At 47.4% G+C, this 72,089-nt stretch overlaps 1 protein-coding gene and 1 long non-coding RNA gene across 2 annotated transcripts; both read left to right on the top strand.

Moving 5' to 3' along the window:
* The first annotated feature begins 12,144 nt into the window (after window positions 1–12,144).
* On the top strand, window positions 12,145–32,329 carry LOC146027127 (uncharacterized). Its single transcript, XR_014454689.1, has 3 exons — window positions 12,145–12,401; window positions 29,864–30,010; window positions 32,236–32,329. It is a non-coding gene; the product is annotated as an uncharacterized LOC146027127 (long non-coding RNA).
* Window positions 32,330–35,621: 3,292 nt separating this feature from the next.
* Window positions 35,622–71,700, top strand: LOC146027126 (uncharacterized). Its single transcript, XM_083158097.1, has 2 exons — window positions 35,622–35,754; window positions 70,802–71,700. Exons 1-2 carry the CDS (start codon window positions 35,720–35,722, stop codon window positions 71,667–71,669), a joined length of 903 nt encoding a protein of 300 aa, XP_083014223.1. The 5' UTR covers window positions 35,622–35,719; the 3' UTR covers window positions 71,670–71,700.
* Window positions 71,701–72,089: the final 389 nt, after the last annotated feature.

Genomic DNA, 72,089 nt, shown 5'->3' with positions numbered 1-72,089 from the left:
TGGAGATCCTGCAGTGGCTGTCTGGGGGTGGTTGGCGCCAAAAGCCACGGACCCCGCAACAGCAGGGACTTGGTATCTTCCCTCACTCTGTTTTGGCGCCATTCAGAATGCTTGCAGCGGAGCTGAGCTGGCTGACAGATCCTAGCAGTGATTGGATTTCCTGGGCATCGTTTTCCCCACTTCTGAAAGCTTCAGACAGATAAGTGACTGTGGTACATTGGCTCTGTATAAAACGCCTGTACTTTGAGCACTGTGACTGTGTTACTTTTTGCATCATGTCTGAGCAACAGTCTGTGGCTTTGGGGGAGGGAGCCCTTAATGCATTGTGCGCTTGTAGTGTTTGTACACTAAAATTTGTCCCTGAGCAGATGGCCGAGGGGGGCATGTGTTTTACTTGCGCTGGTGTGAGACCCATGGGCAGTGAACCCCAGAGGGTAGAGCAGGGGTAGCCAACTCCAGTCCTCGAGAGCTACCAACAGTTCATGTTTTCCAGCTCACCTCACAGGTACACAGGTGCACGCATGACTGACTAACACATTTCAAAGATCCACAGGTGGAGCTAATTACTTCACTTGTGATTCTGTGAGGAGACATGGAAAACATGCACTGTTGGTAGCTCTTGAGGACTGGAGTTGGCTACCCCTGGGGTAGAGCAATCGGAGCCTGCGTGGGCCAGTGCCCTGGGCAGGTCTGTAAATGCCTTAGTGCAGTTGCTGGACAGGCAGAGTGATGTGTTGGTAGCTTCCCCTAGACCTATGTCATCATCTCAGCAGTCCTCTGGCTCCTTGCCTTTGACCCAAGCAGATCCTGGTTTCTTACAGGTCATGCAAGATACTGCTAAGGGGATCAGCAGGTTTAATGATTTGTTAGACAAATTTGATGGTGATACTGTAGGGACCCCAAAAAGGTCTTATTCAGTGCCATTGCTTGTTGCTGAAGAGGAGGGAGAGTACACAGACATCCCCTGGGATCAGGGTGATGACTCTGAGGATTCCTCTGCCCCAGGGGTGGAGGATTTGATTACTGCTGTTAAACAGGCTTTGGATTTGTCTGTGGAGGATAAAAGTCCTGCAAAAGGTGTACTTAAGTGGCAGCGTAAGGAAACTGTTACCTTCCCTGCGGATGATGGTTTACACGATTTATTGGAAGGGGCTTGGAAAACGGCCGATAAAAGGCTTCAGATGCCTAAGAGATTTTTCAGTCTATACCCCATGCCTGAGGCTCATGAAGACCTCTGGGAAAAAGTTGCGGTGGTAGACGCTTCTGTGGCACGGCTTTGTAAAGCCACGGTGCAACCTGTCCAGGGGGGCAGCCTTTAAGGACCCCGTAGACAAGAAGCTTGAAGGTAACCTCAAGGCAATATTTGAAGGGGTGGGTTTTACTTTACGCCTTCTTATAGCATCAGCCTGGGTCTCTAAGGCCATGATTGTGTGGGCCAAAGACTTATGTACAATTTTGCATGCTGATCCAGGTGTGTAACTGCTTGCTGAGAAGCTAAAAGCAGCTGCGGAGTATGTGCTTGAGGCTGAGGAGGAAGCTCTCAAAATGGCTTCCAGAGTATCCACGGTGTCCGTCAATGCCAGGAGAGTGCTTTGGCTTAAAGCCTGGGAGGCGGATAATGAATCAAAAAAGGCCTTAGAGGCATTAGCTTTTAAAGGAAAGCTGTTGTTTGGTTCAGAGCTGGAAGAGATTATTAAGCAGGCCACGGGAGGCAAAAGTACCTTCCTGACGGCTCCTGCAGCTAAACAGGCCTCAAAGTTTTCTGCTTTTAGGCCGTCCTTTCGGCCCTCCCCTAGAGGGGGTGCGTCCTTTTGAGGACAGTCCTTTAGGGGAAAGTTTCAGTCCTCCAGGGGCAAGGCCCCAAAGTCAAAGTTTGGTTCCTTTCATAAGAAACCGAGCACCAAAGGTGAGGACAAGCCCTCAGCATGACTACCTGGGAAATATCCCAGCGGTAGTCAAGGTGGGGGGGGGGCATCTGAGATGGTTCAGGGACGCTTGGGCATTGTTGGGCCGGGATCCTTGGGTGTTGGACATTGTATCTCATGGTTACAGGATTCCCTTCAAGGATCTTCCTCCGAGAAGATTCATTCCTACACCACTGCCAAAGGAGTCTCGGCTCCGTGCTGCTCTTCTTCTCTCTTAGAGAAAAGTGTGGTGATCCCGGTCCCTCGAGCGGAGTGGAAGAAAGGCTTTTATTTCACTCTGTTTTTGGTGCCCAAGCCAGACGGGTCCTTCAGACCAATCTTAAATTTAAAGTCTTTGAATCTCCATCTGTGGGTAGACCATTTCAAGATGGAATCTCTACGGTCTGTGCTGCTGAGCCTGGACCAGGGAGAATTTTTGGCGTCCATGGATGTCCAGGACGCATATCTGCATGTTCCTATCCCCCCGGAACATAAGGCTCTCTTGAGGTTTGCGATAGGAGACCTGCATTTGCAATTCCAGGCGTTGCCCTTTGGTCTGGCCACAGCACCAAGGGTATTCACCAAAATTATGTCAGTAATGGCGGCTGCTCTCCGACTGAGGGGAATCACTGTGATTCCATATTTGGACGACGTGCTGTTCAAAGCAGAGTCGGCGGAGAGATTGCAGAGTCACTTGGCAGCAGCCATCAGTTTTTTGCAAGCTCACGGTTGGCTTTTAAACTTACAAAAGTCTCAGCTTGTGCCGTCACAGAGAATCCAGTTCCTAGCGGTTGTCCTGGATACCCATCTACAAAAGAGATCGGTATTTCTACCAGAGACAAAGGCCAGAGACATAGCCAACTTGGTTCAGGAGATCCTGGAGTCCATCGGTTTGGAGGTGTCTCAAACTGCTGGGGAAAATGGTGGCGACTTTCGAGACGCTACAGTTTGCCAGGTTCCACTCTCGAGTGTTCCAGTGGGACATCCTGACATCTTGGTCGGGGAATACTCAGACCATGAAATCAGAGCACATAGTGTTGTCTCCAGAAACACGGTCTTCGCTGCAATGGTGGATGGAGGTGGATTTCCTTCAGTGGGGTCGGTCTCTGCTGTCCTGGGACTGGCTGGTAGTCACTACCGACTCCAGTCTCAGGGGCTGGGGGGCAGTGGTTCTGGACCTACGCCTTCAGGGCTTATGGACCTCGGAGGAGTCTGCCTCAATATCTTGGAACTGCGGGCTGTGTGGAAAGTGATATCTCTGGCAGGAGAAAGATTGCAGGGTCTTCCTTTGAGGTTTCAGACCGTCAACGCCACGGCTGTGGCGTACCTGAATCATCATTGAGGCACACACAGCAAGCTGGCCATGTGGGAGGTTTCCCTGATCTTCTTGTGGGCTGAACAGAATGTTCCAGCATCATCAGCGATATTAATCCCAGGGGTGGAGAATGCCGAGGCCGATTTCCTGAGCAGGGAGGAACTGCGAGAGGGGAAATGGAGCCTGAACCCACAGGTATTTCATCAGGTTACAGTGAAGTAGGGAACTCCGGATGTGGACCTGATGGCATCAAGGTTAAATCATCAGGTGCCCAGGTTCTATGCCAGGACAAGAGATCCACTGGCCAAAGCAGTGGATGCAATGACTATCCCCTGGGAGGGGAATCTACTTTATGCCTTCCCGCCGTTTCCAATGCAGGCGAGAGTGTTGAAAAGAATCCAGTCCCAAAGAATTCTGGTGATTCTTGTAGCTCCAGATTGGCCAAGGAGGTCCTGGTTCTCGAGGCTTCAGAGATTGTCGGTGGACTCGTGGCGTCTACCTCTGAGGTCAAATCTGTTAAGCCAAGGGCCGTTCTTACACCTGGATTCAGCTCGGCTAGATTTGATGGCTTGGCTATTGAGACCGCCATCTTGAAGAACAAGGGTTTCTCGGAGGCTGTGGTTAACACCATGGTGAAAGCTAGGAAGTCAGTGTCTTCAGCTAACTATTATAGGGTCTGGAAGACCTATATTAGGTGATGTGGAAGGCAGAAGTCGCATACATCGCGATTTCGACTGTCTAAATTGCTGGAGTTTTTGCAGGATGGTTTCTCGTCTGGGTTAAGCCTTCAGTCACTCAAGGTACATATATCGGCCTTGTCGATTTACTTCCAGAAAAGGATAGCATTGCTACCGGAGGTGCAAACTTTCCTGCAAGGGGTTTCATGATTGAAACCTCCCTACAAGCAACCAGTGGCTCCATGGGATTTATCGCTGGTACTGGAGTGTCTTCAAAAGGCGCCTTTTGAGCCATTGAGGTCGGCTGACCTTAAGTTCCTTACATGAAAGCTTGTATTTTTGTTGGCAGTTGCGTCAGCAAAGAGAGTATCGGAGTTGGGAGCATTGTCCTGCAAGTCTCCTTTTCTTATATTTCATGATGACAGGGCTGTTCTTCGAACAGTATATAGGGGTATATAGTTTAGGTATGTTCTGAGGAATATGGGGGTATATAGTGTGGAGTATAGGGCTATTTAGTGTAGTGATGCAGTATGGAGTATAGGGGCTATATAGTGTAGTGATGTAGTGCGGAGTATAGGGTATATATAGTGTAGTGTGGAGTATAGCGGTATATAGAGAATTGTTGTAGTGCGGAGTATAGGGGGTATATAGTGTAGGGATGCAGTGCATAGTATAGGGGTATATAGTGTAGTGAAGATTATATGGTCTACTGTATCAGTCAGCGGGTGCCCAGTCTGCTCCGCTGTATAAGTCCAGGGGGTGCCCAGTCTGCTCTGCTGTATCAGTCAGGGGGTAGCTATTCCTTTATAAATGTTCAGGGTCCAGCCTGATAGCCGAGGTCCTTAATGAGAAGCAGTAGAACCCGATCCTCTTTTCTCATAATACCCCTTTCACACTAATTATTGTACATGGTTACAAGCCCTGTCTCAGCAACTGATTCCCTGTTCACACTGCCGGCTGGACCCGCAGTATTACCAGGTAGAACCCTTTCAGACCGCACCCGTGTGTAGCCTACCTGATCTGCCGGTACTTGTAGATGAGGTCATTCCGCTCTCTTGTCCTTTTAGCGTGACCCAGGTCGCACTGTTCACACCAAAGGCACCCCGAGTCCCCCCCATGGTGGGGACCAGGGTCGGATTCCTGGGTAGCGGGAAAGCCAGTGACTTCTATCATCCTGGCTTTCCATGCTGCAGTATGCAGAGGACATAGGACCCTAGTTTCTGCACATTGGATCTGGCAGTACCGCCACATGCATGCAAACATCTATTTAGGTATTTATAAATCGGGACCTGTCTCGGCCGGTCCAGAAAAGGGATGGGGCTAAGGAGCAGTTGGCCGTGGCCTATCATCGCAGCCATTTTTTTTTTTTTTTTCATTTTCGGGACCATGCCAGCATTCCCCTGGAAGCTGGGCAGCTCCTGGTTTGCTCCCTCCATGTGGAGAGATGCAGTGCCATACAGAGTTGAGCAGCGGTAATCTCTGGCTCCCTACAACTGCCCCTCTCCCCACCAAGGGTACATTGCCACTAGCGGGAAAGATAGCGGCACAGTCTTCAAATAGCAGGACTGTTCCACTGTAATAGGAACAGTTGGGAGGTATGCAGGGCATGCGCAAAAATACTGACTTCTAGGGAATGCATCACTCATTATTTTGTATACTGAGCGTTGGCACTACCAATTTTTTTTTCTATACATTACAACCTTTTTATAAAGGTTTCAAGTTTTTAATCACTGTAGGAGATACTAATTTACAGATACCAGGGCATTCTGGAACTTATTGAAATAAATACACATGCAAAATGGTTTGTTTGTTTGTTTATTTATTTATTGCAATATTTATTTACTCAAAGCATGCAGACGTATGCAGACACTGCCGCCTACTTCTGTGGCATCACAAGTCGGAGAGAATTTGGCTGGTCTGATGATAAACTCGGTTACGTATGTGGAGCAGCATTTTAGATGAACAGACAAGTTGGGTAGTTGGTCAGTTGGATGGTTGGAGGAAAGTAAAGCCCCATACACACTTAATGAGTCCCCAATTACGGCGATATCGGCAGCGGCAGGGATGCCGACTCCGGCAACCTGTGCACACTTTCCGATGCGGGAGGGGAATAGAGCTACGGTCATGCTACAGCTGCAGCATGACCGGCAATAACGAGGACTCCCCTCGTCTTCGTTAAACAATGAAAGGGAGTGAGCATCATTAACAATATGGAGTAGACACATTAGGCAATATTGTTTGTGTGTATGGGGCTTTATACTTTCCCCATCACCTTCTCACTTTACTACCACCGCCTGCTTCAACCCTTTCCCCAGTCACTTCCTCTCTTCTTTCTACTGCCAGCACATGCTTTCTTCATACCATTTCCTCACCTCCTCTCTATGACAGCACTGCCTGCTTTCTGCATTCCATTCCCTAACACTTCCTCTCCTCTCTCTGCTGACACCACCCGCTTTCTGCATTCTGTACCCTAACACTTCATCTCCTCACTCTGTTGCCACCACCTGCTTTCTGTATCCCATTCCCTAACACTTCCTCTCCTCTCTCTGCTGCCACCACCTGCTTTCTGCATTCTGTACCCTAACACTTCCTCTCATCTCTCTGTTGCCACCACCTGCTTTCTGCATCCCATTCCCTAACACTTCCTCTCCTCTCTCTGATGCCACCACCTGCTTTCTGCATTCCATTCCCTAACACTTCCTCTCCTCTCTCTGATGCCACCACCTGCTTTCTGCATTCGGGACCCTAACACTTCCTCTCATCTCTCTGTTGCCACCACCTGCTTTCTGCATCCCATTCCCTAACACTTCCTCTCCTCTCTCTGATGCCACCACCTGCTTTCTGCATCCCATTCCCTAACACTTCCTCTCCTCTCTCTGATGCCACCACCTGCTTTCTGCATTCGGGACCCTAACACTTCCTTTCTTCTCTCTGCTGACACGACCCGGTTTCTGCATTCTGTACCCTAACACTTCCTCTCATCTCTCTGTTGCCACCACCTGCTTTCTGCATCCCATTCCCTAACACTTCCTCTCCTCTCTCTGATGCCACCACCTGCTTTCTGCATTCCATTCCCTAACACTTCCTGTCCTCTCTCTGCTGACACCACCTGCTTTCTGCATTCGGGACCCTAACACTTCCTTTCTTCTCTCTGCTGACACCACCTGCTTTCTGCATTCCATTCCCTAACACTTCCTCTCCTCTCTCTGCTGCCTCCACCTGTTTTCCGCATTCCATTCCCTTACACTTCCTCTCCTCTCTCTGCTGACACCACCTGCTTTCTGCATTCCATTCCCTAACACTTCCTCTCCTCTCTCTGCTGCCTCCACCTGTTTTCTGCATTCGGTACCCTAACACTTCCTCTCCTCTCTCTGCTGGCACCACCTGCTTTCTGCATTCCATTCCCTAACACTTCCTCTCCTCTCTCTGCTTTCACCACCTGCTTTCTGCATTCCATTCCCCATTGCTTCCTCTTCTCTATACTGCTACCGCCTGCTTTCTATGTCCCATTTACTGTCACCTCCTCTCTCTGCTACCACCACCTGCCTTACGCATCCCATTACCAGTCAGTTCCTCTCTCTGCTACTACCACCTGCTTTCTGCATTCCATTCACCTTCTCTCCTCTATGCCGCTACTGCCTGCTTTCTTCATCCCATTCCCTGTCACGTACTGTATCCTCTTTCTGCCACCACCAACTGCTTTCTAAATCCTAATCCCTATCTCTTCCTCTACACTTTCTGCTGCCGTCGCCTACTTTCTGCATCCAGTTTCCCATCACCTCTCTCTGCCACCACTGCCCCTTTCTTGTAATATTTTGTGCTAGTTTATTTTTTCATTATACAACATCACAAAAATATTAAACTGTACATAAAAAAAAACCTGGCCTCCAACCGTCCCCCCCCCGGTCCATCACACGCCTTTATTGTATTGTTGTATCATGAAAAAATAAATATTAAAATGTAAAAAAACAGTCTTCCACTGCCACTTCTAGGCAGACCATCACATACCTTTCTTTGTGTTGTTGTTGTATCAAAACAATAAAAAAAAATGGGTACTCTTTACCTAGAACGGCGCCCGCGATTGGAATCGCGGGCGTCGGGGGTAAAAAATCGCGGTCATCGCGGGTAAATCGCGGGTACATAAAAATCGGGTGCCCGCGATGACCGCGATTTTCCCATAGGGAACAATGTTAAAAAGTCTGATTGACCGCGATTTTAATGTAAAATGCCTCAATGCCCGCGATTTGGACATAGGAATCAATGTTAAATGGGCAAATAGGCACAATTAACCCTTAAATGTCCCCATAAATTTTTAACGCCACCCCACGATCCACGCCAACCCGAAGCGTGGCGAGCGCAGCGAGCCCGCGAGGGGCGGCGGTACGCGTCCTCCGACCTTTTCATGCCCTACTATCCACGTCGGCGTGGAGTTGAGAATAGAATAGTGTGGCGAGCGCAGCGAGCCACCGAGGCCCGAAGCGTGGCGAGCGCACGCGGATACCTTCACAGGTAAACGCGTCCCTTCGCGGACTTCACAGTCGCCACGGACACCTTTGAAGCCCGCGAGGGGACGCGTATAACTGTGAAGGTATCCGCGTCCCCTCGCTGCGCTCGCCACGCTTCGGGCCTCGGTGGCTCGCTGCGCTCGCCACACTATTCTATTCTCAACTCCACGCCGACGTGGATAGTAGGGCATGAAAAGGTCGGAGGACGCGTACCGCCGCCCCTCGCGGGCTCGCTACGCTTGCCACGCTTCGGGTTGGCGTGGATCGTGGGGTGGCGTTAAAAATTTGGGGGGACATTTAAGGGTTAATTGTGCCTATTTGGGCTCTGTAGCCCATTTAACATTGATTCCTATGTCCAAATCGCGGGCATTGAAGCATTGAATGGAAAATCGCGGTCACCACTAAATTTAACATTGAACCCTAAGGGAAATCGCGGTGATCGCGGGTGCCGTTAATGTACTACCCGCGATGCCCGCGATCACCGCGATGGGCGCCCTTCTAGGTAAAGAGTACCAAAAAATTTAAATTGTAAACAAAATAGAAACAGCCGCCAACCTCCCATTCTCCTCTTTCTGCCACCACTGCCTTCATTTCTGAATCCCATTTCTCCTCTCCTCCTCTCTCTGCTATTACTGCCTGCTTTCTGCCTCCCATTCCTCTTCACCTCCTCTCTCTGCTGCTACCACCTGTTTTCTGCATCCCATTCTCCTCCTCTCCTTTATGCCACCACGTCTACTTTCTGCATTCACTATTCACTAACACCTATCCTCGCTCTGCCGCCACCAACTGCTTTCTGCATTTCATTCCCTGACATGTATCCTCTCTTTACCGCCACCACCTGCTTTCTGCATCCCATTCCCCTACTCTCCTCTATGGTGCCATTGCCTGCTTTCTGCATCCCATTCCCTATCTCTTCCTCTACGCTTTCTGTTGCTGCCACTTACTTTCTACATCCAGTTTCCCATCACCTCCTCTCTCTGCCACCACTACCCCTTTCTTGCCATGTTTTGTGTTTGTTTATTTTTTCATAATATAACATCACAAAAATATTAAAATGTAAAAAAAAAACCTGGCCTCCAACCGTCCCCTCTAGCCAGACCATCACACGCCTTTATTGTGTTGTTGTATCATGAAAAAATATACTGACACAAAAATATTCTGGTGTGGTTTAGGGCTCCGACAGTCGGGATCCCGACGACGGGATCCCAACTGGCCGGACCCAGACAGCATGGCGAGCGCAACAAAGCCCCTTGCGGGCTCGCTACGCGAGCCACCTATTCTATTCTCCCTCTATGCGGGTTGTGGACCCCGGCTGTCTGTGTTTTGACCGTCGAGATCTCGACGTCGGGTGAATGCCTGTCGGGATCCCGACTGTCGGGACCCCGTCCGGCACGAAATATTCGACCGCCTGTCTCTGCTGCCACCGCCTGCTTCATCCCTTTCCCCATCACCTCCTTTCTTCTCTCTGCTGCCACTGTCTGATCTCTACATACCATTCTGTCACCTACTCTCCTCTCTTTACTACCACTGCCTGCTTCCTGCATCACACTCCCCTTCACCTACTGTCTCTACTGCCACCATCTGTATTCTATGTCCCATTTACCATCACCTCCTCTCTTTTCTGACACTGCCTCCTTCCTGCGTCCCATTCCCTGTCACTTACTGTCTTTGCTGCCACCGCCTGCTTTTTCATCCCATTCCATCACCTCCTCTTCTCTCTGTACTTCCACTGCCTGCTTCCTGCATCCTATTCCACTTCACCCACTGTCTTTGCTGCCACCGTCTGTATTCTGTGTCCCATTCACCATCACCTCTACTCTTTGCTGCCACCACCTGTGTCCCATTCCGTCACATCCTTTCTCTGCTGTCAGCGCCTGCTACCTGCGTCCCATTCTACCTGACCTACTATCTCTGCTGCCTTGGCCTGCTTTATGCATCCTTTTCCCTATCTCTTTCTCTACGCTTTCTGCTACCGCCACCTACTTTCTTCATCCATTTTTCCAATCTCCACCGGCTTCTCTCTATCCATGTTTTTTTGTTAGTTTATTTTTTCATAATACATCACAAAGTATTAAAATAAAAATAACCTGGCCTCCACCACATGCTTCCTGCATCCCACTTCCCTTAACCTAATGTCTCTCCTGCCACTGGCTGCTTTCTTCATCCCATTCTGTCACCCTCTCTCGTCTCTCTACTGCCACCGCCTGCTTCCTGTGTCCCATTTCCCATCACCTCCTCTCTCTGCCACCACTGCCCCTTTCTAGCCATGTTTTGTGTTTTTTCTCATAATACAACATCACAAAATTATTAAAATGTAAAAAAAAAAAAAATTGGCCTCCAATCGTCCCCTCTAGCCAGACCATCAAGTGCCTTTATTGTGGTGTTGTATCATGAAAAAATAAACTGACGCAAAAATATTAGACCTCCTGTCTTTGCTGCCACCTCCTGCTTCATCCCTTTACCCATCACCTCCTCTCTTCTCTCAACCTCCACCGCCTGCTTTCTTTATCCTGTTCCCCATCACCTCTCCTATAACAGGTAAACTAACACAAAAGTATTCAAATGTATGTTCATTTCTTGACTTGTATATTTGATTTTGTATATTTTCACTTTCATTTCTTATAACTTATATGATTTAAAATATTGTTAAAATGTACATTTTAAATTTTTGTTGCCACTGCCTGGTTCATCTCTTTGCCTGTCACCTCCTCTCTTCTCTACTGCCACGCCTGCATTTTTCATCCCATTCTGTCACGTCCTCTCCTCTATTTACTGCCACCGCCTGCTTCCTGCGTCTCAATTCACATCCTCGCCTCTCCTTTCTATACTGCCACCGCCTATATTCTGTGTTTCATTCCCCGTCGCCTTCTCTCTTTTGCTGCAACCGCCTGCTTTCTTCATCCCATTCCTCTCCTTTCTTTGCCACCACCACCTGCTTTATGCCTCCTTCTGCATCCTATTCCCAAACTGCTCTTACCAGCGTCAACATCAAATACAAAGGTCTTATACTACTTGACCTGTGTGTAGCCTTTGCCACTGTAGATGACACTCATTTAAATGCTTCCACTGCCTGTAGTCTGTGTACCATTCCCCTTAACCTAGTGTCTCTGCTGTTACCGCCTGCTTTCTTCATTCCATTCCATCGCCTCCTCTCCTCTCTGCTGTCACTGCCTGCTTCCTGTGTCCCATTCCCTGTCACCTACTGTCTCTGCTACCACCACCTGCTTTCTGCATCCTATTCCCTATGTCTTCCTCTATGCTTTCTGCTGCTGCCCCCTACTTTCTGCATACAGTTTCCAATCACCTTCTCTTTCTGCCACCACTGCCCCTTTCTAGCCATGTTTTGTGTTGGGGTTTTTTCCATAATACAACATCACAAAATTATTGAAATGAAGAAAAAAAAACCTGGCCTCCATCCGTTCCCCCTCTAGCCAGACCATCACACGCCTTTATTGTGTTGTTGTATTATGAAAACATAAACTGACACAAAAATATGAAACCTGCTGCCACCGCCTGCTTCATCCCTGTCCCCATCACCTCATACCCTCCAACTGTACCAATTCTGCCGGTACAGTACCGCTTTTTAGCGGTCTGTACCGGCAAAAATCAATGTGTACCGATGTACCGATTTTTTGATAGCCGCCACCTGACTCTGGGAGTTGTAGTTTTATAGTTCTGTTCTATCTGCTGCTTTTCCGGCAGCATTAGTTGAGAGGGGGGAGTGGCTGGGCAGGAAGACTTCATCTCCCAAGGTGCCCTGCAGGGACGCGCAGGACCCGCCTCCCCCTGCTCACACAGTCTGTCACACGTATCTTTTGGTGCTTGCCTTGATGCTGCTGGCCGTGTAGCAGGGGCACCAGAAGGGAGGCCCTGGCTGAGTGAGCCAGGCTGAAGTAGAGGCCGCTACCATAAGTGTCAGGAAGCAGGGGAGGGACTGACAGCTTCCCCAGTCTGCTCGCTGCCTCACACACAGGAGTCAGGACGGAGCAGCAGCTGTGAGGTAACACACACACAGTGTCTGGCAATCATTGTGGGCTTCCCTGTATCTGATGCATTGCCCACAGATCTGTCCTAGTAATGCCTCCACAGGCTGAGCCCCGGCACACACGCATTGCCTGATCAGTGGCAATGTCCACAGTCCCCAGCCACACAACGAGTGTCCCCAAAACATCCTCCCCCCTGCATACACCTGCTGCTGCAATGGTGCATATGACAGTCACCTGGGAGCCACCAGCATCCATGCTGCCTTCATTAAGGCAGATCACAGACATACATACATGCAATCACACATCTGTGCATGTAGTATGGTATCTGTGTGAGCCTGCAGATGGGGAGGTGGTGTGATCTGTCAGAGCTCCTGTCCCTCCCAACATGTGCAGAGCTGCCAATCCTAAGGGCTCTTTGCAGGGTGGGGGTCCTCTTAAAAAAAAAAGAGGCATAGTACACATTCGGAAAGGGGGTGTGACCACGCCCACTTCAGCTTTGACCCCGCCCACTTTAACCCGTGGCCACACCCCTTTCCCGAATGTGTACCGATTTCTGCCCTTCAGATGTTGGAGGGTATGTCACCTCCTCTCTTCTCTGTGCTGCCACGGCCTGCTCTCTGTCATGAACCTGACTTGGTTCAGTCAGTTTCTGAGGTTTCTATGCCTGTTTGCTCCTAGCTGCTGCTGCTGCAGCTGCCCTGCATTCCCAGTGATTAAGTCTCCAGTGAACTTCCCTGAGTTCTGCAGCCTGATCCCTGACCCACACACACCTGTGCAGTAATCAGGTGTGTCTGTCTTTCCCCAGTGTTGATTAGTGCTGCGGCTGGCAGCCAATCACAGAAAGGCAAGGGGGATATAACTCAGGCCCTGGGCCTTCATTCCTTGCCTTGAACAATTGCTTACCTGTTCCCAGAATCTCCTGTGTCAGAGAAGTTTCCAAGGCTCTGAGATCCCCAGGTTCTCCTGTGTCTCTATCTCCAGGGTACCCCTGCACCTGCGATACCTACCTGGTTCTCTCCATCTCCAGAAGACTCCTGCGATTCCATCCCTGCAGTTGAGTAGCCGGTTTTCCGCTACAAACATCATTTGGCATTTCAGCCCATCAGTGACTTTTCCACCTGGTCCTGAAAACTGCCGACAGACTCTGTCGACTCCGGGGTTGTCTACTCCCTGCAGCTCTCATAGTGACTACATCATCTGTCCTATACTTCCAGCAAGTACCCCGGGGGCCTTCCCTCATCTGTCGACACCACGGTCGACATCTCACGTCGACATCCCCAGCAATTCCCAGATTGCACTTCCCTCATTGAGCTCTCCAAGTTCAAGTGTCATCACCCCAGCCTGCATCCAGAGGACCAGGGCAGGGGGCCGCGACCTGCCTGTCAGACGCAGCTAAGTCCAAAGCTCCTTGCGGGGCTCCCTGGTGAATACCGCTGGCAGGTTAGACTCCGCGCCCCTGTTTCTGGTCTCCGCCAACACTCTGGTTTGCTGTGCCCTGATCCCCCTGTTTATGTCCGTCATCAGACCTCCAGCGTTTAACTATCCAGCGCCCTCCACTGATCCACCACGGTCACAGCCGGGAACACAAAATACCCCTGCGCTGACAGTTTGTTCAAGGCCGATGGACTCGGCTCACGACCCAAGTGTGGGACCAGCGGCTCTTCCAGATGTCTCCGCCCGTATGAAGATCCAAGAAGCCACTCAGCAGTGGATAACGAAGAGTCTCCAGGGAGTATCCACTCGATTGGACACTATACAGCAGTCGTTGACACCTCCTGCGTCGACTGTCCAAAAAAATTTTGCATCACCTGCTGCCACTTCCTGTTTGGACGATCTCCAGCAATTCCTGGGTACTTCTAGTCCATGTTCCAAGTCAACTCCGGTTGTTCCAGTTTCCTGTCCCCAGTCACCCATGAATTGTCCACGGATTTCCCAGTTCCCTTGTCAAAGGGATTCTGAGCCTCTGAGTGTTTTTCATAGCTTGTTGGAACAGCTGCAAAGTCTTCTGTCCACTATAATAATGTTAATACCAGAGATTCTTCAGAGTACACAAGTTACCGCAAGAAGTTCTGCTCGACCCACTGCAATGAAACAATCCCCTGTTATTTCCTCACTTAGAAATAATCCACTCTCTTCCATGCAGTATGAAGACAAAGTCAGGAGATACTCACATCCCAAATGCTCGGAAGCTGAACGTCACCGTCGCAGACAGCTCCACTTATGCTTCTATTGTGGTAGTGCTAGTCACCTTATTAGAGACTGTAACCTCTGTACATCCAGGAAGGGTGACAAGCCTCAATGCCGCAGTGCTCTTATGCATAATACTTCTAAAACATCTGTATCTGTTTCTCCAGTTCCAGAAATGGCACCCAAGCCATTTACTCCAGGTCAGCCTTCTTCCTGTGCCATTATGTCTACACCCTGTGTAGTCCAGGTCCAAGATGGACCATCTGAATGTCCGGATTCAGTCCGTTCCGGTTCCAGCCCGGACTCTGCCTGTCCCAGTGTATATCAGCGTTCTCAATTTTCTGGAGTATCTAAACTTGAACAAGACCAGGCTCTCCAGGATCCATATATTAAGAGTCATCATATCTCCAGAGATAAAGATATTTCTAAACCCCGGTCCCTTGACTTAAAGATGGGTGTAATTTCACTCTGTCCTTCTGCAGGTCCTTTAAGAAATTCTAGTCCCATGGATGTACCAGCTAACATCACTTCTGTCCCTAAAGAGAAGTATACTGATCATTCAGAGTCTGCAATCTGTATTGGTTCTTCTGCTTTACATTATTTACAGGACTTTCTAACTGATACTTCCAAGAGAAAGGATCATATGCGTCCATTAGAATTGGACTCAGATTCTGATTATGACCCAGTTCATGATGAAACTCCCTTCCCGGGAGGATCTATCCCTCCCGACCATGTTTTTCTCCAGGAAGATATTCCAGTAAAATCAGTTTTTGTCAATGATGGATGGTCCACCTGTTCCGAAGATGAAAACCATGTTTTGCCTCAGGAAAAAATTAAATTGAATTCTACAAGTTGCTATCCAAAAGCCCCTGGCTATCTTACTAGATGCAACTTAAGCTATAGTGGAGTCCTAGCCTCAAGGGCCCGATCCTCCCGTCACTGCCAAGTTCATTGGGGTGTTCGGAGTCCACCCCTAAAGGGGGAGGTACTGTCATGAACCTGACTTGGTTCAGTCAGTTTCTGAGGTTTCTATGCCTGTTTGCTCCTAGCTGCTGCTGCTGCAGCTGCCCTGCATTCCCAGTGATTAAGTCTCCAGTGAACTTCCCTGAGTTCTGCAGCCTGATCCCTGACCCACACACACCTGTGCAGTAATCAGGTGTGTCTGTCTTTCCCCAGTGTTGATTAGTGCTGCGGCTGGCAGCCAATCACAGAAAGGCAAGGGGGATATAACTCAGGCCCTGGGCCTTCATTCCTTGCCTTGAACAATTGCTTACCTGTTCCCAGAATCTCCTGTGTCAGAGAAGTTTCCAAGGCTCTGAGATCCCCAGGTTCTCCTGTGTCTCTATCTCCAGGGTACCCCTGCACCTGCGATACCTACCTGGTTCTCTCCATCTCCAGAAGACTCCTGCGATTCCATCCCTGCAGTTGAGTAGCCGGTTTTCCGCTACAAACATCATTTGGCTTTTCAGCCCATCAGTGACTTTTCCACCTGGTCCTGAAAACTGCCGACAGACTCTGTCGACTCCGGGGTTGTCTACTCCCTGCAGCTCTCATAGTGACTACATCATCTGTCCTATACTTCCAGCAAGTACCCCGGGGGCCTTCCCTCATCTGTCGACACCACGGTCGACATCTCACGTCGACATCCCCAGCAATTCCCAGATTGCACTTCCCTCATTGAGCTCTCCAAGTTCAAGTGTCATCACCCCAGCCTGCATCCAGAGGACCAGGGCAGGGGGCCGCGACCTGCCTGTCAGACGCAGCTAAGTCCAAAGCTCCTTGCGGGGCTCCCTGGTGAATACCGCTGGCAGGTTAGACTCCGCGCCCCTGTTTCTGGTCTCCGCCAACACTCTGGTTTGCTGTGCCCTGATCCCCCTGTTTATGTCCGTCATCAGACCTCCAGCGTTTAACTATCCAGCGCCCTCCACTGGTCCACCACGGTCACAGCCGGGAACACAAAATACCCCTGCGCTGACACTCTCTACATCTCATTTAGTCACCTACTCTCCTCTTTACTGCCACTGCCTGCTTCCTGCGTCCCACTCCCCTTCACCTACTGTCTGCTGCCACCACCTGCTTTCTTCATCCCATTCTGTCACCTCCTCTCTCTACTGCCACCACCTGTTTCCTACATCCTATTCCCCTTCACCTACTGTCTATGCTGCCACCGTTTTTTTTCTGTGTCCCATTCACCGTCACCTCCACTCTTTGCTGCCACCATCTGCTTCCTGTGTCCCATCCCCTGCCACCTACTGTCTCTGCTGCCACCGCCTGCTTTCTTCATACCTTTCCACATCACGTCCTCTCTTCTCTCAACCTCCACCGCCTGCTTTCTTTATCGCATTCCCCTATCTATCTACCCACCCACTATCTATCTATCTAACTATCATCTACCTGTCTATCTATCTATCTACTCACTATCTATCTATTCATCCACTATCTATCTATCTATTTACCCACTAGATATCTATTTATCTATTCATCCACTATCTATTTATTTATTCACTCTCTATCTCAGTATATATCTCCCTCTAATATATATGTCTTCACTATAATTTCTTATAACTTTTATGCTTAAATTTTCTTTTGCTGCCGCAGCCTGCTTCATCTCTTCCGTCACCTCTACTCTTCTCTCAACCTCCACCGCCTGCTTTCTTTATCGCATTCCCCTATCTATCTATCTATTAATCCACTATCTACTTATTTATCCACTCTCTATCTCACTATATATCTCACTCTACTATATCTTTTCACTTTAATTTCTTATAACTTATTTGCTTAAAAAAAAATTCATATGTAAATTTACATTTTTTTCTGCCACCGCCTGCTTCATCTCTTCCATCACCTCCTTTTCTCTCTACTGCCACACCTGTATTTTTCATCTCATTCTGTCACCTCCTCTATTTACTGCCACCGCCTGCTTCCTGCGTCTCATTCCCCATCCTCGCCTCTCCTTTCTGTGCTGCCACCGCCTATATTCTGTGTCTCATTCCCTGTCGCCTCCTCTCTTTTGCTGAAACGTCCTGCTTTCTTCATCCCATTCCTCTCCTTTCTATGCCACCACCACCTGCTTTATGCCTCCTTCTGCATCCTATTCCCAAAATGCTCTTACCAGCGTCACCATCAAATACAAAGGTCTTATACTACTTGACCTGTGTGTAGCCTTTGCCACTGTAGATGACACTCATTTAAATGCTGCCACTGCCTGTAGTCTGCGTACCATTCCCCTTCACCTAGTATCTCTGCTGCCACCGCCTGCTTTCTTCATTCCATTCCATCACCTCCTCTCCTCTCTCTGCTGTCACTGTCTGCTTCCTGTGTCCCATTCCCTGTCACCTACTGTCTCTGCTGCCACCACCTGCTTTCTGCATCCTATTCCCTATGTCTTCCTCTGTTCTTTCTGCTGCTGCGCCCTACTTTCTGCATCCAGTTTCCCATCACCTTCTCTCTCTGCCACCACTGCCCCTTTCTAGACATGTTTTGTGTTTGTTTATTTTTTCATAATATAACATCACAAAAATATTAAAATGTAAAAAAAAAACCTGGCCTCCAACCGTCCCCTCTAGCCAGACCATCACACGCCTTTATTGTGTTGTTGTATCATGAAAAAATATACTGACACAAAAATATTCTGGTGTGGTTTAGGGCTCCGACAGTCGGGATCCCGACGACGGGATCCCAACTGGCCGGACCCAGACAGCATGGCGAGCGCAACAAAGCCCCTTGCGGGCTCGCTACGCGAGCCACCTATTCTATTCTCCCTCTATGCGGGTTGTGGACCCCGGCTGTCTGTGTTTTGACCGTCGAGATCTCGACGTCGGGTGAATGCCTGTCGGGATCCCGACTGTCGGGACCCCGTCCGGCACGAAATATTCGACCGCCTGTCTCTGCTGCCACCGCCTGCTTCATCCCTTTCCCCATCACCTCCTTTCTTCTCTCTGCTGCCACTGTCTGATCTCTACATACCATTCTGTCACCTACTCTCCTCTCTTTACTACCACTGCCTGCTTCCTGCATCACACTCCCCTTCACCTACTGTCTCTACTGCCACCATCTGTATTCTATGTCCCATTTACCATCACCTCCTCTCTTTTCTGACACTGCCTCCTTCCTGCGTCCCATTCCCTGTCACTTACTGTCTTTGCTGCCACCGCCTGCTTTTTCATCCCATTCCATCACCTCCTCTTCTCTCTGTACTTCCACTGCCTGCTTCCTGCATCCTATTCCACTTCACCCACTGTCTTTGCTGCCACCGTCTGTATTCTGTGTCCCATTCACCATCACCTCTACTCTTTGCTGCCACCACCTGTGTCCCATTCCGTCACATCCTTTCTCTGCTGTCAGCGCCTGCTACCTGCGTCCCATTCCACCTGACCTACTATCTCTGCTGCCTTGGCCTGCTTTATGCATCCTTTTCCCTATCTCTTTCTCTACGCTTTCTGCTACCGCCACCTACTTTCTTCATCCATTTTTCCAATCTCCACCGGCTTCTCTCTATCCATGTTTTTTTGTTAGTTTATTTTTTCATAATACATCACAAAGTATTAAAATAAAAATAACCTGGCCTCCACCACATGCTTCCTGCATCCCATTTCCCTTAACCTAATGTCTCTCCTGCCACTGGCTGCTTTCTTCATCCCATTCCGTCACCCTCTCTCGTCTCTCTACTGCCACCGCCTGCTTCCTGTGTCCCATTTCCCATCACCTCCTCTCTGCCACCACTGCCCCTTTCTAGCCATGTTTTGTGTTTTTTCTCATAATACAACATCACAAAATTATTAAAATGTAAAAAAAAAAAAAAAATTGGCCTCCAATCGTCCCCTCTAGCCAGACCATCAAGTGCCTTTATTGTGGTGTTGTATCATGAAAAAATAAACTGACGCAAAAATATTAGACCTCCTGTCTTTGCTGCCACCTCCTGCTTCATCCCTTTACCCATCACCTCCTCTCTTCTCTCAACCTCCACCGCCTGCTTTCTTTATCCTGTTCCCCATCACCTCTCCTATAACAGGTAAACTAACACAAAAGTATTCAAATGTATGTTGATTTCTTGACTTGTATATTTGATTTTGTATATTTTCACTTTCATTTCTTATAACTTATATGATTTAAAATATTGTTAAAATGTACATTTTAAATTGTTGTTGCCACTGCCTGCTTCATCTCTTTCCCTGTCACCTCCTCTCTTCTCTCTACTGCCACGCCTGCATTTTTCATCCCATTCTGTCACGTCCTCTCCTCTATTTACTGCCACCGCCTGCTTCCTGCGTCTCAATTCACATCCTCGCCTCTCCTTTCTATACTGCCACCGCCTATATTCTGTGTTTCATTCCCCGTCGCCTTCTCTCTTTTGCTGCAACCGCCTGCTTTCTTCATCCCATTCCTCTCCTTTCTTTGCCACCACCACCTGCTTTATGCCTCCTTCTGCATCCTATTCCCAAAATGCTCTTACCAGCGTCACCATCAAATACAAAGGTCTTATACTACTTGACCTGTGTGTAGCCTTTGTCACTGTAGATGACACTCATTTAAATGCTGCCACTGCCTGTAGTCTGCGTACCATTCCCCTTCACCTAGTATCTCTGCTGCCACCGCCTGCTTTCTTCATTCCATTCCATCACCTCCTCTCCTCTCTCTGCTGTCACTGCCTGCTTCCTGTGTCCCATTCCCTGTCACCTACTGTCTCTGCTGCCACCACCTGCTTTCTGCATCCTATTCCCTATGTCTTCCTCTGTTCTTTCTGCTGCTGCGCCCTACTTTCTGCATCCAGTTTCCCATCACCTTCTCTCTCTGCCACCACTGCCCCTTTCTAGACATGTTTTGTGTTGAGTTTTTTTTTCATAATACAACATCACAAAATTATTGAAATGAAGAAAAAAAAAACCTGGCCTCCATCCGTTTCCCCCTCTAGCCAGACCATCACACGCCTTTATTGTGTTGTTGTATTATGAAAAAATAAACTGACACAAAAATTTGAAACCTGCTGCCAACGCCTGCTTCATCCCTGTCCCCATCACCTCCTCTCTTCTCTTTGCTGCCACGGCCTGCTCCCTACATCCAATTTAATCACCTACTCTCCTCTTTACTGCCACTGCCTGCTTCCTGCGTCCCACTCCCCTTCACCTACTGTCTGCTGCCACCGCCTGCTTTCTTCATCCCATTCTGTCACCTCCTCTCTCTACTGCCACCACCTGTTTCCTACATCCTATTCCCCTTCACCTACTGTCTCTGCTGCCACCGTTTGTTTTCTGTGTCCCATTCACCGTCACCTCCACTCTTTGCTGCCACTATCTGCTTCCTGTGTCCCATCCCCTGCCATCTACTGTCTCTGCTACCACCGCCTGCTTTCTTCATACCTTTCCACATCACGTCCTCTCTTCTCTCAACCTCCACCGCCTGCTTTCTTTATCGCATTCCCCTATCTATCTATCTATCTATCTATCTACCCACTATCTATCTATCTATCTATCATCTACCTGTCTATCTACTCACTATCTATCTATTCATCCACTATCTATTTATTTATTCACTCTCTATCTCAGTATATATCTCCCTCTAATATATATGTCTTCACTATAATTTCTTATAACTTTTATGCTTAAATTTTCTTTTGCTGCCACAGCCTGCTTCATCTCTTCCGTCACCTGTACTCTTCTCTCAACCTCCACCGCCTGCTTTCTTTATCGCATCCCCCTATCTATCTATCTATCTATCTATCTATCTATCTATTAATCCACTATCTACTTATTTATCCACTCTCTATCTCACTATATATCTCACTCTACTATATCTTTTCACTTTAATTTCTTAGAACTTATATGCTTAAAAAAAAATTCAAATGTAAATTTACATTTTTTTCTGCCACCGCCTGCTTCATCTCTTCCATCACCTCCTTTTCTCTCTACTGCCACGCCTGTATTTTTCATGTCATTCTGTCACCTCCTCTATTTACTTACACCGCCTGCTTCCTGCGTCTCATTCCCCATCCTTGCCTCTCCTTTCTGTGCTGCCACCGCCTATATTCTGTGTCTCATTCCCTGTCGCCTCCTCTCTTTTGCTGAAACGTCCTGCTTTCTTCATCCCATTCCTCTCCTTTCTTTGCCACCACCACCTGCTTTATGCCTCCTTCTGCATCCTATTCCCAAAATGCTCTTACCAGCGTCACCATCAAATACAAAGGTCTTATACTACTTGACCTGTGTGTAGCCTTTGCCACTGTAGATGACACTCATTCAAATCCTGCCACTGCCTGTAGTCTGCGTACCATTCCCCTTCACCTAGTGTCTCTGCTGCCACCGCCTGCTTTCTTCATTCCATTCCATCACCTCCTCTCCTCTCTCTGCTGTCACTGCCTGCTTCCTGTGTCCCATTCCCTGTCACCTACTGTCTCTGCTGCCACCACCTGCTTTCTGCATCCTATTCCCTATGTCTTCCTCTGTTCTTTCTGCTGCTGCGCCCTACTTTCTGCATCCAGTTTCCCATCACCTTCTCTCTCTGCCACCACTGCTCCTTTCTAGGCATGTTTTGTGTTGAGTTTTTTTTTTCATAATACAACATCACAAAATTATTGAAATGAAGAAAAAAAAACCTGGCCTCCATCTGTTTCCCCCTCTAGCCAGACCATCACACGCCTATATTGTGTTGTTGTATTATGAAAAAATAAACTGACACAAAAATATGAAACCTGCTGCCACCACCTGCTTCATCCCTGTCCCCATCACCTCCTCTCTTCTCTCTGCTGCCACGGCCTGCTCTTTACATCCAATTTAATCACCTACTCTCCTCTTTACTGCCACTGTGTGCTTCCTGCGTCCCACTCCCCTTCACCTACTGTCTGCTGCCAACGCCTGCTTTCTTCATCCCATTCTGTCACCTCCTCTCACTACTGCCACCACCTGTTTCCTACATACTATTCCCCTTCACCTACTGTCTATGCTGCCACTTTTTGTTTTCTGTGTCCTATTCACCGTCACCTCCACTCTTTGCTGCCACCATCTGCTTCCTGTGTCCCATCCCCTGCCACCTACTGTCTCTGCTGCCACCGCCTGCTTTCTTCCTTTTCCACATCACGTCCTCTCTTCTCTCAACCTCCACCACCTGCTTTCTTTATCGTACTCCCCTACCCACTATCTATCTACCCATTATCTGTCTGTCTGTCTATCTACCCACTATCTATCTATTCATCCACTATCTATCTATTTACCCACTAGATATCTATCTATCTATTCATCCACCATCTATTTATTTATCCTCTCTCTCACTAGACATCTCACTCTAATATATATGTTTTCACTATAATTTCTTATAACTTTTATGCTTACATTTTCTTTTGCTGCCACAGCCTGCTTCATCTCTTCCGTCACCTCTACTCTTCTCTCAACCTCCACCGCCTGCTTTCTTTATCGCATTCCCCTATCTATCTATCTATTAATCCAATACATCTACTTATTTATCCACTCTCTATCTCACTATATATCTCCTCTCCTCTCTCTGCTGTCACTGTCTGCTTCCTGTGTCCCATTCCCTGTCACCTACTGTCTCTGCTGCCACCACCTGCTTTCTGCATCCTATTCCCTATGTCTTCCTCTGTTCTTTCTGCTGCGGCGCCCTACTTTCTGCATCCAGTTTCCCTTCACCTCCTCTCTCTACTGCCACCACCTGTTTCCTACATCCTATTCCCCTTCACCTACTGTCTCTGCTGCCACCGTTTGTTTTCTGTGTCCCATTCACCGTCACCTCCACTCTTTGCTGCCACCATCTGCTTCCTGTGTCCCATCCCCTGCCACCTACTGTCTCTGCTGCCACCGCCTGCTTTCTTCATACCTTTCCACATCACGTCCTCTCTTTTCTCAACCTCCACCGCCTGCTTTCTTTATCGCATTCCCCTATCTATCTATCTACCCACTATCTATCTGTCTATCTATCTATCATCTACCTGTCTATCTATCTACTCACTATCTATCTATTAATCCACTATCTACTTATTTATCCACTCTCTATCTCACTATATATCTCACTCTACTATATATTTTCACTTTAATTTCTTATAACTTATATGCTTAAAAAAAATTCAAATGTAAATTTACATTTTTTTCTGCCACCGCCTGCTTCATCTCTTCCATCACCTCCTTTTCTCTCTACTGCGACGCCTGTATTTTTCATCCCATTCTGTCACCTCCTCTATTTACTTACACCGCCTGCTTCCTGCGTCTCATTCCCCATCCTTGCCTCTCCTTTCTGTGCTGCCACCGCCTATATTCTGTGTCTCATTCCCTGTCGCCTCCTCTCTTTTGCTGAAACGTCCTGCTTTCTTCATCCCATTCCTCTCCTTTCTTTGCCACCACCACCTGCTTTATGCCTCCTTCTGCATCCTATTCCCAAAATGCTCTTACCAGCGTCACCATCAAATACAAAGGTCTTATACTACTTGACCTGTGTGTAGCCTTTGCCACTGTAGATGACACTCATTCAAATGCTGCCACTGCCTGTTGTCTGTGTACCATTCCCCTTCACCTAGTGTCTCTGCTGCCACCGCCTGCTTTCTTCATTCCATTCCATCACCTCCTCTCCTCTCTCTGCTGTCACTGCCTGCTTCCTGTGTCCCATTCCCTGTCACCTACTGTCTCTGCTGCCACCACCTGCTTTCTGCATCCTATTCCCTATGTCGTCCTCTGTTCTTTCTGCTGCTGCGCCCTACTTTCTGCATCCAGTTTCCCATCACCTTCTCTCTCTGCCACCACTGCTCCTTTCTAGGCATGTTTTGTGTTGAGTTTTTTTTTCATAATACAACATCACAAAATTATTGAAATGAAGAAAAAAAAACCTGGCCTCCATCCGTTTCCCCCTCTAGCCAGACCATCACACGCCTTTATTGTGTTGTTGTATTATGAAAAAATAAACTGACACAAAAATATGAAACCTGCTGCCACCACCTGCTTCATCCCTGTCCCCATCACCTCCTCTCTTCTCTCTGCTGCCACGGCCTGCTCTTTACATCCAATTTAATCACCTACTCTCCTCTTTACTGCCACTGTGTGCTTCCTGCTTCCCACTCCCCTTCACCTACTGTCTGCTGCCAACGCCTGCTTTCTTCATCCCATTCTGTCACCTCCTCTCACTACTGCCACCACCTGTTTACTACATCCTATTCCCCTTCACCTACTGTCTATGCTGCCACTTTTTGTTTTCTGTGTCCTATTCACCGTCACCTCCACTCTTTGCTGCCACCATCTGCTTCCTGTGTCCCATCCCCTGCCACCTACTGTCTCTGCTGCCACCGCCTGCTTTCTTCCTTTTCCACATCACGTCCTCTCTTCTCTCAACCTCCACCGCCTGCTTTCTTTATCGTACTCCCCTACCCACTATCTATCTACCCATTATCTGTCTGTCTGTCTATCTACCCACTATCTATCTATTCATCCACTATCTATCTATTTACCCACTAGATATCTATCTATCTATTCATCCACCATCTATTTATTTATCCTCTCTCTCTCTCTCTCACTAGACATCTCACTCTAATATATATGTCTTCACTATAATTTCTTATAACTTTTATGCTTACATTTTCTTTTGCTGCCACAGCCTGCTTCATCTCTTCCGTCACCTCTACTCTTCTCTCAACCTCCACCGCCTGCTTTCTTTATCGCATTCCCCTATCTATCTATCTATTAATCCAATCCATCTACTTATTTATCCATTCTCTATCTCACTATATATCTCACTCTACTATATATTTTCACTTTAATGTCTTATAACTTACAGTATATGCTTAAAAAACAATTCAAATGTAAATTTACATTTTTTTCTGCCACCGCCTGCTTCATCTCTTCCATCACCTCCTTTTCTCTCTACTGCCACGCCTGTATTTTTCATCCCATTCTGTCACCTCCTCTATTTACTGCCACCGCCTGCTTCCTGCATCTCATGCCCCATCCTTGCCTCTCCTTTCTGTGCTGCCACCGCCTATATTCTGTGTCTCATTCCCTGTCGCCTCCTCTCTTTTGCTGAAACGTCCTGCTTTCTTCATCCCATTCCTCTCCTTTCTTTGCCACCACCACCTGCTTTATGCCTCCTTCTGCATCCTATTCCCAAAATGCTCTTACCAGCGTCACCATCAAATACAAAGGTCTTATACTACTTGACCTGTGTGTAGCCTTTGCCACTGTAGATGACACTCATTTAAATGCTGCCACTGCCTGTAGTCTGCGTACCATTCCCCTTCACCTAGTATCTCTGCTGCCACCGCCTGCTTTCTTCATTCCATTCCATCACCTCCTCTCCTCTCTCTGCTGTCACTGCCTGCTTCCTGTGTCCCATTCCCTGTCACCTACTGTCTCTGCTGCCACCACCTGCTTTCTGCATCCTATTCCCTATGTCTTCCTCTGTTCTTTCTGCTGCTGCGCCCTACTTTCTGCATCCAGTTTCCCATCACCTTCTCTCTCTGCCACCACTGCCCCTTTCTAGGCATGTTTTGTGTTGATTTTTTTTTTCATAAAACAACATCACAAAATTATTGAAATGAAGAAAAAAAACCTGGCCTCCATCCGTTTCCCCCTCTAGCCAGACCATCACACGCCTTTATTGTGTTGTTGTATTATGAAAAAATAAACTGACACAAAAATATGAAACCTGCTGCCACCGCCTGCTTCATCCCTGTCCCCATCACCTCCTCTCTTCTCTCTGCTGCCACGGTCTGCTCTCTACATCCAATTTAATTACCTACTCTCCTCTTTACTGCCACTGCGTGCTTCCTGTGTCCCACTCCCCTTCACCTACTGTCTGCTGCCACCACCTGCTTTCTTCATCCCATTCTGTCACCTCCTCTCTCTACTGCCACCACCTGTTTCCTACATCCTATTCCCCTTCATCTACTGTCTATGCTTGACACTGTATGTTTTCTGTGTCCTATTCACCGTCACCTCCACTCTTTGATGTCACCATCTGCTTCCTGTGTCCGATCCCCTGCCACCTACTGTCTATGCTGCCACCGCCTGCTTTCTTCCTTTTCCACATCACGTCCTCTCTTCTCTCAACCTCCACCGCCTGCTTTCTTTATCGCACTCCCCTACCCACTATCTATCTACCCATTATCTGTCTGTCTATCTACCCACTATCTATCTATTCATCCACTATCTATCTATCTATTTACCCACTAGATATCTATCTATTCATCCACCATCTATTTATTTATCCAATCTCTCTCTCACTAGACATCTCACTCTAATATATGTCTTCACTATAATTTCTTATAACTTTTATGCTAAAATTTTCTTTTGCTTCCACCGCCTGCTTCATCTCTTCCGTCAACGCCTTTCTTCTCTCAATCTCCACCACCTGCTTTCTTTATCGCATTCCCCTATCTATCTATTCATCCACTATCTATTTATTTATCCACTTTCTATCTCACTATATATATCTCACTCTACTATATCATTTCGCTATAATTTCTTGTAACTCATATGCTTAAAAAAAATTTCAAATTTAAATTTAACATTTTTTGTGCCACCGCCTGCTTCATCTCTTCCGTCACCTCCTCTCATCTCTCAACCTCCACCGCCTGCTTTGTTTATCGCATTCCCCTATCTATCTATTTATCCACTATCTATTTATTTATGCACTCTATATCTTACTATATATCTCACTCTACTATATGTTTTCACTATAATTTCTTATAATTTATATGCTTAAATTTTTTTTGCTGCCACCGCCTGCTTCATCTCTTCCATCACCTCCTCTCTTCTCTCAACCTCCACCGCCTGCTTTCTTTATCGCATTCCTCTATTCATCCACTATCTATTTATTTATTCACTCTATATCTTACTATATATCTCACTCTACTATATCTTTTCACTATAATTTCTTATAATTTATATGCTTACATTTTTTTTGCTGCCACCGCCTGCTTCATCTCTTCCATCACCTCCTCTCTTCTCTCAACCTCCACCGCCTGCTTTCTTTATCGCATTCCTCTATTCATCCACTATCTATTTATTTATTCACTCTATATCTCACTATATATCTCACTGTACTATATCTTTTCACTATAATTTGTTATAATTTATATGCTTAAAAATTTTTTTTGCTGCCAGCGCCTGCTTCATCTCTTCCATCACCTCCTCTCTTCTCTCAACCTCCACCGCCTGCTTTCTTTATCGCATTCCCCTATCTATCTATTCATCCACTATATATTTATTTATTCACTCTATATATCACTATATATCTCACTCTACTATAATTTTTCACTATAATTTCTTATAATTTCTATGCTTAAAAATGTTTTCAAATGTAAATTTACATATTTTTCTGCCACCGCCTGCTTCATCTCTTCCGTCATCTCCTCTCTTCTCTCAACCTCCACCGCCTGCTTTCTTTATCGCATTCCCCTATATATCTATTAATCCACTATCTATTTATTTATTCACTCTATATCTCACTATATATCTCACTGTACTATATCTTTTCACTATAATTTGTTATAATTTATATGCTTAAAAAAATTTTTTGCTGCCAGCGCCTGCTTCATCTCTTCCATCACCTCCTCTCTTCTCTCAACCTCCACCGCCTGCTTTCTTTATCGCATTCCCCTATCTATCTATTCATCCACTATATATTTATTTATTCACTCTATATATCACTATATATCTCACTCTACTATAATTTTTCACTATAATTTCTTATAATTTCTATGCTTAAAATTTTTTTCAAATGTAAATTTACATATTTTTCTGCCACCGCCTGCTTCATCTCTTCCGTCACCTCCTCTCTTCTCTCAACCTCCACCGCCTGCTTTCTTTATCGCATTCCCCTATATATCTATTAATCCACTATCTATTTATTTATTCACTCTATATCTCACTCTACTATATCTTTTCACTATAATTTCTTATAATTTATATGCTTAAATTTTTTTTGCTGCCACCGCCTGCTTCATCTCTTCCGTCACCTCCTCTCTTCTCTCAACCTCCACCGCCTGCTTTCTTTATCACATTCCTCTATTCATCCACTATCTATTTATTTATTCACTCTATATCTTACTATATATCTCACTCTACTATATCTTTTCACTATAATTTCTTATAATTTATATGCTTACATTTTTTTTGCTGCCACCGCCTGCTTCATCTCTTCCATCACCTCCTCTCTTCTCTCAACCTCCACCGCCTGCTTTCTTTATCGCATTCCTCTATCTATCTATTCATCCACTATATATTTATTTATTCACTCTATATATCACTATATATCTCACTCTACTATAATTTTTCACTATAATTTCTTATAATTTCTATGCTTAAAATTTTTTTCAAATGTAAATTTACATATTTTTCTGCCACCGCCTGCTTCCTCTCTTCCGTCACCTCCTCTCTTCTCTCAACCTCCACCGCCTGCTTTCTTTATCGCATTCCCCTATATATCTATTAATCCACTATCTATTTATTTATTCACTCTATATCTCACTCTACTATATCTTTTCACTATAATTTCTTATAATTTATATGCTTAATTTTATAATTTTAATTTTTTTCTGCCACCGCCTGCTTCATCTCTTCCGTCACCTTCTCTCTACTGCCACCGCCGGCATTTTTTATCCCATTCTGTCACCTCTTCTCCCCTATTTACTGCCACCGCCTGCTTAATGCGTCTCATTCCCCATCCTCTCCTCTCCTTTCTATGCTGCCACCGCCTATATTCTGCGTCTCATTCCCTGTCACCTCCTCTCTTTGCTGCCACCGCCTGCTTTCTTCATCACATTCCTCTCCTTTCTTTGCCACCACCACCACCTTTCTGCCTCCTTCGGCATCCTATTCCCAAACTGCTCTTACCAGCGTCACCACCAAATACAAAGGTCTCATACTACCTGACCGTTGTGTAGCCTTTGCCACTGTAGATCACACGACTTCATATCTTACCTGTTGACATCCATCCTCTTACCTTCTGTATTTCAGCTGATGTTCTATATGATAACAAAAGTGCATTGTACCTATTACACCATGTGCATTCTGGTCACATTTATAAAAAGATACAAAATAGATACAAAATAGCATAATATATATATTTGTTGAGATATTTGTTGAGTAAGCACCTGGACCTGCACATCAGGGGTTCTATGGGGAGGAGCCACATCTTAATGGGAAATGGTGGATGGGGCAGAGTGTTTGTAAGTAATTGTTGGCTGGCTGCATTTACAGGAGATAATATGTAAATGAGACAGAAGGGGTACAGACTGAGTATCTTTAGTTACAGAGAGGTTGCAAAATCTCTTCCCTGCTTACGGATCTTTCTTTTACAGGTTCTCAGTAAAGACCTTATTCTGGTCCCCATGAAATGAATTTCACAGTGTTGCGTGTGGACCAAACTTCATTCGCAGTGCCTGCGTACCCCCCCCTCCCCCTGCACGGCTGCGAATCAGGGCCAGGGTGATCATAATGAATAGCAGGTAGGAAATAAATATGTGGTACACAGAACTGGCAAGTTGCTCAAATGAACTCATTGGTCCATTGCAAGTGCTTGCAAGGGAGGGGCTAGTTCAGGCAAGGGAGGGGCTAGTTCAGGCAAGGTAGGGGCTAGTATAGGCAAGGTAGGGGCTAAACAAGGCAAGAGAATCACAGAATTCCCCCACCCTACAGTATAGTAATAATGCAGAAAACTCAGTTTGTTTCTCCTTCGCTCCATAGGGATATATGTACACTGAGTTCTCTGCATTACTACTATCATACATATATTCCAATACACTGATTAATCCTTTTGCTGTACGTACCATCTATGTATATTAGATGCCGCATAGATAATGTAGTGCTGGAAATAAAATTCACCAGCAAATGTAGGGGCATTTTCTAGTGAGATCACTTAGAGAATAACCTGAAATCACCCCGGGTGTACGCCCCATTCTGAACATGTATTATTGGTTTGTATAATACTGCTATACCCAGATCTAGGTCCATTTTTCTTTCTTTATCATGTCCCCATTTAAAGTTGAAGTCTTCAATTAAACATGGTTAAAAATAATAAGAAAAATGAAGATATAATGTACTTACATGCAGAACCTGGCATGGTCGCATCCAGCAGTGCCTCTGCCTCACTAGATGTATTTAGACCAGGTGGATTTGGGAAGCTTCTCCAGCTGGAGGTAATTGACGAGAAACCCGTAAAATTTGCCTGCTCCGCCGCTGTAATTGGTGGGTAATTGGCCTCTTCTGCCTCCATTAGTTCTAGATGGTTATTACTGGAGGCAGAGGGTGGAAAGAATGCCTACAGAAATAAGAAGTAACAGTGTATATCAGTGATTATTACAGCTACCATAGGACTGTGTAAGACAGACAGAGGCATTTAGCAAACTTCTTTATGTAAAGGTTATTTATAGTAGTTTCCATTATAGACCCTAAGAAAATGCCTATATATAAAGCTAAAGGCAGTGGCATAAATGTTGCATAAATGTATAAAGGTGTCGCTCAGACCATATATATATATATATATATAACCACAGCATTACAGTAGATGTGAGGTCGCTATGGTGCAATTACAGGTGTTCGTCTACTCTGTGCTATCAAGAGACATCTATATACTCTAGAAGTGCAGAGAGGAAAATGACATTCCAGAAGCTCACTATGGAAAGTGTAACCTGTGCTCTATAGTCCACTTTGTCTCCTTGTCAGCTTATTATGAGGCGCAGGATTATCAATTATATTAGAAAAATGTCAGAAGATGTAACGGAGCTCACATCTGGGGCAATAAGAAAGTATTGGTAACATAGTAATTATGTCCTTTCTACTTGTGTGTCCCCTGCTAGAAAGAAAACTAAAAATATGTCTTTGTCAGTGATTTTTATGTAACCCTGAGCACAAGAATAACTGTGTTAGGGAACTTTACACTGTTAAGGCCCCCATATGTTACGCGATTTGGGCCAGAGGATCCAGCAGATTGTCTCTGACATCCGATCGGATCCGATGCGCAGTCCCGTGCGCATCGGATCAGAGCTCGGACGGGCTGCGCATAAAATACATCTTATGTGCAGCAGTCAGCAGAAAATCCTGGGTGCGATGAGCAGGGTGCAGCAGGTGGCAAGGAGAATTGAAAAATCCTATTCAAAAGTGGCCACTGTTTGGCTGAGAGATCTCTTTCAGCCAATCAGCAGCCACCTGATCTTTTGAATAGTATTTTTCAATTCATACACCCCCTGCCTGCAGCTCTCCGAGATTATGTGTGATAAATCCCATGTAATTCATGTGTAAGAAAAGGCCCATCATGTGCCAAATCTTATTAAGCTCTCTCAGGTAGGGTTAGGATTAAGGTCAGGGTTAGTCTGCAGAAGAGGACAGTTAGGGTTAGGCACTAGGGGGCAGTTAGGATTAAGGTCAGGGTCAGGCTGCAGAAGGGGAGAGTTAGGCTTAGACACTGGGGTGTATAGTTAGGGTTAGGCATTAGGGGGTGGAGTAGGGCTAAAATGACTAAAACTTGACAATTTGTCAGTGAAACGTTTCACCCTGTCTATCCTAGACACTGTCTAATTAGTGACCCTGTCAGCCTATTGCATGCTGACATAATGGCTGTCTATATAGACAGAGCCGATCCCTTAATCCACACCCCATGTATGTGTTTGGCACTTATACATTATCTGCTGACCAGCAATGAGTAGCTCATGGAAGTTCTGTTTTATACTTACAGGGAAGTATGGGGGCTCCATCCCAAGGGATTCCATGGCGACCCAGTCAATGTGCTGGAAGAAGGGGTGGTGGCGGATGCTGTCATTAACTCCTGGTTCTTGGCCCAGATGGTTATTGACAAGCTGAAAAAGGTATTTGGATGTAATTATACAGCACAGTTGCTCAATACAATCATTGTACAAACATTTCTGCTGCCGGCACAGAAGAATATAAAGGGATTTCTCCATGGCCACAGTATGTTACTACTGACATTCTATCTGGGATCTGTTGTGTGTCTCACATTACATTCCCAATTCCAAGAACATGTAACCATTCTGCCATTTCCTGTCATATGTGTCCTAAAGGTCCATACACACTGGGCTATTATGCCCAGTGTGTGTGGACAGCGATGATCGCTATCATCGCTGAGGGGGAAAGCTGCTCAGTGCATACACACTGGGCGGCTTTTCCCCCTGCCCGGCGGGGGAGGACGGCTTTGCATAGTGCAGAGCTATGCAAAGCCGTCCTCAAAGCCGCTCATCTGCTTGTAATAGCAGCAGATGAACGGCTTTCCTGGCGATGATGCGGGAGCGTGCAGCATCGCTCATCGCCGGGGCACACACACTGGGCGGCTTTGAGCTGAAAGCCGCTCAAACCTGCTTTTTTGAGCGACTTTCAGCTTAAAGTCACCCCGTGTCTATGAGCCTTAATGCTGATGTGTCTGTGTAACAATGGCTGCTCAGGTCTTGCTTGGCAATTGTATAGACATTTGTAAATAAGACTACATGCATTACTTACACGCATCTTATAGATATACACAACATATCACATAGGCATGGGGCACTAAGTGACATCGGCCAGAACTTTCTATACCTGTTATCACTAGAAATATATGTATTGGTGTTTGATAGAAACATATCTGTACATTGTTATATTGTCACTATACAATAGTCTAACGTTACTTATCTGATTATTGTCTGTCTAACAGGAATGACTGCAGAGAAACCAGTGGGATGATGCAGGTGAGGGGCAAACACACGGGCGATTTATGCCCTATTTCTAAGCGATCTGTCTAGGACACTTAGAAATGAAGCTCGGATCGCTCCCTTTGTACACCCTATAGCTATGGAGGTTCGCAGCCCTGCACATCACTATCGCCCACAAATATAGACAGTGCATGCACGTTCTATCCTGCTTACATTACCAGTCCGCATAGGCAAACACTGCTCAGCACAGATTGCTCAGCGCATATAGCAGGTGAGTCCCATGTGTGCTGAGCCATCTGTGCTTAAGCAGCACAGGACTCAAGTCTCCCCGTGTACAGGGCTTTAGTTGAGTATGTACTCCATTGTGATGCTCTTTATATTTATTAATCCTATTTATGAAATGCAGAAAAGTCACCTCCCAATAAAAAAACACCCATGTAGATCTTTTACTTATCTGCCAATAGTTATAGCATAGCTAACAGCTGCGTCAGCCGTCGCCAGAGAAAAGATTCAGCTATTTTCCATAAAGCCACAATCTTTATTCACTGCTGCACAATGCGCGGCATAGCGGGGCATATGGTATGCGTACACTCCCGCTATGCATTCACTTATATAGGAGCTGGCTGGTGCGGGTACATGCACCCCGCTGCTTTATGGGAGCCTGCTGCGATGCGCTCACACTGCAATCCCACTACAGCAAGCTGCTATACGCAGCAAAGCTGTAGCAGGACACATCTGTAGTCAGTAATAGTGGCCGGCTGTCAGAGTGCAGAGTTTACTTGTAGCAGTAATTGGACAGTAGAGTAGATCAGATACTCTGGTTTTCAATAGAGATCAGAGGACTGAACAGATTAATCCTATAACACAGGAGGTTATTCTGGTTGGTGCGTACATTTCCGAAATCTTTCGGAGCGGGCCGCACGCCACGCTGTGCGGACATCGTCCGAAGAAACGCCCACCGGACCTCCGCATATGGACGGACTCACACTGGAAGAACAGGACGTGTTTACGGACGACATCCAAACCTTGCGTGTGCGGTGGAAACACACATATTCTGCACGGTCTTACAGCGTTTGCACGGTCTTACCGCGTCAGAACGGACGGGAACCTGGCTGTACGCTCCGATGGGGTGTATTTATTTATTATTGAAGCAATGACAAGAGTGTAATTAATGAGTAATGAGTAAAGGAGTGGATTGTATTGTGTTCAGCTGACATTGGTTGAGGTGCGCCCGTACTGATTGGGCGTTCCGATTGCCTAGCGCATGACCGAGTGGTGTCCGCAAAGAAATACTTGCTTATGGACACCGCATATTTCTTGCCTTTTGGTTCGTGTGCATTCGGTGTGCTGTCCGAATGCACGCCTACCAGAATGAGTGCACTCCCTCGTGCACGCCCATGTTTACGCCAAGTTTAGCCCACTTTGAAACTACGCCCCTGTGTAGTTCCAAATGACGCCCATAAGCAATGTTCCCTCTAATTTTACGAAGGCTGTGTGCGGCAAAAGATTTTTGCTGTGCAACTTTGGAAGGAAATTTAAATTTTTGTGCGTCACTTATATATAACTGGAAAATGACGTTAAGCATTTGTGTTAACATCACTTCAAAATGATATTAAACGTTTAAACATTCAAACACAACACACAATGTAGTTAATGGGTGAAACACACATTAATTGAGTCCACAACTGCAACAAGGGACCACTGCTGCTTTGTGCGCTCTGTTGAAATGTGTGTGCGCACGCTCGCCGAGTTGTGTGCGCGTGCACGTGCGCACAGCTTAGAGGGAACACTGCCCATAAGACGCCCATATTTCACGAGTGAATGCGGTGCACATTTCTGTACGGTATTAGTGCGAACAAGTACGGAGACCATGTGTGGCACATGCGCATAGCGTTGCCCACGCATGTGCAAAAAAAAGAATTCGGGAAAGTACGCATCGACCACAATAAGGCCCACAGTGACTAATGCTTACTTACATCCAACATCTTATAAAGTTATATACAACCAATTACATCATTTATATTAATAATTTATAAATGTAATATCATATTTACCATGTTAATGAGGTCCATGGCAGCAGATTCTGTTGCGCAGAATCTTGAGTGAGCAGCATGACCTCCGGTTATCATTTCGTTCAGGATGACTCCAAATGAGAACCAGTCTTCGCCAATCATGTACTCCTTGCCGAAATACAGCTACCAGAAGAAAGCGATTGGTTACCAACATTTTAGCAATCACTTTATTTTTTAATTTTTGCTTTTCTTTTTAATTAACAAAATAGCGGTAAAGATAACCCCTACATGTTATAGTAACAGCAGCAATATTTTATATTGTTTATAAATAATAAGTACTTCGCTGTTTTTAGGTATATTCTGTCCCGAGTTATTGCTCTTTCACTTGTATATGCTAGTTCACGTACTATATATTCTTTACAGCAGCTGTCCTGCCAACACACGGCAACAGTCTCACGTCATCTTCCCCTGGTAAGAGTCGGACCGGAAGTCGCATGTACCCGATCCCATGGAGGACGCTATGGTGGAGGGTAGTCACTTAAGGTAATGCTGGTTACACACCAGAATGATTTTTCTCAGTCCCATCAATGTCGATAAAATTTAGTCCGATTTTATGTAAATTGGGCACGTTTTGGCATGTTTTAGATCCGATTCCGATCTGATGGTTACCCTTTGAGCGCTTATTGTATGTATGCACTATTTCCATCTTTATCACTCTTGGGATTATTACTTTGTGCATGATATGTTTGCAGCACTTTGGGTTCAGCTGCGCACTTTGGTCTGATTTGTATTTTTCAATCATGATCATTCCGGTGTGCACCCAACATAAGAGTCATATTGTTTACTGTTAATTCTGCACCAGACCCAGAAGTCCAATGCCAGAGCTGCATCGCAATTGACAGCTCTTATGGAAAGAGCTGTCCTCTGCATTAATAATCGCATATGTTAGTGCATGTGGGATTAGTAATAATGCGGTACCCGGGGAATGCTGGTGATGTGGTGGTGGGGGGGGGATGTTAGTGCATCTTCCACATGGAGAGAAATTGCCAACACTTGGCAGAATCAGAATTACCCAGAAATGTGCAATGATGCATGTGCGTGCTACAGTGAATGCCCTTTTTACCCAACTTGGCTATATGCCGTCACATACGGGGTTGGAATCAGGCCCCATGTACATAGTTACATGAGGAAACAGTAGGAAACCCTTTGCATTTACCTCAGGAATAATGACTCCACACCTTCTAGCACAGCCAGTAACACCCTCGTCTCTAGGCGTGATCTCAAGGGCCAGACCGAAGTCGGCGATCTTGAGATGTCCTGTTGGAGTCACCAAGATGTTCTCTGGTTTTAGGTCGTTGTGAAGAAAATAAAATCTTTGTTTTCATACAAACAGGAATTATTTGGTACATAAATTATATTGCACGTTACATGTGTACATTCTAACTAATAGTAGTTTCATATGTTTGGGAGCAAGGACTAATGTAATCATATTTAGGTTAGTGTCCATGTGATTCCACCATGTCATGTACATTTGTATGTGTGCTGCAGAATTCTAGGTTATTTAATAGTGGAACCTTCCTCAGCCCAATAACCCCTGTGATACTAATATGTGTGGTTACAGCAGACTGTAAATAACTAGTGATATTGATGTCATAGGAAGCAGCAAATGGAGGCTGATGCTGGTCGTTCCCAGCTGGGGAAGGGGAGCAGCTTATAAATGGGGTCAGTTTATTCTTATTTGTAACCAGAAAATAAATAATAACAATACACTGACACGTGGGCCAGGCAGCACATTGTGCTTATTGTGCTGTTATTCCCTGAGTGCAGTCGCTGCAATTTATCATTGGGGATTGTAAGCTTTTAGGGGTAATGGGCCTTATTCAGATCTGAGCTCAGTACTAATTTGTTTGGAAAATGGGCAAAACCATGTGCACTGCAGGTGGGGCAGATGAAACCTGTGCAGAGAGAGTTACATTTGGGTGGGGTGTGCTGAAACTGAAATCTAAATTGCAGTGTAAAAATAATGCAGCCAGTATTTACCCTGCACAGAAACAAAATAACTCACACAAATCTAACTCTCGATACATGTTACATTTGCACCACCTGCAGTGCACATGGTTTTGCCCATTTTCCAAACATATTTGTACTGAGCTCAGATCTGAATAAGGCCCAATGGGTGAGCTATTTACCTGTGTAGTGAGTGCCAGACACCTTTAGATTCATATAAATAGCAATTGGAGATGGAATTAAAGGAACCATATTAGGTGAAGTTATCCAACATGTGTCCATCCACCTCTTCCGCAATTATTTATTTTAGCTTTCCTTAATTTGTCATCTGTCACTCCTGCTCTTCTTACTTCCCTTACTACACCTCTTATAACCTCCGTCCTCCTCTTTTTTATTTACCTCCCACTCCTTCCAACTTATTACCCCGCACCTCCCACTCCATCCCTCCACCTCCTTTCCCTGCATGTCTACTCCCTCCTTGCTCCTCTGCGCCTCCCACTCCCTCCCTCCACCTGCTTCCCCTGCACCTCTCACTACCTACTTCCTCCTCCTTCCTCAGCACCTCCCCCTCCTTCCCCTGCACTTCTTACTCCATCCTTCCACCTCCTTCGCCTGCACCTCTCACTTCCTCCTCCTTGTTCTGCATCTCTCACTCCCTCTTTCTTCCTCTACACCTCCCACTTACTTCCTCTACCTCCTTACCCTGCACTTCTTACTCCATCCTTCCACCTTCTTCCCCTGCACCTATCCCTCCCTTCCTCCACCTCCCTCCCACCTCCTTCCCCTGCACCTCTCACTCCCTACTCAATACTCTCCTCAGCCATAATTGACAATAAAAGCATAAAACAATTGTGCAGAGACAGCCTCTGTGGCTACTGAGAGCTGTAGATAACGATTGTACATTACTATGTAAAGGAGGCCATGTAACATGTAAGTGGGAAATATGTGCCAATTGGTAACATGTATAGCGTGTAGAATGTAGGAAGCAGACATGATCAGCATATTACATTCTGCATTATACACTCCATAGTAATATTGCTTTATTATACTATTATCATACTGTAACTATATAATTACCCATGGACTATTCCCTTGGAATGGAGGAATTGAATCCCGCATACTATCTCTGCTGCATAGAACCTGTTGGATAGAAAACAGGTTAATGTGACATTGTAGGATGTATAAATAAAGGGTGTGGTATAGGGGTCCGACAGTCGGGATCACGACAGTCATTAGCCCGACATCGGGATCCCGACTGGCCGGAATCAGACAGCATGGTGAGCGCAATAAAGCCCCTTGCGGGCTCGCTGTGCTCTCCACGCTGTGGGCACGGAGGCTCGCTACGCTTGCCACCTATTGTATTCTTCTTCTATGGGGGTCGTGGACCCACACGAGGGAGAATAGCCGGTGGCCGTCGGGCACCCGGCTGTCTGTGTTTTGACAGTCGGGATCCCGTCGTCGGGTAAATGACTGTCGGGATCCTGACTGTCGGGACCCCGTCCGGCACCCATAAATAATGGCTGAGTGATTCCCAGATGACGCTCCCCCATTCTCTGACAAAGGCCTCATTTAGTTTGTTTCACATTCACCAGCTGAGGTTTCCCATATGAGGTTAATATGAGGTTTCCCATATGAGGTTAATATGAGGTTTCCCATATGAGGTTAATATGAGGTTTCCCATATGAGGTTAATATGAGGTTTCTGGTTTTGTGCATTGGTGCAATTCACTTCATATTGGGGGTTATTCTGGTTGATTCACAAAGCTACGAATTTGCAGCCTTGCGAATCCATGTAACCCCGCAGTGCGAATGGTGGTACACCATCCCTCCATTCGCAAGGGCGATTCGCTGGCAGGGACTGCGAATGGATGTTACACAGTAGCATCCAATCGCTGCCTTGTGCGATCAGCCCATATAATTCCATGGTCACCGGCCATGGAACTATGGGGAAGGCGTACGCATATAACAGTGACTTATCCTACTAGCCGCTGTCATTCACTGCTACTAATAGGTTACACAGAGGGGATATGGTCATTGGCTCACCAGCATGTTGGTTGACAGTCATTAGGTCGACATGCATTTAGGTCGACAGGTTCATTAATTTGACAGCATCAAAAGGTCAACACGGGTTAGGTCTACAGTCAAAAAGTTTTCACATTTTTTTGTCCCAAATGTTGTACGCATGGTGGTGGGGGGTGGGGCATTTGCTCACCCAGCAGGTGGCGGTACAGGTACTGGTACTGAATTAGGCCCTGAGTCTCAAACCATGGAATAGTAAATGCAACAGTTTTCATCTGAAATTTACATCTGACGTGTGTCATTTCCCAAACCACATACACAGCTGCCCCTTAGTACACGGCCACCTTCATGTTGCTGCACACAGTGATGACAGCAGCTGTATAATCCTGTCACATCTGACGTGTGTCATTTCCCAAACCACATACACAGCTGCCCCTTAGTACACGGCCACCTTCATGTTGCTGCACACAGTGATGACAGCAGCTGTATAATCCTGTCACATCTGACGTGTGTCATTTCCCAAACCACATACACAGCTGCCCCTTAGTACACGGCCACCTTCATGTTGCTGCACACAGTGATGACAGCAGCTGTATAATCCTGTCACATGTGACGTGTGTCATCTCCCAAACCACATACACAGCTGCCCCTTAGTACACGGCCACCTTCATGTTGCTGCACACAGTGATGCCAGCAGCTGTATAATCCTGTCACATGTGACGTGTGTCATTTCCCAAACCACATACATAGCTGCCCCTTAGTACACGGCCACCTTCATGTTGCTGCACACAGTGATGACAGCAGCTGTATAATCCTGTCACATTCAATACCTCCCAACTTTGTAGCTGCAGAATTCGCCGCGCGAGCGGCCAACGAGGGGTGGGGCTTATGTAAATGAGGGGCGCAGCTTATGCTAATGAGACGCGTCCCCATTTTCGGCCGGGAATAGACGCTGTGCGCTTGCGCACTGCGTCTATTCTGTCAAATTGGGGGGCTCCCAACTGCCCCCCCCCCCCGCAGCGGGACACCTCCGGCCGCGGGTGGGACAGCGGGACAGGACCCGGTAATCGGGACTGTCGCGATGAAATCGTGAGTGTTGGGAGGTATGTAATCCTGTCACAGCTGGAGTTAGTTATTACTAATAGTATTACTTTGCCCAATATAAGGTGACACATATAAGGCATGCTTTTCTATACTGTATTATATATTGATACATCAGAACCCTTCTGAATGAATACAAAATGTATATGTATAATATATAATCTATCAGTAACTCCTCCCTCTATCAGCAGCTGTAACAACACATTACTCTATATCCTCACCTTGCACTGGAGATGTCCATGGGCCCATTCCTCATCAGGAGACTACGGAAGTCTCCGCCACTGGCATACTCCATCCCAAAGAACACGTGATTCTGTGTATGGTAGAAACAATTGTGTTATTATAATATAATAACAGCAATAGCAAAGGTTAGCATGGCTTCTGTACCAATTACATAAATAACCGTACGTAACTGCTGCTGCAAATAAAATACAAGAACACTGTCCGTAAAGTAAGGACAAAATCTGTAGTGTAAAGTCGTGGCAGCCGAACTGTTGTGTAGAAGAGATTTTTACGCATGCGCTGTACTGTTTGGGAAAAGTGACATCTGGTGGTCAATGAGTGTAATTGCAGGTTACATTTACAAGATTACATTACATTTATAACGCAATCTATAACGGGACTATAGCGCAAGGAGCAGGCGCGATTCATGCGCGATTTGCATAGCGCACATTATGCGCAACGCAGCCATGATGTACTTGGCCACATCTGTACATGGCAGGACAGGCAGGAGGGACAGAGCTAGGGCGAGGGGAATGTCACCTTTGTCCGAAATAACTAAGTAAGGAGAAATACTATACATTACTCATTCACTTCTCAGGCCATCAATAGTGTAAAACTATGCAATGGGTGTCCATCGATAGTTTTACATATTGATGGTCATCTATTATGTAAAACAAATGGGCGGGGCTTCGCGGGTGTCGGGGGCAGAGCCATCTGGTTCTCCCCCATTGATCACAAAAGTATTCAATATCGGCCATAACCCATTGATGATTTTGAATCATCGATGGTCGATGGCCATCCATAGGACTGTCATGGGGAGGGGACGGGACCAGGGGGGCGGTGCCTAGGTTAACAGTACATAGGTGGACAGTCATTAGGCTAACCACTATAGGTCAATAGTCAATAGATCAACACATGAAATATGTCGACCTGCATTAGGTGGACATGATGAAAAGGTTGACACAAGCATTAGGTCGACATGCAAAAGGTCAGAGGCAGTCACAGCCGTACCGTGCTCTGATGGGAGAAGTAGCCATGGATGAGGAATGGGCACCCAGATGCAAGGTCTAGCACTTTTCTTTCCATGAATGCATGTTCTACGCCGATCTCTAGGAGCCATCTCTTGCTCATGACCTTCACAGCCAACAACTGGCTGTGAGCTGAGTGTGAGGCCAGGAGAACCTAGAGGAAATATGACAGTGTTAACCTCATAACCACAGTGTCCTGGTGACGTCATACCTTGTGGGTCCCTAACACTAAGCTGAAAGGCCCCCATACAGTAATTCGATTTGGTCCAATTTCATCCGAATCTGATGGATAGGGCCGAGCCATGTGTATGACATGCCATCGGATTTAGTGCATGGTCCCCTATCATAACGGAGGCTAACGGATGGCATGCGATGTTGCCATCCGAGAAGATCCAAGGCTGCTCCCGGGGGGCGGTAGGGAGGGGGGGGTCGATGGCCATACACTTATGTGATACATCGCAATAGTGTATGGCCAGCTTTACATCTGGGACGCGGAATCCCCCCATGCCGGTAAAGCCCAGCCACCACCGGGCACCACCCTAGAAATATGCTTTTGTGTTACTGTTAATAAGAAAAACATGAGCTATGTGCTAAGGAGTGATACATAAGTGATGGACATAAATTAGACAGTGTTACACTGGTAAACAATAATAAAGTGCTACATCGAATGCTACCATGTGATGCCCCAAGCAGCCAGGCCGTACCCACTCTGGAGTATTATATAATACTTTTACTGCCAGAGATTTTGCACCTTGCAGGTTGCGTTTCAGTGAAGCAGCATCTTCTACACAATGTAAAGACGTTTCACACGTATATAAGTGCCACATGTAATACAGGCAACATTCCCTGATGTTCTAGCTGATGCTGCACTGATAATGTAAGAAAAGGGCCACTCTATAGCGGTAGGAGGTCACACATTACACAGTGCGTCAAATCCTTCCATGCTTCTATCACCCCACATACTGTAACCTTATTACAGTGACTACTAGAAGAGGTCGCCCTACCAGAACCATCTGACACTGTAGTGTTATATTATAGCGGGGGAATGTTACACATCATGCAGTTATACTGTGTGCAATATCATTACATGGAATGGTGAATCACAACTGACATTGAATGATATTGCACTGCAGCCTTGTTCACCTCTAATAATATGGAGACATATAGTAATTCCCCTGTGACAACTGAAACCTCATTGCTTACCTTCCCAAAACCACCTTGGCCTAACTGATGGGATAACGTCAGTCCCTGGATGGTACGAGAGACTGCATCTCTGAGGCAGGATGATGGAGCACTGCTGGTTTCTGATGGAGAGAGAAGCCAGAGGAAAACATTTCAACAGTGCCCATATATGATAGAACATGAATTAAGGTGACATTTATATTACCATGCCCCCCCAACTTTGGCAGATGAGGAAGAAGGACGCTTGTGTGCGCCCAAATTTCTGTGGGCGTGGCCTCATGCTCCATGGGTGTGACCTATGCTCATGGAACTGCTGCGAGGCACGCCCCATCTATGCAGCTCTGGGGGCATGTCCAGCACTTAGTGAGCTGCTGGCCATGCTCCCAGCCGCTCTGCCTGCCTGAATAGATGCAGTGCGCATGCACACAGCATTAAATTCCCGCTGAGCAGCGGCAGGCAGGGGGGATTCCCTGCTGCCCCACCAGCACTGAATGCTGCTGACCCTGGGTGGGATGCCAGACCGTTGGGAAGAATGTATAAACTCAACATTGGGTATCTTTATGCATACACTTTAACAAAACTCAACCTTTATCAACTTATAGCTTATAACCTTAACACTTAGAATAAGACACGGACACAAGTGCTGGCATTTCAAAAATGAATGTCAAATTTATTGATTGACAACTATGACCTAACTATATATGGTGGCGGCACTAAAGAACAGTCAGGGGAAAGGGGTAACATCACACACGATTCACACACCGCTGGTGATCAACCCTCCCTTCATAACCCACCTGTGCAGGTGGTGTAAGCCATCTCCCGTCCAGGAGCATGGGCTAATGACATATCAATGTCGGGAGAGCGCACCCACTATTTACATATTATTGCATATAAGGACCGTTCTTTACCACCACCGAGAATAGAAAAATAGGGATGGGAGGGAGGGGAAAGCTTCTCAAAGAGGCCGATCACCTGACTCCCTGTCCACTCATAGCCTGCCAACTCCTCCCCTGTACACCCATTGGCTATTCCCTACCTCATCAGATCTCAGCAAGTACAACATGCTACTTATAGTGACAGCATCAAAGAACCCTTCAGTGGTTTATGTCTTCTCAGTGCTTAATCAGTCATCGGTTCTCTTTACAGCAGAGAAACAGGGTAAAGTGACCAGAAAATCAGCCAAGTGACATGAAGATTTCCATTCAGTTATCCTACTGGGGAAAATGTTAGTCCAGTAGCATCAGGAGGCTAATAAGCTATTTTGCTTAGAGATTTTCTTTTATGAAAACAGGACAGAGCGATGCACATTGTCATATGCACACGTGTGCGGGACGGGAGAAGTACATATCCAACTCCACCAACTGTATCTTGTCCCCATTGGGTAATGCTATCTTCAGATAGGGGGGAGTGTGCAACAAATAAGGTATTATGTATTAGCAGGGCGCCCATTGCGTAGTGGTGTAATGAGAATACCAATACACCACTATGCTGGCTACGTAAACTACGTAATTTTCGTAACTGGAGCTGTGCTAATACATAATGGATCATATCCCCACTATCCACGTCATACCCCCATTATCCATGGGGGCGTGGAGTTAATTTTATAAAGTGTGGCGAGTGTAGCGTGCCAGCTGAGCCCGAAGCGTGGCGAGCCCAGCGAGGCGTCCCTTCGCGGGGCTCGCCACGCTCCACTCGCCTATGTGGATAATGGAGGTATGACTTGGATAGTGGGGATATGATTGTGTTAGTGATTGTGTGTAGTTTGTGTTTGTGTGTAGTGCATCATACTTACCCCTCAACGATGTCCACAGCGCCTCCAGCAGTCGGATCCTCGCACAGGCGGGTGCCATGACAGTCCTCCCCGGCAGAAATGTACTCAATTAGCGTATTGCCGCTGGGGGAGCAGGGAAACGATGTGATGCTCCCCCAGCGGCATTTCAGTGAATTACATAAATTTCTCCGGCGGCCGCCATATCCCCCCCCCCCCCTTCCGGCCGCCCGCCCAAGTTCCGCCGCTGCCCGCCGGGATGTCCCCCTCCGCCCGCAGAAACTCCGGCGCTGGCCGCCGGGATGTCCCCCGCCGGCCACCCTAAGCAGTAAGTCACATACAGTATTAGCCGGGCGCCCGTCAGTGGCTACGCTGACAATCTAGCATAAGCTACGTTGTCAGCGTAGCGTAGCCTGGTGCCCAGCTAATACATAAGTACCACAAATAATTACTGGCTGAGTAAGATACATGGTAAGAGGAATTATTGTATGGTTGGATGGAGACCACATCTGGTGGATTGGTTGGGTATAGGAGACGGATGCCAGCAGCTGTTTATGCAATTTGACCCATCACGCTTTTTATGTTTAATCTGAGGAAGGGGCTGGAGGGGAGGAGCTTATGTACCACTCTCATTCAAGTGCTGACTACCTTTATCTACACCTCTATCTGCTTCTCTCACAGACAGTGATCAGCGCTGGGCCTTACCCACTTACACTACCTATAACGACTATTATAAAACTGGCACTTGTTAATATTAAACATGATTTACAGAAATAATTTTTTAAACTGATGGAATAACTAGTCTGTTAAATTAATAAAAATAAACATAGGTCGAAAACAGCAGAAATAGCTCCTTTACTGTCAGCAAGAAAAGCACTGCTGCTGGCGGAGAGAGGGAGTCACACTGCAGGGGGTGACAGTTTATAGGAGAGAGTCACGCTGCAGTGGGGACAGATTATAGGAGGGAGTCACGTTGCTGGGGGATAGGCTGCAGGAGGGAGTCATGCTGCAGGAGGGAGTCACGCTGCGGGGTGGACAGTCTATAGGAGGGAGTCACGCTGTGGGGGGTGAAAGACTGCAGGAGGGAGTCACGCTGCAGTGGGGACAGATTATAGGAGGGAGTCATGCTGCGGGGGGATAGACTGCAGGAGGGAGTCACACTGCAGGGGGGGTCAGAACGGTGCATGGGGGAGTCATGCTGAGGGGGGGGGGGGGGGCAGAAAGAGTGAGTTGCGGTGGTGAGACCAGTACGTGGAGTTGTCATGCTGGGAGGGGGGGGGGGGACAGACTGCGGGAGCAGGTGATCCAGCACAACACAGTTATCTTGGTATACCTGTACTGCTAAGTAAAAGTGTTACTGGATTTAACAATAAGGTACAGTAGATATCACTGAATTAGATTTGGATGCAAGTAATTGAGCATTTTGTACATAAATTCATGGAGATGTATTTTCTAATATAAGTAGTAGACACAGAGGCCTCAGCACCTAGCTCCTATACTACAGCTACCAAACTACATTCAGTGTCTGTATAACCACCGTGTGTATGTATGTATCACTTACTTCTTCGGTCTGCATCTGCTTGTGGGTCTTCTCTCTTCTTTCTTACCGCGCTGGTCTCCTCTGAGCAGGGTGATGTCCTCCTGCAGATCTTCTTTCTCCTTGTGGCCGCCTTCCTCCTCGTCACCGTCCTTTTCTGCATGCCAAAACTCCACTTGGCCTTCCACCGCATGGCCAAACTCCACCTGGTCATCCTCCGCATCGCCATGCTCCACATCGCCGTCTTCGTAGCCGTCCTCTTCATCTCTTCTCTCTGCAAAGCCGTCCTCCTCCACGTAGCAATCTTGCCTGTAGCTCTCCTTCACATCTCTAGCTACCAACTGTCATCTGCCTACCAACTGCCACTTATGCAGCAGAGGGTGGAAAGTAAACAGCTTGGTTGCCATGACAACATTCAAAGCAGCAAGTGCTGTGCTGTGGCATTACCCAGTTATATCTGTGCACTACATACAAGTTGTATATGTTATATCAATTGGGGGGAATGTGTGATATTAGCATTGGATTTAATAGTGATTTCCTAAATTATGGTGGGGGGACATTTTTATAAGCAGACTGATTAGAATACAATTTATATATATTGAGGTACATATTTGGGGGACTTGTGTATTATCCACTAATACCACTAATTAAGGTATGCGATGGACACGATTTCAGACTTTTTCAGGGCTGAGTATTTTAAAATCGGGTCACATCGCATGCCATTACAATGGCGCATAATCAGCACTGACGGCATGGCACTCATACAGGAGGGGGGAGTGGGTTGTGGCGGCTTTGGGCCGTGGGAACGCCCAGCATTTCACAGACGTTCCCGGGGTTTCCGGTAGCAGGTGGCTGACATCACATGATGTTAAGGGTCCCATACATCAGCAATTAATTGTGACAATTTTTTAGATATGGAGATGATTGCCACAATTAATTTTAGATGTGTGGGCTCCCCCTTTTGGCAATCCCAATCAAAATCGCCAATCAATTGCTTAATCAGGTTTTTAAACATGTTTAATAATCTGGTATTATCTGCAGATCTTTTTTATATGTGTGGGCATTCCCAATTCGTCTTCTTTATCTATTTACATTATGAACAGCTGAAATGACAATCGATTGAGCAATTTCCAGATATGAAGATGCAATCTTTAGATGGAAAAATCTGCCGATCACTGAAATAAATCTGTAATGTGTGGGCAAGTCAGATAGATTGTAAAATCCATTAACTGTGATTGCTGATGTATGTGGCCCATTATTAGCCGCTCGCCCTGTCTTCAGCCGGAAGCCCTTAAATATAACTCAGTCTCCACTGACTATATATGTGAGCCCTGCAGAAATCATTCGATGGTCACCAACCATCGAATGATTTCTCCAGCAGCGGGACATGTAAGGGGATGTGTTTTCATACCATGGTTGCGAAAGGGATACGGCGGCGGCAGGTCAGCGATTCGTGGGGGCGGGCAAACTGGCACCCGATAAGCTGCGAGCTTTGCAATTTACTGAGTTAACCAGAATCAGGCCCATAGTGTACTGATGTACTGCGGCGTATAGGGGGTATGTATTGTAGTGATGTAGTGTGGAGCATTGGGGATATATAGTGTAGTGATGTACTGCGGAGTATAGGGGGTATGTATTGTAGTGATGGACTGACTGCTGGCTGCACTGATGTCACGCAGCCGCAGCACCTCCGCCGCTAGCTGACCCTGCGGCTGCACTCATGTCATGGCCGCTAGCTGACCCTGCGCTCCTACAGACCTGGCGCCCGTGCACCCGCCACCGGCTAAATAATAATAAAAAAAAGTGTGTTTGTACGGACCAGGCCCCCCTGACAGGCACGGGCCCTGGTAAATTGTACCCGCTCCCCCCCCTCTTGGCGGCCGTGGTAGTAGGTAGTATAGGGGTATATAGTGTAGTGATGTACTGCAGAGAATAAGGGTTGTATAGTGTTGTTATGTAGTGTGAAGTATAGGGGGTATATAATATAGTTTAGTGATGTAGTGCGGAGTATGAGGGGTATATAGTGTATTGATGTTTTGAGGAGTATAGGGGTTATATAGAGTAGTGATGTAGTGTGAAGTATAGGGGGTATATAGTGTAGTGATGTAGTGTGAATTATAGGGAGTATATAATGTAGTGCAGAGTATATGGGGTATATAGTGTAGTGATGTAGTACGGAGTATAGGTTTTATATAGTTTAGTGATGTAGTATGTAGTATAGGGGTATATAGTGTAGTGATGTACTGCGGAGTATAAGGGTTGTATAGTGTAGTTATGTAGTGTGAAGTTTAGGGGGTATATATTATAGTTTAGTGATGTAGTGCGGAGTATGAGGGGTATATAGTGTATTGATGTTATGAGGAGTATAGGGGTTATATAGAGTAGTAATGTAGTGTGAAGTATAGGGGCATATAGTGTAGCGATGTACTGCGGAGTATGAGGGGTATATAATGTATTGATGTTGTGAGTATATGGGTTAAATAGAGTAGTGATGTAGTGTGAAGTATAGGGGCATATAGTGTAGTGATGTAGTGCGGATTATGAGGGGTATATAGTGTATTGATAATGTGAGGAGTATAGGGGTTATATAGAGTAGTGATGTAGTGTGAAGTACAGTATAGGGGATATATTGTGTAGTGATGTAGTGCGGAGTATGAGGGGTATATAGTATAGTGAGGTACTGTGGAGTATAGGGGTTATCTAGAGTAGTGATGTAGTGTGAAGTATATGGGGATATATAGTTTAGTGATGTAGTGCTAAGTATAGGGGGTATATAGTTCATTGATGTAGTACGAAGTATAGGGGTTATATAGTGTAGTGATGTAGTGCTAAGTATAGGGGGTATATAGTGTAGGGGTATAGGTCCATAATTGCTGACGCTGCAAATTTGTAGACCAAGCCTGAATCAGGCCCATAGTGTAGTGATTAGGTGCTGTATATATATATGGCGTATATGGGACCTTATTCTGGTCCACTTGCTCCCCCGCCAGCTGTGCGGGTGAATTCGTCGAACGAAGGGGGGGGGGGGTTAATCCACAGGTTATACAGGGCCAGATGGAGCTGCAGCTCCAGGCCTACAAATAAAGTAGGCCCATCATCATGGCACCATGATGATCACCAGCTGGGCACAGTGTGGGCCATAAATCATGTTTGTATTTTGATGTGTTTAGCAAGAAAAGAAACACAGAAGGCTGAATAAGCCTGAAGTGACATAAACCACTAAGGGTTCTCACAGGTTACACTCTGCTGTTGGTCACATGGCTATGGTAATAAGGATGGGCACAAGGCCTATCAGAGCAGGGGGAGGGTCTAAGCAGGGTAGGAATGATCACGAGTTTAGAGTGATCAACCCCTGTCCAAGAAGCCCCACCCACCCTTCCCTGTTTCTTTTCCTCTTCGGCGGCGGTAAAGAACGGTCATTCTTTAAGAACTCTGTATGTGTGTAGGTAGTAGGGTGCACTCTCCCTCGACAACGATTGTCATGGGCCACGCTTCTGCCCGGGGGATGGCCGTCACCACCAGGCCTGGTGGCTGACCAGGGAGAGTGGTCATCCAGCGTTGTATGTATGATTAAGTGATCTTTAACCCCACCTTTCCTATAATGACCGTTCTTTGGCGCCGCCACCATTCATAGTCTTAGTTTAATTGTCAAATAAATTTGACATTCTGTTTTGAAACGCCAGCACTTTGTGTCGTGTCTTTATTTTAGGTTAAGTTTAGATAAGGTTATATATAAGTTGTATTTAAGTGTATCAACGGACAAGTGGGGCCAGGGGGATACCCGATGGTGAGTTTAGTGGTTCTTATAGTGTATGGGTTCTACATTGCATTGGCCTCACTTCCTCCACTTCTTATAATAGGCCCTTGTACATTATCAGCAGAGCCGTGAGTAGAGTGGCCAATCCCGGGATCGGCGGGATCCCGGGATTTGGCCCCAATATTGCCCAATATTTCGCGATTAGACTACTCTAATGCTGGGCAGCGTCTGAGCACTTGCTCAGACGCTGCCCAGCTGCTCCGAGTCCTGTGCCGGCTGTGCAGCTCAGATGCGCAGCGTGATGTGGTCAGAGGTCATGCTGGGCGTCACACGCCCCCGCACCGCCGCCGCTCTCTACAACTGGAGGCTCTTCGCTGAACGGAGGACTTTGGTGTTTATTTGTGTAATCCTGAATTGGATCTGGACTTCTTTTACCGACCGCAGAGAACTTTGGATGACGGATTCCGGACCATCATCCTTTGTATTTCAAGCGCTTTTGAGAACTGATTCAATTCAGATTCTCCATTCCATCCGGTACTTAGCCATTTTCTTTTCTTGTACTATCACATCACATGTTTGTCGTATATCAATAAAAGTGGTATTGCACCATACTGTATGTATCTTTTCTACATTTATTTTGGTGTCTCATCCGGACCGAGATAAATGATCTATGGTTGTGAGGATTGGTGTTCCACTATCCAAATAAGCAGTCGATTTGGGAGAAGAGGAGATGCTATTGGGGCAGGAGGAACGTATGTTTATATATATCTGTATATGCTAGCCAGTATTTGGAGAAGAGGACCGTTCCTATATATCTAGGGAAGTATTTTACATTCACAAGGGCGCCGGTGGAGGGAACATGCCATCTTTTGTCACTTTTTCCACTGTTTCTTGGGGGTCCAGGGTCACCCTTGTTGGATGTACTCACCATAGGCTGCCCAGGCGCACAGAACTTACTCTTTACCTTTCTTTCTTTGCTGAACTCGCCTGCCGCTGTGACCAGGTTAGGCATGACTGTGTGCGGCCGGGAGAGGTCGGGCGGCAAACGGGTTGTGACACCAAACTCTGCTGCTCAAAGATGTTTTAGCCGCCTGGGGCATTTGAATGACATATTACTGATTATCTAGTATGGCCTATAGAAAAGGACCAGGACCAATCAGAAGCTTCATTCTCTACTGGTTGGCCTGGACCTCCACTAGGTTGCGATCAACTTTAGGGAACAGATGATGCTGCATTGTGGGTGGGATAGAGTGACTGCACATTGGGCCTTATTCTGCTTGGTGTGGTCCGTTCCGAATTCTTTCGGAGGGCGCTTTTTAGCCATCTGCGCATGCGTAGGAAACACACTAAAGTGCCTCAGGAAATATGGGCGTAACATGGGCGTCATGTAGGCGTACACAAGGGCACGGTTTCAAAGTGGGCAAAACTGGGCGTAAATCTGGGCGTACACGTGGGAGTGCACGAAATGTGGTAGGCGTGCATTAGGACAGGACACCGACTGCAAGCGAACCAACACGCATGAAATATGTGGCTTCCATAAGCAAGTTTCACTTTGCGGAGAGCACTTGTTCATGCGCTAGGCATTCGGTTCGCCCAATTAGTACGCCCGCACCTGAAGCACTCTCAGCTGACCACAATACAATCCACTCATCTACTCATTACTGATTAATTACACTCTTTTCACAGGTTCAATTGGAACCACTAAGACAGGTAAAGGGGCAACAATGAAGTAATAACACTTAACATGATGTAAGGGTTAATCTAAAGTGCAAGTAATGTGTTTAAGTATCAATTAGGAATTAATTGATTACATTTAAAAATAATCAATTTGTTATGAGGTTGGCTAATTGCATAAGTGCGTACGTCCAGCTTCCTGTCCGATCGGACCCTGTAAGACCGTGTAGAATCTTTGTGTTACCACCGCACACGCACGTTTGAATGTAGTCCGAAGACTCTCCCTCTTCTTAGAGAGTCCGTCCGAAGGGATGCGGACAACCTGTGGGCGTGTGTTCTTAGAATGTCCACACGGCGTGGCGTTCGGTCATTTCCGAAAGAATTCGGAACGGACCGCAATAACCAGAATAAGGCCCATTGTGTGCTTGATACTGGTGCCCAGTTCTTACTCTCACCTCATGTGCTGTAGGACAACTTCTATACCCTGGCTCTGTAACTATACAACAAGGTGTTCTCTAGAACAACATAAATATCTCGCATAGAGCATGCTGAAGGTAATCAGCAAAACACAGAATAAAGCAACTGTACACAATAAAAAAAAAAGGCATGAGGTCAGAGAAAAGGAGAGAAATTACTGCCTCACAGCGCTGAGGTCATGGGTTCAATACCCACCATGGCCCTAACTGTGCGGAGTTTGTATATTCTCCCCGTGTTTGCGTGGGTTTACTTCGGGAACTCCGGTTTCCTCCCACAATCCAAAAATATAGGTCCCACGATGGCCATCGTATATGAAAAAATCGCATCGCATCACATGCGATCGCATGCGATTTTTCACTGAAAAGCATCCAAATGCATTGGAATTAGTATGAAACATGTTCAATGGCCCCCAAATGGCATTTTTGAGGCTCAGTGGCGTAACTACATTTTGGGCGCCCCCCCGCCGTTAAAGGGAGGGCGCCCAGCCACTCACCCGCCCCTCCGCCCGCCGCACCAACCCCCGCAGTCTAGATGTTCAGATCCGATATATCTGTGGGTACCTGGGGGAGCGGCAGGCGAGGACCGCAGGCAGCGCAGATGGAGACCGGGGGCGCGGCGGGAGAATAGGAAGAAATCCTATTCAAAAGACCGGGCGGCCGCTCGGTCTTTTGAATAAGATTTCTTTATATTCTCCCGCCGCGCCCCCGGTCTCCATCTGCGCCGCCTGCCGCTCCCCCAGGTAGCCGTCAATGCAGGTGGGGGGGACGCTGCGAGGCGGCTGGGGGGACGGACGCTGCGGGGGACACAGAGGCGGCAATTACTTACAGCTGAGCCGGGCAGGGGGAGCCGGGAGCTGTCACTGTCAGTACGGAAGAAAAAAAAAAAAGCCCATACAATGAATCGGCAGCCTGTGATTGGCTGAGCGCTCTCTCAGCCAGTCAGCAATTGGCTGAGAGAGCGCTCAGCAGCCAATCACAGGCTGCCCATTCATTGTATGGGCTTTTATTTTCTTCAGTACAGACAGCTCCCGGCTCCCCCTGCCCGGCTCAGCTGTAAGTAATTGCCGCCTCTGTGTCCCCCGCAGCGTCCGTCCCCCCAGCCGCCTCAATGCCCCCTGCTCCCTTCACATTGCAGCTAACGTAACTATAGCACTGCAGCCCCCGGCGCCCGCACATGCATAGCGCCCCACCGCGGTCGCGGGGGCTGCGGTGCTATAGTTACGCCCCTGTACCACCCCCCTATCAACACGAACCCGAAGCGTGGCGAGCGCAGGGAGCCCGCGTGGGGCGGCGGTACGCGTCCTACGACCTTTTCATACCCCCACTATCCACGTCGGCGTGGAGTTGAGAATGGAAAGTGTGGCGAGTGCAGCGAGCCACTGAGCCCTAAGCGTGGAGAGCGGACCTTCACAGGTATACGCGTCCCCTCACGGGCTTCACAGGTGTCCGCGTCCCCTCTCGCGGGGCTCGCTGCACGCTTCGGGATCGGTGGCTCGCTGCGCTCGCCACACTTTCTATTCTCAACTCCACGCCGACGTGGATAGTGGGGGTATGAAAAGGTCGTAGGACGCGTACCGCCGCCCCTCGCGGGCTCTCTGCGCTCGCCACGCTTCGGGTTCGCGTTGATAGTGGGGGTGGTACAGCTTCAAAAATGCCATTTGGGGGCCATTGAACATGTTTCATACTAATTCCAATGCATTTGGATGCTTTTCAGTGAAAAATCTCATGCGATCGCATGCGATGCGATCGCATGCGATGCGATCGCATGCGATTTTGACAAAAACTGCAAAAATCGCATCGCATGCCATCGCATGCCACTATATATGGCATGCGATGGCATGCGATGGGAGCCGTGATAATCCACAAGTACCAAAAAATATACTGGTAGGTCAATTGGCTTCCAACAAAAATTAAACTTAGAATGTCTGTGTGTGTGTACATGTGGTAGGGAATATAGCATGTGAATGTTCAACTATACTCTGTAAAGTGCTGCGTAATATGTATGCGCTATATAAGAAACTGTTAATAAATAATACAAATAAATAACCAGGTCTATGTGAGCTGGTGGACACCCCTGTCCCTCTGATACCTGTGTATGCGCACAGTGTAAATTAGTGTGGCAGGGGAGACTGCCAACTGTGGCCCCACAGTGGTACACTGCAGGCCCCGGGTGTGACGTGGGACCGTCCTGAGAAAAGTGACAGTTTGTTGTAAATCGGGACAGTTGGGAGGTATGCATCTTCAGTAGAATTCACATCTCAGTACATTTTCCCCTAAAAGTCACTTAGTCCAATAAAACACAAAAGATCAGCCTCATCCTGCAGAGCCCCATAGGTCCTGACAGGTGACGCCCACACAATTCTCCTGCCATACTGTCTACAGAACTCAGTTGTTGTTACTTGTGTAGATCATCCCAATTCATAATGCCATTGTTACACAGTTACCTGAATGTGTCCCATAGATTCCAATAACTTAAATAACAGAGTATAGTGGGTATATAGGGCCTGATTCTAGTTAATTCGGTCCCTCGCATGTTCGCATGGGGGACCGATGGTGGTACCCTGCACATACGCATAATCAGCACTGTCGGCATGGCACTTGTACAGGAGGAGGGGAGCGGGTGGCGGCGGCTATGGGCCATGGGAACGCCCAGCGTTTCATGGACATTGCCGGGAGCAGGTGGCTGACGTCACATGATGTCAGCCGCTCGCACTGTCTTTGGCCGGATTAAATATAACTCAGTCTCCACTGACTATATATGTGAGCCCTGCAGAAATCATTAGATGGTCACCAACCATTGAATGATTTCTCCAGCAGCGGGCATGTAAGGGGATGTGTTTTCATACCATGGTTGCGAAGGCATGGCATCGTTTCGAAGAGGATACGGCGGCGGGAGGTCAGCTATTCGTGGGGGCGGGCAAACTGGGACTCGATAAGCTGCGAGCTTAGCAATTTACTGAGTTAACCAGAATCAGGCCCATAGTGTAGTGATGTACTGCGGAGTATAGGGGGTATGCAGGGCCGGATTAACAATGGGCCTGATGGAGCTACAGCTCCAGGCCCACTCTCCAAATAGAGAGCTTTCCAACGAGCCCAGCCCCGCATCGCTAGCCCCCCGGGAACCGGAGATACCGACATGCAAACCTGGAACGTTTTCCCCATAGGATAACATTGGACCCGCTAATTCCGACCTCCACCCGGTTCCAATGGCCCCCTGGCATCACAGAAGCTCGAGGTTGATCTCAGTCGAACCCAAATCGCTGGGCCTTCAATCTGATACCTGGTCCATATGGGTTCATTGGTTCTAGAGATATTGCGGGTAAACCAATTTTTTTTTCATTTCTGAAATGTAATGTTATGGCTGTTCATGTTGTTTGAGGACAGATTTCTCTGGAACCAAATGGCCCAGTTTCACGGGACCAAAATCATTCGAAGCCTTCATGTAAATGGGTCAGTTTGTTCCGAAGATATAGCTGGTTGTTTAAAGGGGGCAGGGTGGTTTTCTCTCCCTCCTCACACCAGAAAATGCAGTGACTAGGCTGGGACCAAATTCCTGGATAAGTGCCTGCATTTCCTGGTATGAAAGGGGTATTATTTCAAATAGCCGGGACCTGCAGTGCTCTGAATACAGTCGGGCAGCCCCCTGCTCTCTGCCCGGCTGTCAATGGCTGTCATTTCTGCCCGGTGGCGGCTCGCCCCCAGTTACCATGAGCATGTATTCCCCTTTGGCAATGAGCATGTAGGTAAGCAGCACTTATATAGCATAATTTTTAATAGGCATTATGGTGTTTTGCATTATACGTAATGAACATTATGGTGTGTGGCTTAACATGTAATGGGCATTATGGTGTAAATTTTTAATGCAGTGTCCCTGTTTATGAAGCATATTGTGCATTATTGCTCAATCTGTTTGGTAGAGTGCAGACATGTCCAAACTATGGCCCTCCAGCTGTTGTGAAACTACAAGTCCCATCATGCATTGCCACAGTTTTGCTATTAGGGAATGCTAAAACTATGTCAAGGCATGCTGGGACATGTAGTTTCAAAACAGCTGGAGGGTCACTGTTTGGTCATGCCTGGTATAGTGTGTATTTTGGCTCATTCCATGTGGCATAATGTATAAGAGGCAAGTACAGTATAAGGGGGTTACTATTGTGTTGCATGATTTGTATAAAGGGTATATGGTGTAGTGAACTTAGGTGACCACATAAAAGGTGCTAAAATGTTGTCTACCAAGTTTTCGGCTTTCAATTTTATTTTCATGACTGGAGTGCCGCCTCACACCGCATATATCTTAGGACATCTGCATCCTGTGGGTGCACCTTTGGAGGGCACCCGCCAATATATCTCCCTGCATTTTTCCTATGCCAGCCTTTTCCAGGCATATATAATTAGTGGAAAGTATTTACACAAATACAGACACACCCATGAGCAGACCACCCAACCAGAACACTGGTCACGACCCTCACATTATTAGGTGCGGGCCACAACCCCTATTATTGCGCATAACAGGCCCTTGATAATTTTCAGCTCCAGGCCCATTTAGACCTTAATCTGGCTCTGGGGGTATGTATTGTAGTGATGCATTATGGAGTATAGAGGGTATATAGTGTAGTGATGTAGTGCAGAGTATAGGGGGTATGTATTGTAGTGATGTAGTATGGAGTATAGAGGGTATATTGTGTAGTGATGTAGTGCGGAGTATAGGGGGTATATAGTGTAGTGATGTAGTGCAGAGTATAGGGGTTATATAGAGTAGTGATGTAGTATGGAGTATAGAGGGTATAAAGTGTAGTGATGTAGTGCAGAGTATAGGGGGTATATAGTGTAGTGATGTAGTGCAGAGTATAGGGGTTATATAGAGTAGTGATGTAGTATGGATTATAGAGGGTATAAAGTGTAGTGATGTAGTGCGGAGTATCGGGGGTATATATTGTAGTAATGTTATGCAAAACATCCATTCGCAGCAGTACGGGTGAATTCGGTGAACATAGTGTAATGGTGTATTGCGACATGTAGGAGGTATTTAGTGCAGTGATGTAGTGCGGAGTATAGGGGTATATAGTGCAGTGATGTAGTGTGGAGTGTAGGGGTAAATAGTGTAGTAATGTAGTGCAGGGTATAGGGGGTATAAAGTGTAGTGATATAGTGCGGAGTACAGGGAGTATATAGTGCAGTGATGTAGTGTGGAGTGTAGGGGTATATAGTGTAGTAATTGTGTGCAGGGTATAGGGGGTATAAAGTGTAGTGATATAGTGCGGAGTACAGAGAGTATATAGTGCAGTGATGTAGTGTGGAGTGTAGGGGTATATAGTGTAGTAATGTACTGCGGAGTATATAGTGTAGTGTTGTAGTGTGGCGTACAGGGGGTATATAGTGTAGTGATGTAGTGCAGAGAATATTGGTTATACAGGGCCAGATGGAGCTGCAGCTCCAGGCCTACACATAAAGTAGGCCCATCATTATTGCACAATGATGATCACCAGATGGGCACAATGTGGGCCATAAATCATGTTTGTATTTTGATGTGTTTAGGAAGACATTGGTGCATATAGTGTATGGGTTCTACATTGCATTGGCCTCACCTCCTCCACTTCTCATAATAGGCCCTTGTACATTATCAGCCAGGCCCGTGACTAGGGTAGCCAATCCCGGGATCGGGATCGGTGGGATCCCGGGATTTGGCACCAATATTGCCCAATATTTCGGGATTAGTCTAATGCTGGGCAGCGTCTGAGCACTTGCTCAGACGCTGCCCAGCTGCTCCGAATACTGTGCCGGCTGTGCGGGCTCAGATGCGCAGCGTGATGTGGTCAGAGGTCATGCTGGGCGTCACACTGTGCAGCCAACCGAACACGCCCCCGCACCGCCGCCGCTCTCTACAACTGGAGGCTCTTTGCTGAACGGAGGTCTTGTTGGATGTACCCACCATAGGCTGCCCAGGCGCACAGAACTTACTCTCTACCTTTCTTTCTTCGCTGACCTCGCCTGCCGCTGTGACCAGGTTAGGCATGACTGTGTGCGGCTGGGAGAGTTTGGGCGGCAAGCGAGTTGTGACACCGGAGCTGCAGCGCTGCGGCCTGCGCAGCGTGACCTATGGGTCACGCTGCGCAGGCCGCAGCACTGAACCCGCTCGCCGTCCGACTTCTCCCAGCTGTCTAGTGACACACTGACCTCCCTCTGGCATCACACTCGCAGCCTGCCTCCATTCCGCTGCCACCTGCCCCGCTTAAAGTAAGGCAACGTGGGGGAGAGGGGGGTGGTCTTCTTTTAGGGATGCCAATCCCGATTTCCGGGATTGAAAAAATGCCCCGGGATTGGCATCCCTACCCGTGAGGCCCTGACACTGGCCCTGGTCCTATGAATAGCGGGTGTGAGATCTGTGTGCACAAGTCACAGAGAGGGTTAATCTCTGCAGCTGTTGCTCCTAGTTACATTGTTGCAGAATCTGAGCTGGGAGCTGTAACCATGGACCAGCTGCACTCATTTCTCCTGTATATAACACAGCATCAGGGCCAGACTAACAATATGGAGGATGGAGCTGCAGCTCCAGGCCTCCACATAAAATAGGCCCACCATTGTGGCAGCATGATGATCACCAGGCAGAATAGCGCCGCCTCCTCCTGCCTCTTGTACTTACTGGTAAAGGCCCCCATACACTAGGGCGACTTGTCCTGAGGACAAGTCGCCCCCGACTTCCCCCTGAGCTTCCCCGGCAGCTCCCCGGGGGAGCTTGATAAGATTGGCACTTGATGTGACACTTTTTACATGTGATAAATTGTCTCGATTTATCACATGTAAACATACCTCCCAACTTCAGTCCTGATGAAATAGAGACACTGCCGCGCGAGCGCCCGAAAAAGGGGGCGGGCGTATGCAAATGAGGGTGCGGCTTATGCTAATTAGCCGCAACCTCATTTTCATACGAGAATAGACGCTGTTCTGCCACCCCCCGCAGCGGGACAATGCCTGCCGTGGGTGGGACAGCGGGACAGGACCCGAAAATCGGGACTGTCCCGCTGTAATCGTGACAGTTGGGAGGTATGTGTAAACCCGGGGAGCAGGGGGGGGCTGCAGAACAGGGCTGCTGGTGGGGGGTGCTGCTAAGGCAGCGTGCAGGGGACGCTGCGGGGGACAGTGACAGAGCCGGGCAGGGGGAGTCGGGAGCTGTCAGTGCTGGAAAAAAAAGCCCATACAATGAATGGGCAGCCTGTGATTGGCTGAGCGCTCTCTCAGCCAATTGCTGACTGGCTGAGAGAGCGCTCAGCCAATCACAGGCTGCCCATTCATTGTATGGGCTTTTTTTTTCCAGCGCTGACAGCTTTTCCTGTATTGCAGCAGCGCCCCCCCTGTCTTACTACCAGCGCCCCCCCCCCCCCCCCCGCAGGGGCCGAAATCGGATGAAATCGGCCGAAAATCGCATAGTGTATGGGGGCCTTAAGACTGAGACAGTCAGAGGCTCTGCCTCCCAGAAGAGGAGGGGCAGTCTCACTGAGAGAATGGTGGTCACAGTACGGGGTCTCTGGGGGTGTGTGTCACTGGCCCTGACTACTTAAAAAGGTAATTTGTCCCACGGAGAGACACGGGATTGATGAGCTGCCAATACTGTCACTGTAAGTTATGAGGAACATTCAATGATATTGTGTCTGTGTAATTACACTGTGTAGGCATCTGTACTGTATATGTGTTAGAGTATAGGTGTCTGTGTAATGGTAACGTGTATCTGTAACTCTGAATATATGGGGGACATTTACCAAAATGGATTCGTAGAAAAAAGGTGTATTCGTAGGGAGAAATACACCTTTTTTTTACGAATTTGTATTTTCGGGATTTACAATCCCAAAAATACAACAATTCGTAGTCCTAAAGATGGAACATTCGTATTTGTAGTTACAAATACGAATGCCCTACACCATCGATAGGATACGACAGAAATCACCATTCAAAAGAATGGTGGTTTCTGATTTACTAAGCAGCCGTACTGACAATACGGCTGCTTAGTGGTGTGAAACACCCACGCAAATACGACAGGAAAATAGAACACCATTTTCCTGTTCTATTTGCGTTTTAGCCTGCACGGATCAGTCAGATCCGTGCAGGCTACAGTGTAAAAAAATAGAAAAATAAATAAATTTAAAAAAAAAACGGCGTGGGGTCCCCCCCCACAGCCATAACCAGCACCAGGCTGAAGGAGCCGGGGCCGGTAATTAAAAATCAGGGAACCCGACAAATAGGGGTTCCCCGATTTTTAACAACCAGCCCCAGGCTCCAGGTCCGGGGCTGGTTCCCAAAATACGGGGGACAAAATGAGTAGGGGTCCCCCGTATTTTAAGAACCAGCCCCAGGCACAACCAGCCTGCAGGGTAATGTCACAGCCGGGGGACACTTATAATATAAGGTCCCGCGGCCAAAACATTCTCCCTACCGACCAGTCAGCCTGGCCAGGGGCCCTGGGGGAGTGGGGACCCCCCCAATGAAGGGGTCCCCCCCCTCCAGGACTTACCTGACCAGGCTGAAGCCTGGTGCTGTCCTCGATGCCCCTGGGCGGTGGGCATCGAGCTGATAAATGTAGTAAAAAAAAGATGAACCTATTGTTTTTTACTGTGGCACTACAAGTGCCAGCAAGCCTCCCCAGCAAGCTGGGACTTGGAGAACCACAAGTCCCAGCCTGCTGGGCATTAAAGGGCCCGCTGGCACTTGCAGTTCTACAGTTAAAAAAATAGTGCACAAAACACACTGACACACTTTTAAAATAAAACTTTATTACACACAAAGCCCACACATACTAATACTTACCTATCTTCTTCCCATAGGTCGCCCTGGTCCTGTGTCGGCGTCTTCCTCCATGTCGACGTCGCTGTCGGCGATGGTGTCCCCGTCCGGATCCGACGAAATCCATTTGGGAAGCTGTGGAAGGAAACCATACTCACCTGTCCCAGCGCGACGTAGTCCAGGTAAGGGTCTTTGCAAAAAAATAAACCGAACACCCCGAAACCAGACCGGACTGACGGAGACGCACGTGTGTTTGTTTACATCGTGCGGCTCCGCCTCCCGAATGCCGCTATTGGCCGCCTTGCGGCCTAGCGGCTCCTGATTGGCCGCTAGGCCGCAAGGCGGCCAATAGCGGCATTCGGGAGGCGGAGCCGCACAATGTAAACACCGTGCGTCTCCGTCAGTCCGGTCTGGTTTCGGGGTGTTCGGTTTATTTTTTTGCAAAGACCCTTACCTGGACTACGTCGCGCTGGGACAGGTGAGTATGGTTTCCTTCCACAGCTTCCCAAATGGATTTCGTTGGATCCGGACGGGGACACCATCGCCGACAGCGACGTCGACATGGAGGAAGACGCCGACACAGGACCAGGGCGACCTATGGGAAGAAGATAGGTAAGTATTAGTATGTGTGGGCTTTGTGTGTAATAAAGTTTTATTTTAAAAGTGTGTCAGTGTGTTTTGTGCACTATTTTTTTAACTGTAGAACTGCAAGTGCCAGCGGGCCCTTTAATGCCCAGCAGGCTGGGACTTGTGGTTCTCCAAGTCCCAGCTTGCTGGGGAGGCTTGCTGGCACTTGTAGTGCCACAGTAAAAAACAATAGGTTCATCTTTTTTTTACACCATTTATCAGCTCGATGCCCACCGCCCAGGGGCATCGAGGACAGCACCAGGCTTCAGCCTGGTCAGGTAAGTCCTGGAGGGGGGGGACCCCTTCATTGGGGGGGTCCCCACTCCCCCAGGGCCCCTGGCCAGGCTGACTGGTCGGTAGGGAGAATGTTTTGGCCGCGGGACCTTATATTATAAGTGTCCCCCGGCTGTGACATTACCCTGCCGGCTGGTTGTGCCTGGGGCTGGTTCTTAAAATACGGGGGACCCCTACTCATTTTGTCCCCCGTATTTTGGGAACCAGCCCCGGACCTGGAGCCTGGGGCTGGTTGTTAAAAATCGGGGAACCCCTATTTGTCGGGTTCCCTGATTTTTAATTACCGGCCCCGGCTCCTTCAGCCTGGTGCTGGTTTCGGCTGTGGGGGGGACCCCACGCCGGTTTTTTTTTTATTTATTTATTTTTTCTATTTTTTTTTACACCTTGCAGCCTGCACGGATCTGACTGATCCGTGCAGACTGCTAGAAATAATTCGTATTAGCGGCCGTATATACGGCCGCTAATACGAATCATTACACCATCGGAGGGTTACAAAGCAGTCGTATCTGACTGCTTTGTAAATCCCCCTCCGGAACACGACTTTGCATACGACTTAAACAGTCGTATGCAGTCGTAGGGAAACAACCAATACGAAAAACTAGGTTTTTCATATTGGTAAATTTCCCCCAATGTGTCTGTGACTCAGTGGCGTAGCTACGTTTTGGGCGCCCCCCCCCGCCGCCGCCCTGCCAAGCAACCCCCCCCTGCCGCCCCGCCGCCCATGCAAACCCCCCCCCCCCAATCCCCCGCAGCCTAACCTATCTCGCTGGTCCCGGCGGCTCCGTTCTTCTGCTGAGGACCACCACAAAATGGTCGCCCCTATTCAGCAGACAGTTTCAGAGAACTGTGTGCTATATGGGGACGGCCATTTTGTGGTGGTCCTCAGCAGAAGAACGGAGCTGCCGGGACCAGTGAGATAGGTAAGTCTGCGGGAGATTGAGGGGGGTTGTAACTATAGCACCGCAGCCCCCGGCGCCCCCACATGCACAGCGCGCCCCCCCCCCCCCCACGGTGGCGGGGGCTGCGGTGCTATAGTTACGCCGCTGCTGTGACTACATGATGATGTAGAGTGTGGGGAGTCGGTTCTGGCAGGCACTGTGTAACAGGGCAGGCACTCTCTGTAATAAGTCGGTCATTGTGACACTTTCTGTAAGAATGCGGGCACTGCGACACTCTCTGTACGAAGGCGGGCACTGCGACACTTTCTGAAAGAAGGCAGGCACTGTGACACTTTCTGTAATAAGGCGGGCACTGCAACACTCTCTGTAATAAGGCGGGCACTGCGACACTCTCTGTAAGAAGGCGGGCACTGCAACACTTTCTGTAAAAATGCGGGCACTGTGACACTCTGTACGAAGGCGGGAACTGTGACCCTTTCTGTAATAAGGCGGGCACTGCGACGCTCTCTGTAATAAGGCGGGCACTGCGACATTCTCTGTAAGAAGGCGGGCACTGCGACACACTCTGTAAGAAGGCAGGCATTGCAACACTACATAAAAAGGCAGGCACTGTGAAACTCTGTCATTATTTATTCATGAACAGTTTCTTATATAGCGCATACATATTGAGCATCGCTTTGGGACTGTGATACTCTGTAATAAGGTGGGCACTGCGACACTCTGTAAGACTGTGTAATAAGGCGGGCACTGTGAAATTGTCTGTAATAAGGTGGGCACTGTGACACTCTCTGTAATAAGGTAGGCAATGCACCACTCTCTATGTAATAAGGAGGGCACTGCGACACTCTGCGTAATAAGGAGGGCACTCTGACACTGTCAACACAATAAGGAGGGCACTCTGACACTGTCAACACACTGCGACACTTTCTGTAATAATGCGGGCACTCCGAGACTGTAAGAAGGAGGGCACTGTTTAAGTGTTTAAGTATGCGGGCACTGCAACACTTACTGTAATAATGCGGGCACTGCGACACTCTATGTAATAATGTGGGTACTTTAACACTCTGTGTAATAAGGTGGGCACTTCAACACTCTGTGTAATAAGGTGGGCACTGCGACATTCTCTGTGTAATAAAGCGGGCACTGTGACACTATGGGGGTGTCACGTTTCGTGAGCTTGCTGAAGCACCAGCCGGAGTGTAACGGAGGCTGGGTGCTTTAATGTAGGGCTGTTGCATGAATGACAGAATGGAGTGAAGCAATTGAATAAAATTAAACCTTTTTTAATGAAGATACTGCGGTACAAAGATATGGATGAAGGCACAATGAAATAACTGTAGATATTGGTTGAATGACAGAAGACAATAATGATAATACTTATTGAAGATGATTGGATGGTTGGAAGATTGGATGATTGAAAGATTGGATGGTTGGATGATTGGGTGGTTGGAAGATTGGATGATTGAATGGTAACAAAGAAGAAATGGAAATAAGATGAAGTCTAGTAGTAGTTCTTGCTGTATGAGGTCGTGGCTGCCAGGATACCAGGGATACTGGCCACGGATATTGACTGTCAGGATTGCAGGAGGAAGATGACACCTTTGGGGTGTTTAACCTTGTCCTTATCCTAAGAGGCGGCAGATGAGTTCCGTGGGAGGATATGGCTTGAGCAGTGGATGACCAGTGGGAATAGTCACGATAGACTTCACCCAGAAGTTAGAGGAGTCAGCCTGCAGCGGATACTGCAGGAGTTGTCAGGGATGCACAGAGATGCTATCTGGTGGACAACATTGTACTGACTGCCGGTCTGGCCCGGCTAGTCAATATTTAAGTGCTGAGCTGAATGGGGATTGGCCGCAAGAGTGACATCACAGCTGGAGCCGCGCAGTATAGGTTGTGGACACCAACAAGATGGCCGCCGCCCATTGTGGCGACAGAAACCAGCCGGCGGAGAATACTACGTGGAGGCAATGCGGACGGCGCTTCCCAGCCTGAGGCCTAGAAGGACGCGGACACCATCATGGCGGATCATGCCTCACGCCACCCGGAGCCAGCACGCCAAGACACTGCACACCAGAACTGACACCCGGCGAATGGACATGGCGCCTGGGTGACAGAGTGACAGAATGCAGCAGGTCGGTGTCGGCATCAGCAGCGGAGGTGAGCGCCAGGGCAGAGGGCATAGCTTCAGAGGTGCACAGGGAGCACAGGTAGCTGCAATGGTGGTCGTGACAGGGGGAAAATTACTAAGAATACGAATAAAAAAAATCGTATTCGTATTCTTAATACGAATCACTATGACTGCATACGGCTGTTTCAGCCATATGCAAAGTCATGTTCCGGAGGGGAATTTACAAAGCAGTCAAATACGACTGCTTTGTAAACCCCGATGTCGTATTGATTCGTTTTAACGGCCGTATATATGGCCGCTAATACGAATTTGTGCAGGCAGTCTGCACGGATCAGTCAGATCCGTGCAGGCTGCAATGTGTAGAAACAAATAGAAAAATAAATAAATAAAAAAATTTGCCGTGGGGTCCCCCCCACAGCCGTAACCAGCACCAGGCTGAAAGAGCCGGGGCTGGTAATAAAAAATCAGGAAACCCGGCAAATAGGGGTTCCCCGATTTTTTACAACCAGCCCCAGGCTCCAGGTCCGGGACTGGTTCCCAAAATACGGGGGACAAAATGAGTAGGGGTCCCACGTATTTTAAGAACCAGCTCTAGGCCAAACCAACCAGTCCCCCCGGCCAAAGCATTAACCCTACCGACCAGTCAGCCTGGCCAGGGGTCCCGGGGGAGTGGGGACCCCCCCAATAAAGGCCCCCCCCTCCAGGACTTACCTGACCAGGCTGAAGCTTGGTGCTGTCCCCGGTGACCCTGGAGCGGTGGTCACAGGGCTGATTCTGTGTAAAAAAATAAAATAAACTATTGTTTAATACTGTGGAACTATGAGTCCCAGCAAGCCTCCCCCGCAAGCTGGGACTTGGAGAACCACAAGTCCCAGTATGCGGGGCATTAAAGGGCCTGCTGGCACTTGTAGTTCCACAGTAATAAAAATAGTCAAATAAACATACACACAGACACAATAAAAATAAAACTTGAATACATCCAAAGCCCACACATACTGATACTTACCTATCTTGAGCCCGTCAGTAGATCCCTGGGTTTGGTGGTCCAGGGCTCCAGGGTCCGGTGCCTTGGTTCCTGGGTCCGGGGCCTTGGTTCCGGGGCTCCAGGGCTGAAGAGTCCGGGGTCCTGGATCCGAAGAAATCCATGGGGGACCTGTGGAAGGAAATCCTACTCACCAAGCTCCTCCTGCGTTCTGAAGTAGTCCAGGTCTTCTGCCAAATGCCGGCGATTCCGGCAGCTCCCCTAATTGGACTGAGGAGAGACGCAGAGATGTTTCATCTTCCGCGCCTCTCCTCCAAATGGTTCTATAGGACGCCTAGCGGCCAATCAGGAGCCAAGAAAGGAGCAGATGAAACATCTCTGCGTCTCTCCTCAGTCCGATGAGGCACGGGCCAAGGGGCGGCACCTGTTATGAGCGGCAGCTGGCCATTCCTCCCTTGCACCCTTTAAAGGTTTTTTTTCCAATATAATGCGCGCTGCGGGCAGTGCAGTCCCGCGCTCCCTCCTTCAGCATCGCAGATGCAGTCCCTCTCACCAGCCCATGCTCCACTCACTGGGGCTGCTGAGAGAAAGACCTCCAGCAGACGGGGATATTCAGTCCCCTGCAACCCCCTCCCCTCCAGCACTGCCCCAGTCCCACGCTCACCCTGCTGCAGGGCATTGCCCAGCGGCACCTCCTCAGTCTCGCTCTACCCCCTCCAGCACCGCAGCTGAAGTCATGCTCCTGCCGCCACCGTCCCATGCTCCCCCCGCCGGCGCTGGTGAGAGGGACCTACCAAATCCATTGAGCCACGGTCCCATTGTACTCCAGCGTCGTCACTTCAGTCCTGCGATCCTCCCTCCAGCACCTTACGCGCCGTTCCATCCTCCCCCGCCAGCACTGGTGAGAGGGAGAAAAGCTGAGCTGCCAGAGCCAGTGAAGGAGCCAGCGACCATGTGCGACCCCGGCCGACCCTGTGCTGCCATGGCTTTCAGGTACACTGTAGTACCACCTATACAGAAGGGGAAGAGGGGGGTGGCACAGTGAAGCCTGTACTGAAGGGGAGGGGGGGGGGGTTGGACATATGTAATGTGTGTTCCAAACACCTGCGTGCTCCTTGTCTTCCCAGCCCTCTTCTCTATTTTTCTTACATCTCTTCTGTGCTTTCTCCACCTGCCCGACCTCTCTCTTCCTCTTTCTCTCTTCTCTCCTCTCTTTCCCTCTATCTACCCCCATCTCTCCCCCAGCCCCCCTCATGCCTAATAGGGGGGGAGGCCAAAAAAAGTTGTGGCTAGGGGCGGCTTGACCCCTAAATCCGCCCCTGGCTGACAGGCAATGTTTAGATCGACAGTCAATAAGTTGTCAATTATGGGCAATATACAAATGGTGGACATGGTCAAAATGTCAACACAAGCAAGAGGTCGACATTGACATGAACAAATGACACGTTTCAGATGATTTTTAAAATATTTTTTTCCATCCACGTGCACTCGGATTGGGAACGTAAAAGTACCGAGCACAGTGAGACGAGGCACCTGGCCTGAAGCATACATTTCTGTATTGTATACTAGAATAGCACACGGGAAGTAAGGGGTTCTGTATTGTATACAAGAATACCAGACGGGATTGGTATGAAATCCGGCTGCCAGAATCCCGACCGCCGAAATCCTGAAATGGGGGGGACGTGGATCACCCCCCCCCCCCCTTGCGGGTTCGCTACGCTCGGCACACTAATTTATGTGTCGGAATTTTGGTGGACGGGATTCCGGCGTCGGGATTTTGACCGCCGGCATTCTAACTGCATCCCTCCTAAACCTATAGTACAGGGTTTCCGACTTTCAAATGCTCCTGTCCGGGAGAGGAGACTTTCATTACCCGTCCGGGAGCGGGGCTTGACTGTGACATCATTAAGCTAAATGACACAAATGTGTTGTTTTAGCTCCGCCCCCTCCTCTGAGACCCGCGGATTGCGACATTTAAATGCTGCGATCGGGGGGCTCAGTGGGGGGTCCTCCTGATTCCGGGAGGGTTGCCCACCCTTCCGGGGGGCCGGGAGGGGGACTCGATTTTCGGGAGACTCCCGGTAATTCTGGGAGGGTCGGCAACCCTGATATAGTAATTGTTTTGTATTGTATGCTACAATACTAGGCAGGAAGTAATGGGCTCTGTATTGTATACTAGACTACCATACGTAATAGGCTCAGATTGTATACTAGAATACCAGACACAAAGTAATGTTCTATGTAATATATTTTATACCAGATGTATACTAGGAAATCTAAAATAAAGTAAATTCCCCACAAGGTGTGGGCCCTAATGACACAATAAGCCCAGCATCACCCCAACACTTCCCACCTGCTTCTCCTCTATGGGCATGACTACTTTCCTAGAATATATAGATAGATTTAATAAAGCAGTGGCTTATTTGTCTGTGTATTCTGTTTATATACATGTATATAGCAACACATATAATATATGTTAGAGTAGTGCTTCTCAGACTGTGGGGTAGATGTATGAAGCAGTGATAAGGGAGGAGAAGTGATAAAGTGCCTGGTACATTATCACCAGCCAATCAGCTCCTGGCTGTTCCTATATAAACCCAGCCTGCAACTTAACAGTGAGGATCTGATTGGCCGGAGATAAAGTACCAGGCACTTTATCGCTTCTCCTCCCTTATCGCTGCTTCATACATCTACCCCTCAGTTCTCAGGATCCCCCCAGGCTGAGTACACACCTATAGATTCATCTGAAGACCAGTCATGTATCTGCAGTAGGATTGGGCAGTGTGTTCTGCGTACATGCTGCCGGATCAGTCTTGGCTGATGTCATAACTTGATGGTCATTTACAAGGGTCTTTCCAGTTGCGCTGTCAACCTCCAAATTCTGCAGTGGGTGTACAGGTGGTTCAATTGAACAGTCAATATATTGGTCAGTGTTTACCCAGCACAACAGTTCACACAGGTCAAGTCTCCTAGCTGATGCACAGGTGTATTCATTATTACCTGTCTCTGACCTGTCAGGGGTCTTGAACTATTTTGAAGAACACTGTGCTAGAGTATAGCTATCCCTCAAACCTCAGTCGTAGCCAGAAACTAGTGGGCCCCATAGAAACATTTTGAAGGGGCCCCTGTCCCAGTGCTTGTATAGAGACACCACTTTGCATCAGTTGTTATGTATATACCCCATAATAGTACCCTAGTTCATTTTCTGAACCATGTTAGTGCCCTAGTTAATGTTATGCCCCATAGTAGTGCCCTACTGTAGTTCCTTTTCTGAACTATAATAGTGCCCTAGTTAATGTTATGCCCCATAGAAGTGCACTTGTTCCTTTTCTGAATTATAGTAGTGCCCTAGTTAATGTTATGCCCCATAGAAGTGCACTAGTTACTTTTCTGAATTATAGTAGTGTCCTAATTAATGTTATGCCCCATAGAAGTGCACTAGTTACTTTTCTAAATTATAGTAGTGTCCTAATTAATGGTATGCCCCATAATAGTGCACTAGATCCTTTTCTGAACTATAGTAGTGCCCTATTTCCTTTTATGCACTATAGTAGTGCCATTGTTAATGCTATGCCCCATAATAGTGCCCTAGTTCCTTTTCTGAACTATAGGAGTGCCCTATTTAATGTTATGCCCCATTGTAATGGCCTAGTTCACATGAAGTCACATTGTACAGCTGCCACATTATTCCACACTTTTTCCAATTCATATCATGCCATACAGTGTCCCCAATTCATATTATGCCATACAGTGTCCCCAGTTCATATTATGCCATACAGTATCCCCAGTTCATATTATGCCATACAGTGTCCCCAGTTCATATTATGCCATACAGTGTCCCCAGTTCATATTATGCCATACAGTGTCCCCAGTTCATATTATGATATACGGCTTACACTTCATATTGTGCCATATTACAGTTCCTCAGTTTATATTGTGTAACAATATAATGCCCTTCAGTCCATTGTATACCACATTACACTGAGCAGGCCCAGAGGTACTGTACATTGTATACCACATTACACTGAGCAGGCCCAGAGGTACTGTACATTGTATACCACACTACACTGAGCAGGCCCAGAGGTACTGTACATTGTATACCACATTACACTGAGCAGGCCCAGAGGTACTGTACATTGTATACCACATTACACTGAGCAGGCCCAGAGGTACTGTACATTGTATACCACACTACACTGAGCAGGCCCAGAGGTACTGTACATTGTATACCACACTACACTGAGCAGGCCCAGAGGTACTGTACATTGTATACCACACTACACTGAGCAGGCCCAGAGGTACTGTACATTGTATACCACACTACACTGAGCAGGCCCAGAGGTACTGTACATTGTATACCACACTACACTGAGCAGGCCCAGAGGTACTGTACATTGTAGGTAAATCCCAGCACATGTAACACGTGGGCCCGGGGGTGTATTATTAGATAGGCAGCGGGGAATTTAGTAAGATGAGAGTTCTATTTCCCATAGGATGTTGCTATGGGCAACCAATCAGAATCTATTTAGCATATTCTAGAAGATAATAGATGGTATCTGATTGGTTGCCCATAGCAACATCCCATGTGAAATAGAACTCCCATCTTATGTAAATTCCCCCCCACATGGTCTATCCAAAAGGTCGACACTCAATACACCAACAGTGTCAAAAGGTCGACATGGGAAAGGTGGACAGGGTCAAAAGTTTGACATGGAAAAAGGTAGACACATGAAAAGGTAGACATGAGGTGTCAAATTTTTGGGCTGTCAATGTCGGCAATTGTCGACACGGACCCCCAATTATTTTAAGGCGTACCCTCGTATGACTCGCTTTGCTTTCCATGCTTCGGGGCCGGTGCCTCATTACACTCGGCACACTATTATTTTTTCCATTTATGCCGACATGGATGGTGAAGTAAGTGAACAAGTTGGTTTGAAAACAATACACAAAAAACTCATGTCATGTGTCTACCTCTTTTCATGCCGACATATTGCATGTCAACCTTTTGGGGTAGACCTATTGGTATGATAATGATGAATGATAATGACTTATAACAGCTTTGACATTGTAGGTCTTCATATTTCATCTGGTCAATGACTGTGATTTCTCTTGCAGAACCTCATCTGAGGTGAGACTCCTCGACACCCCCCGTTATCCTCCGGTAAGGTCCTACATGTCCTCTTATGAAGTCAGTCGCTTTGTGCAGAGGTGCCAGAAGGAAAGGGAGGACGCCCTCCGCAGGGAGGAGTCATCCAGGGACAAACTGAAATCTCTTGAAGTCTCATCACGCAGCCAGATCCAGGAACTGAAAGCCAAGCTGAAAGAGCTGACCAATGAGAACAAAGCTCTGCATAGAACAGTGAAGAAACTCCGAGTTGACTTGGGCCTGGAGGGGAACCCCAAATTCAGAGGCAAGATGACCAAGGATATCATCAAGGAGCTGCATGAGAAGGAAGACCAGTGTTCCCAAATAAAGGAGGAAAACCAAATGCTCTCTGTGCAGCTCCGCGAGATGGTCCCGGTCATTGTGAAGACTCAGAAGCAGAAAGCTGAACTGCAGGCTCAGCTTGAAGGCATGGAAAGCAAGGTTTGGGATCTGTCAAACAAGAACAGCCAGCTCTCCCAGCTTCTGCAGGAGACCCAGCAAGAGAGAGATGATTTAGAGAAGGCATACCTCATGTATAAAAAATCCATAGAGGACAATAAAAAAGTTACAAGCCACTCGGTACAGACCATTACCTCCATCCCTGTCATTTTACAAAGCACCTATAAGAAAGTTTCCAGAGAATCTTCCAGCTCACAGGCATCACAAGTCACGTCAGATAAGGGAAAAGTCTCTCTGGAAACCAGTAACTCTCCTCCAATCACTGCAGACAACAAACAAAAAAACATACAATCGAACCACACGCAACCAATCCTGACGAATGGTCGTCCAAAATTGTACTTTATTTTTGGAGAACTTTTACCAATCTGCTGCATATGATTCAGTTATTTATAATAAAATATAAATCACATGCAAGTTTCCAGTTATGAGTTTAACAAAACATGCTAGTAATTATCACCTGCACTCACTGGTAATCCAAATGATGGACCGTGTATACGTCAATATAGTCAATAGGCTAACACAATATAGATAACAGGTGGCATGGGCAGTACGGATGGTGTAATGGTTAGCATTACTGCCTCCATTCCCACCATGGCCTTAACTGTGCAGAGTTTGTATATTCTCCCCATTGTGGGTTTCCACCGGGTACTCTGGTTTCCTCCCACATTCCAAAATATACAGGTAGGTTCATTGGCTCCTAACAAAATTAACCCTAGAATTGTGCAGAGGTGCCAATGTATGCGTGTACATGTGGTAGGGGATATAGATTGTAAGCTCCACTGGGACAGGGACTGATGT

This window comes from Crinia signifera, chromosome 8, assembly GCF_055691185.1.
Source record: "Crinia signifera chromosome 8, ASM5569118v1, whole genome shotgun sequence".
NCBI classification, from domain to species: Eukaryota; Metazoa; Chordata; class Amphibia; order Anura; family Myobatrachidae; genus Crinia; species Crinia signifera.
The sequence above is the reverse complement of the archived record's forward strand: the minus strand, read 5'-3'. Positions and strand labels throughout refer to the sequence as shown.

Bases quoted from the DNA above. Each gene is read 5' to 3' on its own strand.
- LOC146027126 (XM_083158097.1), top strand. From the start codon at position 35,720: ATGGAGGACGCTATGGTGGAGGGTAGTCACTTAAG. The intron at 35,755-70,801 runs GTAATGCTGGTT...TTTCTCTTGCAG, and splicing joins GTGGAGGGTAGTCACTTAAG to AACCTCATCTGAGGTGAGAC.